This window comes from Bombus vancouverensis, chromosome 7 (genome assembly GCF_051014615.1).
Source record: "Bombus vancouverensis nearcticus chromosome 7, iyBomVanc1_principal, whole genome shotgun sequence".
NCBI lineage: Eukaryota > Metazoa > Arthropoda > Insecta > Hymenoptera > Apidae > Bombus > Bombus vancouverensis.
In genome coordinates, this window is record NC_134917.1 from 18116727 (window position 1) to 18170626 (window position 53900).

General features: G+C 49.7%; 1 protein-coding gene across 1 annotated transcript; it reads right to left on the bottom strand.

The window, feature by feature from the left end:
• Nucleotides 1-1952: 1952 nt before the first annotated feature.
• Nucleotides 1953-46131, bottom strand: LOC117154805 (uncharacterized). Its single transcript, XM_033330098.2, has 2 exons — nucleotides 42900-46131; nucleotides 1953-3850 (listed from the first exon to the last, which is right to left on the bottom strand). Exons 1-2 carry the CDS (start codon nucleotides 44038-44040, stop codon nucleotides 3483-3485), a joined length of 1509 nt encoding a protein of 502 aa, XP_033185989.1. The 5' UTR covers nucleotides 44041-46131; the 3' UTR covers nucleotides 1953-3482.
• Between the last annotated feature and the right edge of the window lie 7769 nt (nucleotides 46132-53900).

The window sequence follows — 53900 nt, forward strand, 5'->3', positions numbered from 1 at the left end:
TCTCGTTTCGGCCGGACCCGCGGACAATAAGCGAAATTACGTTGATGTACCGGTTGGATATCGGTTGAGTTATTGGTGTATCGGCTATATCGAGAAAATTGGCGGTGGTCATCATCGCCATTATGAATTCTTTATTTGGATGTTGCGGCGCTTGAATTACAGGGCGGTGTGGGCTACCTTGCTTACTGCTTCATACGTGGACTCGTCGATACCAGCGACGGCTACGAACCGACAACGCCACGTTTCGTTCGAACCAGCGCGCGATTCGTTCTAAATCGAATCGCCACCGTTGTTCCGTTCGAACGAATACGATCCTTCGCGTTCGAACGATTACGCGTCCATCGTCGTCTTTTATCGATCCGTCGAACGTCTATGTCGATGAATAATCGACACTTATCAACGACCAGATACGCAGTGAATTCGCGGAGAATATAAACGACGCGAGCTTTTCCAAACGCCGAATAAATCTCCTATTCCAAGCAGATTCGAAGCGCATGCGTGCATACTTGGAAAAGTAGTAATCAGATTTCTTCGCCTTTTCCTTCTCCCTTGCCCTTTCCTTCTTTCACCGATTCTTCTCGCTTTCCTAGTTTTTGCCGCGTTTTACGTAACCGCATCGCGAAAGTCTATATTGCGGGGAGAACGTCTCGAAGCGGTATCGTCGTTGCACACGAGGCGAGCCAAGCGAAACGTGTAATCAGCGTGTATATGCTCATCGCGAGTAATCACACCTCTAATAGACATCCTAGATTCAGCCTCGATTAATCGATCAACGACGGCGGTAACGACGCGTGTTTTATATCGAGATAATGACGACAGGCTAATGACGGGCTCATTAACGAGACTCGATATAAAATGGTTCCGTTTAGCATCAGATATTCCGCTAACAGGAAGTAGGTCGGTAATACGCGCTTCGGGTATCTTGTCGTATATCTCTCTTGTTTGGGCAGAGACGGGGAAGAGACGACCGAGGTAAAGAGGGGAGGAAAGAGAGAGAGAGAGAGAGAGAGAGCCGTCGCCAATGTCTGATTAGCTCTTCTATTTACGAGGCAGAAGCTAACGGCACGACATGCGAATCGCCATTAAAAGCAGACTGTGCATTAAAAACTCGATCGTTTGTTCACGGCTGTCGACCTTCTCACGCATCGTGTTCGATAACGTGACAGTTTTCACGATCCATTCGCGTTTCATTAATATTTTCAGAATCTTTGACGAGAAAACGAGATACGTGACTTTTCATACATAAACTTTGAACGTAACTTCGTACTTAACTTTCACACTTAAACTTTTCATGCTTGAACGAATCTCGTAGAAAAAGTTTATTTTTCAAAGTCGCGATATTGCCTTTAGGTTTGGAATTATAATCCAATGAATGCATATAACTTGGTTTGGAATTTTGCAAGTTTCCGTGTAAACGAAGTTTGGCTCGGTTATGACGAGTACCAGACTTTCCGCGAACGAATTCGGATCGCGAAATGACTTACTTCATCTTAATAAATTACTGCTTCGAGTAAACCCTGTGAATAACATCAAAAAGATTCTCGGAAGGGCCGCGTGTATCGCGCTATTTCCGGACAATAATTCTCATCCTCGTGTGGCCCTTTCAAAGCGTCGAATGTCTCTGCGAAACTTTCTACGGTGTACTCGTCGTATTAACTCGTAGCAGTAACTCGCAATTGTACCTAACGTGATCCCACTGGACGATTTCTAAAGTTGTTCGATCGTTTCGTCTACCGTCTTTCTTGGTAGTCGCTTTGCATATTGTCTCGTTTTGCGGACAACGAGTTGACGTAAATCGTCCATCTGATGGTCTGTTTCGCCTCGGAGGACTTACCCTTCTGCTGTTTTTCTATCGCATTCGGAGAGCTAATCGGATCGGTTTAAGGGAGAGCGATGGGACCAGGAACAGGGCACAATTATTCCTCGCCTTTATTTTAAATGTCTTCGTTTATTTCGACTCACTATACACGCTACTAAGATTCCGTTCACACACACGCACTCTCTGCTTCCCTTTCACGCGTCTATCACCTCGCAGACCATCAAGCGCGATACGGATTTACATCTTACGCGATCATAAAGCTCACTAATTAAACTGTTGACCAGGTATATTGCAGTATCCCATCTATCGTTTATAAATCTCTTTCCATTTATTTATTTATCTATTTATTTATATTCGTTTGTCCTGTTGTCTCCCTTTTCGTTTATTCTAATCATGCTCGACAAATCTATCTCGTTTATGCGTAATATTATCGGAGGGGGAGGGCGGGGAGAGGGATGAACGATGTATATATAATATATATAGCTTATGTACAACGACGAGCACTTCACGACTGAACGGCTCTCTTTTATAATTTATACGCTATAATAATTACTTAATAACTTACGTAAATCGCCGATGCTTCCTCCGGATTTCTTTTGGCTTTTTTTTTTTTTTATTCACCACGATTATCTTCTTTCGCTTTTCCGCAAATAAATACAATATGGTACAGGTGTCCGCAGAACGGTCGCAGCAATTCGTCCTAGATATTCGTTAAAGGAAATGTGACATTCGTTCGACGTTTCGTACAGGATACGTACTTTACTCTCTTTCGTGTAACGTGGATTACACTTTGCTTGCGCGCCTCCCTTCTAACCCTTTGCGATAAGAATCCACGTAAAACACCCGATGAAATAGGGTGGTCCGATCGCGACTGTAACACGAAAAACATCGTCCGGTTTCATCGACGGGTTCTCGACGGGGCTTGGCTGTGAATATTTGGCAGTCTTTCGAATTTACAAAACATTTTACAGCGATCGACGAGTCGCTACCTCCGAAAGGGTCGTCCATTCGGTGTCCCCATCTTGACACGTCGACACGATCGTTTTGGACCGGGTCACCAACGACGCCTATTATCCGTCTTGTCAGACCGTTGCAGACTTTTGCAGACTCTATTCAGTCTTTGTACATCTTCACGACGAAGAAACGTCGCGGACGACCTTATCTCCGCGAATAAATCCCATTTCTTCCAACAATATCCAACAATATCTTCCTATACAATCTCGCCGAAACGGCTTCGTCTTCGTCCGTTCTCCGCGATACGTTGCCGAAGAAGACGCTTTCTTTGTACTATGCCTTGTCCTTCCGTCCCTACGCATCGATTACGATACACCCGAAAGACACGCTGTCGCGACGATCACGGTCGATCCATACGATGATCTCGATCGACTCCGTATTTTCCTCGTGCTCTCTCCTACCAAGTAGATACTAAACTGCGAGAGTCCTACTCGTAACCCTGTCGAGTCGATGCACGTAGAAAAGAAGATCCGACTCGACCTTCGCGTAGCCTCCCACAGGTCGCGTTAGGCAAACACAGGGAACGTTTCCAACGATCGATCGATTATCTTTCTCGATTACTCTCGGCAGACGCGGCTGCCTTGGCGAGCCTCTAGTTGCGAGAAATCGCGGTTTTTCCTCAACGACGAGCATCGAGGCGTCTCGTTCCCTACGACTTCTCGTCCATACTGCTCGGCAGAGGTCGTTTCTTCAAGATCCCAAGATCCTGCACGTTCTCCAAGAACGTCTTGTGATGTTGCGCGACCAGCAGCGGGTTCACCGTCTGCACGTCCTTCTTCAGTTCCTCCATGTCCCTCTTCAACTTCGCCCGTCTGTTCTGGAACCACGTGATTACCTGAGCGTTGCTCAAACCCAACTGCGTGGCGATCTCGTCTCTGTCGGCCGGGCTCAAGTACTTCTGGTACAGGAATCGTTTCTCCAACTCGAAGATCTGCTGATTGGTGAACGCCGTTCGACTCTTGCGCTTCTTCTTCGGCTGCTGCCGGTTGTTGAACAGGTTTAGGTGGTTCGCTTGCTCTGCAACAAATACGGTTCGACAGATGGTTAGACGAGACGTGTTCGTTGTCGCAACGGGTTCGACGCGTTCGTCGCGTTAATAGAATCGATTCCCGTTGATAAGAGTTTCAAGTACCAACGAGTTGTGATTACGTGTCACGTGATCGTTCCCACGTTTCTCGTCCGGCGGCTCAAGGTAAAGAAACGTGATTGCGGAAACGTGTGCGCGGAGAAATAAGGTAGAACCAATCGATTCGAGGCATGCGTGACTTCTTGTCGGCGAATCCCATCGAATCGAGGACGTTAATGATTTCTATTCCATATCGTTAGCAACAGATGTGGGTAGTCATCGCGTCGACTACGATCAAAAAATTCTTTCGCCTAATAGAAAATATCGAGTTAGAAACATCGAACGAGTCTCTTCGACCGTACGACACGTACGCGTACAGTAATCGTTTCCAACGCTTCGAAAGGTCTGAAATTTCGCGTTTTAAGATGCACGAATTCGGAGTGTTGGAAACGGAACATCCCGGTATACGAAGCCACCCAGCACAAAAGAAATACGTCCTGAAATTCGAGGGTCGATTCTTTCTAGTCCTCTTTCTAATATCGAAATTTCTTAATCTCCGAACGAGACGGCTAGAGGAGAAATGCAAAACGAATCGGACATGGTCGGGCGTGTTTGAATGCCCGGCACCTAGAACAGGGTCCCTTCTGCCGCACGGCGTTGCTCCACTCAGCTTCCACGGCCACAAATCAGATGCATTTTCGTGCGGTGGTAGGGATCTCTCCATAAAAATCGTATTACCTATTCGTCACGGTGTTCAGAGGACGGGATTCCAGCGGAGCTTCTCGTCCACCGGATGTTGGAATTTTCGTTGCTTTCGGCCGTGGTACCCTCGACGAAACGATCCCAATTTGACGGACGCGGACGATACAAACCGAAATGCGCGGTTAATACGATAATTGTTCGAGCGTTCGAGCTATAGAGTTGCTTTCAGAATTACAGCGATTCGCTATCGATATTTCTGCCGTAGCCTTTCTCTCGTATCTACCGTTTCGAAATTGGCGTCGATTTAGAAACGGAAAATCGAGAATCCATCCGCGGCTGACTTCATCGTCGGGCAAACGCCGTTTGTAAGCGTCGCGATACCGCCGACGGTCAACGTCCACATGCCGTCCACTTTGAATCGAGCTGTACTTTCCTAAACGATAAAGTCGTTTGAACAGTTCATCGCGCGCTCGTTTTTAGCGACACGCTCGCAATTTTTTCCATCCATTTCGGCGATCCCTCAAGGAGGGTACACAGGAAGCCGAACGCGGCGGGAAACGGTGGCGAGATTAGCGACGGCCGTTTTCGCGATGGCGTTAGCCATTAGGAAATAATCGAACCGAGCGACGAAAAAGAGAGGCGGCCGATGAGTCGTGGACAAGGTAGCCGCGGAGTCTCTACAGGATCAAAGAACGCCGCCATCGGTCACACCTGCGCAACCCGACCGTACAGTCCAGCTTGAAAACTACCTCGCCGATCAGCGATCGGCCTTGCTTCGTAAGCGTTCGCCTCAAGGATGCAACCTTCCGTCATTCTTTCGCCGTCGTTTCAAACGCGTCATATCTTCACCCCTTAACTCTCGTGCATTGATTTCTCGGCCGATCGAACAAATTTTCCTAAGCAGAGAAAATTCTGTATCTAATCGTTCGTCTGTCGATTTATCGACGCGACGAATTACGTTAACAAATCGGTGATCCATCGGAGGCGTATTTTGTTTTCGAGGAGAAGATTTTAACAGAACTGTCTCTGATTCGTTTAATCCAAAGTAATTGGAAAATCGGCGTCGCGAATAAATCGCGTCTCGAAACGAAAGATACGTTTCGCGAAACGTGTAATTCGAACGAACGAACGTTGACAACCGGCCGAGGAAGCGGACGGTATATTCCGCTTCAGAACGCGGTTTCGATCCTTTAATTGTAAATTACCGAGTTAATGGCGTCGGCTCTCACGGCTCTCGATCGCCACGCGTTCGCGATTCGGTCGAGCATCTCTGTGGACTTTCGCCGCCACGTATCCGCGCCGAGTTATCGGCACCTATCGACCAAGATAATATCTATTACGATGTCTATTACCGACGGAAACTGCTTTCGTAACGGTTCCCCTCCAAGCGCGCAAGAAGAAGCGCTTTTCTATCCGCTTTTCTCGGTTTTATCCGCGCTTGTTTTTCCTCCGGCACGGTGGACACGTTCGACTACTTTTCTAAACCACACCCGGAAACTACTTAATTACCAGTAGGATAGCAGAGCGTTTAGCGTTCACCGAAAGTGTTATTACATCGCCGTAAAGCATGCAGATTCACCGTTTTAATGCCTCCGGTGATCGAGTCCGTTTCTTGCGCCCTCTTTTTTTCCTTCTTTTTTATTGCTCAGAGAACTCTTCCCTTACAATCCAAGGAATTGTCTAATTGTGAGCGTCTAACGCGCTGGCTCGCTACAAGTGGCAGTGCTAATTACGCTCGTACCAGCTCGTTTACCTCGAAAATTACATCGTCTCGCCGCTACTTTATCATCTGACGGCTGTTTAAGGAGAAGCTGCCGCAAAAATGCTCCGCATCCATCGTAAAGATTAACGTTTTGCCTCGGTTTACGAGTCGCTTCTTGTCGTTGTCGTTGCCGTCGTCGTTTTCCATTTAGAAGCAATCTTTTTTTCTTCTATTCTACCCTCGCTTCGTTTTCCCCTTTCTCGGTATCCGCCATCCGAACGTGACGTACGCGAGCACGGTTTTTCTTTTCGGGTACGCCGCGTTTCGAGCGAGAAAAGTACACGATAATTTTGTCGTCCCGTCGTCCTGCACTTTGTCTGTTGCGCGGGGCTCGAATCTCTCGAAGCAGAATCCAGAAATACAACGATGGCAGGCGATGGTCGAGGAAAGAGAAGCGACGGAGAAGCGACGGAGAAGCAACGGAGAAGCGACGGAGAACGGAAGAAACGAGAGAGCTCGCAGAGATATTAGTTTCTGCGGTTGACTCGCCGCGGAGATTTAATTCGTTTGATGTTCACGAATTCGCCGCTTCGTCCTTTCGCAATGCTTCTCTTTCTCTGCGTCTTGCCGTTATTGTTGTTGCCGTTGCTGCTGCTGTTGCTGCTGCTTCTCCACGATTCGCCTCGTCTCCCCGTCCCGTATATTTTCTCACCTTTCTTTGTCATTACGTGGTACTTTGTATTTCGTCAGCACCCTCTTCTCGCTTCTGCATCATCCCTCTTTACAGAGAGCTAAAGACAGAATTTTGCACGGACTCGTACTCCACTCCTTCGATCGTGTCACCGATGATATGCATTGCGCGTATTCTATACATTTGTATTTTTACCGATTACGCTCTGTTTCTTAATCTATCGATTCTAATTCGATAGCGCGAGTTCAAATTCCGAGAATTGTAATTCATTTCGTGGAATGCCGTAATTTAGAATTTCGTTTCGTCGCCTATCAGGACCATAAGAAAAGGAGCAAAAGAAGCGGCGTTGGCTGATAAGAAAAGGATCGACGAGGCGTCGGGCGACCCTCGTCGCTTCCGATACCGTCGATCACAGAAAAAGGAGAAGACGATCGGACCACCTGCCGCACTCTCTAGCTAGGTGGACCACAGGTGGCCAGCAACGGTCGTTCGATTAACACGGTGACTGTGCCGAAATCGCGCTTCATTACGAGACCTGTTATCCCTGTCCATTCTCCCTTGTTTCTCCGAAACGGGCGAAACGAGCGAAACGAGCGAAAGGGGCGATGGATCGTCGACGGTCTTTCGTAAAAGAGGCAAGAGGAGAAGGGAAAAATGGAAAAACGAGGAATGGAAAAACTATTCGAAAGACGCGAGGACCGTAGACGTTACGGGCGTCGATTCGAAGTTGCAAAGCGGTCGTGCGTCATTAACTTCCAAGTTTCCTTCTTGGTCGGTATCTCTCCGTCGATTACAACCGCGAATATATTAAAAGCAGCGGCGTCATTCGTCTCGCGTCCCGTCCGCCATTAATAAGCTATCAACGTAAATTTTATTTTAACGCGTTAATCCGCAGACGTACGACGGCCCTTCAAGCGGAAGTCATCGCGTTGGCACTCGATGCCGCGGTGGCAGCCGAGTTTCCGCACGCCAATTGGCGTGTCCGTTCGCTGTTGATACCGTGCCGATAGAGTACGAGCGATGAAGATAGCCTACCTGTACAGGGAGCAGTTGGAATTTCACCTTTGGATCCGTTTCTTTTTTCCTTTTTTTTTTTTTTCAACTACTGACGTTTTTTGTCACATGTTCAGGCGTCTCGTGTGCTTAACCGCCTCGTGCGCCGCGTTCCACCGGCAACGGGATGTACGATCGATACTGTCGGTGGCCTGTGTCAGAGGTCGATTCGCGCGTGCTGCCGTAAATTTCGTGACTTTTTATGGGCCGCTGAACGACCGCGAAATGAAACGACGGTGACGCGTGACGAGCCGAAGACCGACAACCGATGCCTCGTTTTTTTATTTTCCCGTGGTTCGCGCGAGAATTTGAATTTCACGAAGACGAAAGAAAATCGAGCAATGTCGGGAAAAACTACGTTGCCATTGTAAAAGTAAAATTATCATAGAATAGGTTTCGAATCGTAAGAAAGTTTTATTACGGCAGAACGGTGCGTGGGTTAATGAAATTAGCGGACTGAGAAACGAAATTATAAATCGCGCGTTAATTACGGTGTAGAAACCAGCCTGCCTTAACGAACAGCACGCATAAAAAGTTGGATAATAAATGTCAGCAGTGAACCCTGATGCAATCACCGAAGGATATCTTGCGATCGGTACATATATCCGAACGAACGTGGCCTCGTGAAAACGCGTCTGGTTAACAGGGACGAAAGCGTTCGGCGGCCATTTTGGTTCCGCTCCAACAGGAACCGCTCGAGTAGAATAGGCATCGAAGCTAAGAGACGATTTTCAAACGATCGGCCACAGATCCAATAAATTATTCGCTAACGGTTTCTCGTTAACTGACTTTTGATACGGTCAAACCGTGAACACGGTTCCCTCGCTTAAGAAAATTCGATCGATCCGCTCGATCATCCTACTAATAATTTCTCCGAATGCCGCTTATCGATCGGCACGTTTCGTTGTTGAAAGTACGCAGCAGAGGAGATGGAATGAGAAACGGGAACCGGGTGATCTGACGGGTAATCCGAAGGGTAATCCGAAGGAAATACGAAAGATTGCGCGGATTATCGAGATCGTTCTGAACGAAGTCCGGAGCATGTTTGGGAAAGTAGCTTTTGATTTCCACGAGAGAAGAGTTTCGGAAGAACGAAGAAACAACTCGCGACCAACGTCCACTAACGAGCGTGTATCATCGTTCCGTGTGGGACGATACGCGTGAAACGCTTTCTCGCTCCTTGTACTCGAACGAACGAGCGTTGTTGCGTTTCCGTCTGTTCAGCGTTCGACGAAAGATCCTCGCGATATTCGGCCGCGTAAAAATTATTACGTTTTTCGGCTATACGCGCAAGAACATTAATAATAACCGCGTTTTCCTCTATCCCTCTGTGTCTCTCTCTCTCTGGCTAATACTTACAGCGAAAGAGAATCTGTTTCTTCGCTCTTTATAAAATACATAGTAATCTATGTTGATTTTGAAACGTCGTAATCTCGTCGGCTGAGAATTCGTTCTTGCTCGAATGCCTGTAACGCGTTTCTATCGTGTTCGTTAACTAGAAAAAGAAGAGAATATCGAACGAAGGGAGCTTCGTGAACCGTTCGACGTGTAGTTATTCGAGATACTAACGTATATACGAGCTGGGCGGTTAAGAGCGATCACAAAGAAAGTAGAAGCGTGTATAATGCGGAATTATCGAGTGGCAGACAGGTATGCTGGAAGAACGACCTGCCTGCAAGCCCATCGACGTGATTTTTGGAGCGAGACGAAAAACTAGCCGACCGGTTAGCGGCATGAATCGCGAGACAAGAGGAACAGGGTATAAAAAGAGCAAGGGAAACAGCCTACGGATCCGATAATAACCGATGCGTTGCTCCATCGAACGAGGCTACTTCCACGATCTCATAAATTTATTGTATCGTGATAAGTGGAAAATTCGAAGGTATCTTAATCGATCATTAACCGATTTATCCGCTGGATCCCTGTCACGGCATCGCCGACCGTTCTCTAGATAAGACCATTCAACCTTTTATTCCTGTTGCGTGTTTACGGTTGTACGGTATATATATCGCGTGGAAGAAAAGTACAATTTCGAGCCTGAACATAGGTATTCCAAATTTGAAATCCTAAAACACCAATACCTTTCGATATCACCAAGTATTAAGATCAAAGTTGCATCGTCGCGAGATCGATCGAAACAACGCGATCGATTCAGAGTTGGCGAGAAAGGCGAAAAGCGGCCACCACCCCCGTCGACTGTTCGATGCCCAACCCCGACCCTGTGTACCATCGGCGGCGAGGGAAACGTTTCGCGAGTGTCCTATAAATAAGACAGAGGCTGTCCGGTGACGGGCTAACATCCGAGGCATCGCCGGTATCAAAATACTCGTTAGAAAAGCTCGCCGGTGGCACGCGTCGCCGCTTCCCCGAATATTTTGCTAATAGGTCGTTCGCTCGTGACTCGAGAGGACGCCACGAAGGATATACGTAAAGGGGACACGTAAAAAGAGGCGGGACAGCGACACCGTGGAGCAATTTGGATGTGTCTTCCGTCGGTCGACGGTCATTTGTCTCCCAGCGGCAACCATGCGCGTCCTTTCTCGTTCTCGTTCTCTCTTCTCTCCTCTCCTCTCCTCTCCTCTCCTCTCCTCTTCGCTCCTCTTCTCTCCTCTCCTCTTCGCTCCTCTTCTCTCCTCTCCTCTCCTCTCTTTATTCTCTTTCTCTCGCTTCTCCAGCTCTACCGCGATTCTCCGTCTGTCGACCGTGTTTCCCGTCTTTTTCCATCTCTCGAGCTGCCGGCAACTTCCTTCCCTCCCCCGGCTAACCCGAGGGGCTTTGCCCACATGTCAACGATATATTTTCTGCCGGCCCACAAATCGTTTAGCGGGTAATTTTGAAATTGGAACACTTATTTAGTCGTTTAGGCCCAAGGGCAGAACCGCAGAACACCGTCGGAGATTTATCGTTTGATTTTTCGCCGGTTTATAAATGCCATTTTCTTCCTCGCTCCCTTTTCCTTTCTCTTTCCTTCGTGCCGTTTCTTGTTTCGAGATTCGCTTCACGCTTACGCCCCGTGTCTTTGAAGTTGACGAAACGAATCGTCGGTTTGCCGATGATGTAGTACGAGAACGTCGCTTCTTTCGTTCGTAGATTCTGGTAATTTCTGGGTAAATTGAATGGGTTCGCGGTAAAAATACTTTCCTCGGTGTGATGCAAATTGACACGTCAAACGAGTTATTCCGTGCCAGCTGACTCCGTTCGATTTATCGACCCCGACACCTCACCTACATCCTCCGGTTCATCAATATTCATCGTTCCTTCCCCTGTCGGATTAACGGACGGGGGATTCGCAACATCTTTGTGATTTACCGCGTTACTTTTGCCCCTGTTCCGCCTTAAAATTTATCACTCGCAGCCTTTTCTTCGAACGAATCGCAAGATCGGTGGCTAGACGAGCAAACACCGATTCTTTTCGTCGGCTGATTTCCCAATAGGAGATTTAATCAGCCAGAGACCGTTCCAATTTCGATAGCGGCAGAGGGAAAATGGCCAACGTCGAATCGATCGCAGGCGATACGACGCGAACAAGCAAAGAGAGATAGGGGGAAAAAAAGAGAGCGGGCAAAGAGAGCGAAAGGCGGAGCAGGAAATAAGTATGGCCGCCATTTTGGGTAAGATTTGTCTTCATTAGGACTTCCTGCGGCGCCGTTAACGTCCCACCTGGTGTTACAAGGTGTTGAACCACTCGAAGCAGTGATATTAGCGACTGATGAAACGATATTGCTCCTGATGGGTGGTCCCTCTTCACGGAGCCGTTGATGAAGACGCCAACAGTTGGCTCTCCTTCGTCTTCTTCGTAGCCGGGCTTACGACCTGCCTGAACCGACTTATTTGCCCCCGCCATCCTAGCTTTAGCCGCCGTGTCGTGCAGAATAGATATGTTTTCGTCGCGCGTGCCTCGTGCTCGCCCTTCTCGTACGCCAACCTTTTGCCGATCGTTTAAACTCGTTTTCCCGGTAGCGTTTTCGCGACTTTCCAATCGATTCGTACTCCGATAAAACCGCCAATCTTCGAATTTGAGCGAAAGTTTGCGCGAAAGTGCACGCGACGCTGCTCCGAAGGCGGAATGCCGAAACGAACGCGCGTCGTCGCTGCTTGCTCTGCTTAATAACCTCGAGCAACCAATTAATTTTAGACGGTCGAGATCCAGCAACCGAGGACGCGCTATCTCGTCCATTCACCGTCGCGAGAAACGGCGAAACGAAACCCGATTCTCGTCTCTAATTAAATCGTATTACCAAGCCTATGAATGAATAACGCTTACGGTAAAGAGCGTTCGTCGACGAGAGACACGATGTTTAGAGGGGGTTGGCCTCGCTCGACATAATTCTTCGAACGCGTCGCGCCCGATGCAAGTAGCAACGTAACGTTCCACGCCGAGACATCTCTTTCTCGTCTCTTGAAATAACAGACGTTTCAAGAGCCGTTTGGCCGCGGTGCGATGATCCTATTAAAACGGACTTCTTTCTCAGATCTCCATCTTGCTCCATCTTGCTCCGTCTTGCTTCATCCTCGTGACGAGCGTCGCACGTTCACCCTCTCTCTCCTCGCCGTTTCTATTTCCGGCGCCAGTCCCCTTTCGCCCGCTTTTACCGGCTTTCAAATCGTCCCGAGACAGTCGCTCGATTCACGTGCCGCTGATTAGCGTAATTATCACAGGCATTCCTCCTACCGTTGGGCTCTCGATTCTACGTCACGTGAAAATTGACGCACTTTCGTCTCAACTGCAATTTCTTGATCGAACGCGCTCTATCCCGGTCTTGTAACACTCGCAGAGTCTCCTATCGTACGTTATATCCCCAGTATACTACGACGTAATCCACCGGTTTTTGCTGTACGACTCAACGTTAATCTTCATCGGGCTGGAAATTCGCACGGAAAACAAGCGAGAATGCAGAGGCTACCTCGTTTACGCGAGTTCAACTATCGGTCCGGCGATCACCGGCGCAAGAAGCGAACGCTTTCTACGCAACGGTAAACACAGGATCGCCGGAAGCAGAAAAGCAAGAGCCAGTCACAGACCGTGTTTTTCATTGGCGTATTTAAAATGCGCGCTCGTCCGCACCTCGTCGAGGGACGCTCGTCTCGTCGCGGCTACTGACAGGACGTCGTCTCCCGGTCATTAGTTACGGCGTCGTCACTTCTGCAATTAGAAGCCACTAAGCATTTTTTCTCTCTTCCCTTCGCGCGGTCTGCACGCGTATCCGTGTGTGCGTAAACACGCGTGCGCCTTCCGAGCGCGAGCGCGTTTACGAGCTTGCTCCTGGCGAGCGAGTCAACACGCCGGTACCGCGTTCCCAAGAGGATCCTCCCGCGACAATGCGTCGCGTCGTAGGTAGCGCGTTAACGTAGCTACCGTAGGTACTCGTGTTCGAAAACGTTCCCATTAAACGACGGGAAACAACCCTGAGACGGACAAGTTTCGCCTTTCGCGACCGGACCAAAAGTAGATCGCGTTCCTTTCCCCCTCCCTCTTTTCGTTTTTCGCGTTATTTCAGTTATTCGGCACGAACGGTACAAAGTAAAATTTGAACTACGAATGTCTCGAACGCCTCCTTTTCGATATCTACAAATTTTCTCGTTGTTCCCGATTCTCTAAGACATTGTTACGGAATAAAACATTAACTTCTACTTCTCGACGGCGCGAGCTCTTAATTCTAGAATAAACGATCCTTAGCATATAGGAGCTAGTAATTTCTATGCTTATCCTACAATTTCCACTCTGTACGCGTCTCCGATATCTCGGTGAATCGGCTCTTACCATGTAGCGTCTGGGTGTTAATTAACACGAGTTAAACGATCCGTGTCAGCGGCTGCAGCAGCGTCGTTGACAGACAGACTGAACGATTTCCGTATCTCTCAGCGGTGGGGAAAATCGCGTCAACGTACGAGCGCGATTACAAGGCGCAACCTCGTTTTCACCGGACTCGTTCAACCCCGGAAGCTGGCCACGATTCCCCCGAGTCCAATATCCAGCCGGAGGTTCGACAGTTTACACGGTATTGAGTAACAACGCTCGTAGGGCAACGCTCCTTCTTGGAAAACAATTTCTGTCGTCAGGGTTGCGTTCCAACGGTTCTACGAACGTAGGCTTCGCGGTCGCCTCGTGAGGATAGCCCCACGCTTTCGCCCGTATAAATCAGCGCTCGTCGTGACCGTCGAGATTTCTTGGGAAAGCTGCATCCCTAGAGCTTGCTCGTTCCTTTCGAGGGCAACGAGAAAACCAGAGGACAACAACGTTTCCTTCTCGAAAAAAAAAAAGAAAAAACCAGCAGCATCTTCCGGGTGATCGGAATTAACCGATAGATCGGATCAGCCTGGTTTCTCGAGTCGTCCGGAGAGAGAACAGTTTTCTTATTATTTATTCGGCCGGTGGTGGTTCTTGACACGTACCAACTAGCTAGAAGGGGCACGATACGGCAACTGGCGATCGCTGGAAACGGCAGCAGGGGCGAAAAGTGGCGTGATGCGTACCGAAGGGCGGTGGCTATCGACTAGACAAATGATAGAGCGGTGTTTTCGATAAACTACAAACAACCACAGACCAGCCTAGACAGCGTGCACGAGTATGAAATAATTCCCCTCTCGATTGATATGTTAATTACACGCAACAATCAACCCAGAAAATTAATACTCCGATCGTTCCCTACAATCGATCCCCGACCCCTTCCTAGACGCGTTTCCCAACACTTTTCTCGCCGTAGTAATTACCGCGATTCCTCTATCAACGCTTTGAAATCGATCGTTTTCCCTATCCGGTGTAGCTGTCTCGGCTGTTTCTACACCGGATTCGCTTGCATCGAGCAAACGTTTCCAATACAATTTTCAACGCGTTCGAAGATCGACGAGGAAAGTGTTTTCAACTAAAAATTTTTCTCGATCGCGTAGACGTCGTCGTTTAGATGGAACCAGAGAGATCGCGCAAGATTCACGCGAGAGAGAAACGGGGAAGAAAGAAAAGTAGGAAAAGACGAGCAAAAAATATACGGCTGACAACTATGTAATTATCGTTTGGAATATTGCCACGCGGCAACCGATCGTCGCTCGAGACCCTGGTTTTGCCTAATGGAATGACGAATTAAAAGCGCGATCGAATCCGGCGAATTAGCCTGGCGGTCGGTGTAATTAACAAGGGGCTCTCTCTCGCGCTCCTCCATTTGCCCTCGTTAACGTGTCGTTGGCCGTAAATCCGTTCGAATCAGCTACTGTTAATTTCCTCCGTACCGTACAAACCGAACGTTCCCGTTCCTTCGATTCTCGAAACTTTCAAAGTTAAATTATGATCCAACGTTCGATTAAGGCGACGTCGTATCAAGCAACACCGTCGAATTACCGCGATTGTAATCGCGTTCCATTGGAAATCCAACCTGTCTTTGCCCCGTTCCTTCTCGCGGACGAGCTCGAAGATAAAGGAAAAGTCGAATCGTCGTTACAAGGTAGAAAGTGCGGCCGACGCTCGTCGATTTTTAATGGGCCTTCCGAGAAGACGCCGCGCCGCAGCGAATCGGTACAGCCAATCACCGTGAAACGATCGACCGACACGGCTCGCGACTAGCCATCTAGTAATATATACGCGCTCACGACGCGAGAGAACATCGTCGATAATAGTTACGACAGCGGTTGAAAGTCGCGTTAGTCAGCCGCAGCCAGAAAAACCAGATCGATTTCGCTGAGTTACGAGTTTGTTAGTCGGACTGGCCGGTTATATCGCTCGATCGATCTCGCGACCATTCAATATCGCATCGGAGATCCAATGAAATCGGTATGATTCGAACGCGACGAATCTCGACCTCGTCGCGTCGTTCGTTCTGATTTTAATGGATGGCACTGCCATCGATGGATGTCCTTCGAGATTAAGGAACAACGTATCCACCGACGGGACGCGAACGATTCGCAAACGAACTGCTAAATCCGCCTCGCGGCCGTTTCTCCTCTCTTTTCTCTCCAAATCGATCGAATGCAAATCGAAGGATAGCGCGATACGCCAACGAAAGCATGCGGGAGTGGCAGTGAAAGGATCAAAGTGTCTCGAAGAGATTTCCCGGCATAATCCACTCGTCGGAGCTACGTTGAACTACGCGCGATACTCGATAGTCGATAGTTTGACGCAGTTATATTAATAACATCGGGCACCTCGGCGGTCTGTCGATCTAAGAAAAGCTGTAACGGACAAATGATTCTATTTAATGACTCGCGCTATTAACGCACCTGCGGGGATTAAATCGCCAAATAAAAACTGCTTTTTGCTCGGGACGAGCGTTAGTCACGAGAAGGAAAAAAAAGAAAAAGAAGAAAAAAAAGGAAGGTGAAAAGAAGGAAAAAGGAAAAAGATTTCATCGGAGAGGATCAATCAATTACGGATTTGTACCACTCAATAACGCGTCTTTTATCTTGGCGATTGTGCGTGAATAAAATTATCGATAAGTACTCCGATGATTAATCGACGGTATTATTGTTAATTACCATTCTAATGAGTGATTGATCGAGGGAACGACACCTGCGATTAGTTACACATCGAACAATTAATTAAAGGGACAGAGAGAGAGAGAGAGAGAGAGAGAGAGAGCGGGGGTGAGGCGGAGACGACACTCGTAGCTGAGTTTCGCCGGAGTCATTCCATCGTCAATTTTTATTAAGAAACAATGAGATTGTTTCGTCGATTCGCGATTCTTTCGTTTCGATGATCGCTTAACCGTCGGTTCCTTCTTTCACCGGGCCACCGGTTCTTTCTCTCTCGACGGGCGGTAAGTAAACGATGAAAAAGAGGACAATAAACGAGAATAGAATGAAAACGCGAAGCGTCTACGGAACGGATCGTCGATGATCCGATTCTATGAGATCCGATCCGGCACCGGTTCGACACGCTTCGTTGATGGAAAGGAAAACAAGACAATAGAACACGGTCTTTGATCAGCTTCTTAATTTCCCGTCCGAATCGATTGTCGTGAATCGCTCCTTTGCCTCTTTGTCCGAAAAGACCGAACCTATACCCCTTACCCACCCTTCCACCCCTGCCGAATTAATTCGCATTGTAAAAACAGTTGCGGATCGAAGGGTTCTTCTCGCGAGCGGACCATGCAAAAAATCGCGCGGAAACTTTTCAAGATCGCCGCCTTTTGGCGCGATTTGGGCACTCGAGGCGAGTACAGTTCGCGTAGATTTGAAGGAGCAGACGGCAGAAAGGTATCGCGAGTATATTCGAAACGCGTAAAAATAACGATATCCTCTTACGAGAATGAAATTACTATTGGCGAAGCAAGAAAATTTAGCACAACGTTGACATTTGGTTCGTTTTAGCGTTAACGTTTTAGCTTTAACATCGCTGCTACGGACGATTCTAACACGATATCACTGACAACAAGTAGACGTTACGTCCTTTGGACGAAACATCCTTCGTTCGTACTTGCCTAGTCTTGCGACAATTCCGACTCGAGCAACGATACCATGAAACCGGCGATAAAGAGAAATCGCGAGGTCCGCGGAGAAGGGAGGAACAGTGGAAGAGAGGCGAAAAGACAGGTTCCAGTTCCTCCTGTAAGCTGCCTCCTTCGTTCTCGGCCGATCCGCCATTTAGTTTAGTCGTTGTTCCGTATAAGGCAGCGATCGACGATGAACGACAACCGACTAAGCCTAATTAACAGCCATCTAGTATCGCCTCGTGTAAATTCACCCGGTGGCTATTAGCGACGATACTTTCCAACCTCTTCGCCAATCGAGAAAACAACCATTGGAATATCGCAAGGCTCGGTGCATCGCGGCTGCAAATTACTAGAAATACGTTTACGTTGGTTAACCGAGTCTTCTAGCGAAGCGTTTAACCGGAATAGCGGCCGGTTAACCGTGGCAAAGCTATGGGCAAAGGTACGGGCAAAGGTACGGGCAAAGACATGGTCAAAGGCAGCTGTGTCAACGGACGTTAAACGAATTCGATCTTAACGCGTTTATTCTTTCGATCGGTATTTGAGAAGGGTGCGAGATTCTGCTTCCACAAACACGTCTAATCCTTTAGGGTATAAAAAGATCCATGTTTTCTCACTAAATAGCGGCTAATTAGATCGCTTGATACGAAGCGAAAAATAGAAACACAATGGCGGCTGTTCACCGGAGCACGATGTTGTCACGGGTTGTAATTAAGCGCCGCGGCTTTGTAAAACTCGCGCGGTGGCTTTGTATAGTAGTTATCATCGATATCGATCTTCCCGTGGGTGGCGCTTATTGCCATGGTGTCGCGAAGAGTTATTAAATACACGCGGTACGACAACCGATATTAAATCGTCAATGCGACGCGTGATTTATGGCGTCGCGTGAGAAACCACCGCCAATACGCCAGTGCTGGAAACAGAGGATAAATCTGTCATGTTCTATTGTTGGAAATTGCCAATGAGAAGTGCCGGATAGAAGAGATCGCAAAGAACGGCTAATGAATAATTAATTATCCAGACACTTGTCGTTTTTCTGAGAGCCAGACGTGAAAATCGATCGTGTTCGCGCCGAAATATAGCCGAACGCCGATTCGAACAGCATCGAATACGTCGATCCAAAGACCCCGTTAGAAAATATCCTTCGTATTAGCGATGACATTTATCCCGAAAGACGAGCATTTCCACGGCGAAAAGATCGGTCTTTCGTAGGCGTTTCGCAACGCGGTCTCTTCTAGGTCCAGTCGTCATTAGACGTAATTGGTGGGATCGATCGATCAATTGCACGCGGACAAGTTGGCGCGATAGCTGGCAGAGCCAAGTGCATCTCAACTTCGTCCACTTCGTCCACTTCGTCGATATTATACGTGGACCCTCGTCGAGCGAGGAGAAACGAACGAGCCCCTGTGCGATTCGTTCCAAAGGTCGCGCGCGCCTGCGGCTGCTGGAAAATCTAGTCGAAACGATCCTGTCGACGATCGTTGCGCAACGGGCCGCGTAATTGGAAGCATCTCCGTCGATCGATCAGGGTAATCGCGAGATGGAACGTGCCGGTGCACCGTGTCAAACGTCGCCACCTGTACGCGTAGCTAAGCCGATTGCGTTTTCACCCAAGCTTTCCTTCGCTTTTCGATCGAGTCGTTCGCTCGTGAGAGTCGGCCGCGGCTAATCGCGCAGATGTTTACAGGCAAATCGATATAGGTGCCTAGGATCACGAGTTTGTTGAAGACTCGTGTGCCAAGCAGATGTCGCGGTAGGTGTTCTTGGCTGCTTCTTCGCAAGTTTTCCATTAGGCGAGCTGCGAGGTGTGGTTTACAACGACGCTAGAGTCGTTCGCCATCTGCAACGGAAAAACAATCTCCGCGCGTTTCCAAGCTTTGATCGTTCTGACTGTGAACTCTGCTCGCCTCTTACATTATCTTCGGATCGATACCGTTCTTCGACTTGACATAGACTTGGCGTTTCTTTGCCATTCCTTTCGCGCAATCTTATTTCTCCGACTCCAACGATAGAATAAACATCGCGTGCGAAACCTGTCATCAGTTTCCGATAGATCGGATAGAGAATTACGAATCGCCGAGTCTGCGAATCGTTTTCATATGGTTACTACGTATTTAGCGAGCAAAGTATCGGTAAAGGTTAACATTAGAAGGGGAAGGTTCCCTCGCATGTTTTCCGCTGTCGTAGTACACGAGTTTCGATAGGTCGCGTTATATACGAGATACGTAGAATTTGCGAATACGGCTGTCTTTACATCCAATAACGGCGACAAGGGGACTCTCTGTCCGATGAACGCTTGGCGAAGCTTATTAAGAATTCCGCGATTGAGCGTCATCTATTATTTCAAGCGCGAGTGGTAAAACGGAGAAATAACCGGGTATACTGTAGCTAAAATGACAGGACGTAGGTCGGTTGATACGCTGTACGGTGCATCAATTGCCCCTTTTTTAAACAATGGGAAAGCGAGACTCGGATCGCTGGCGAAAACTAGCACCGCTGCGCTTTAGGAAACTTTTTCTCCCGTTTCCGATGAAACCGACGACCGATTAAAAGGATCGTTCGGCGAGCAAAGAAACGATCGACTAGCGTGGTTTATCGAGCCAGAGAGAAACGACTCTGGGACGGTGTTAGTGGCGCGGGTGTCGGAAGAATAAAAGCGGAGACTACTACGTTCGAAACTATTGTCCGGAACGATGTTTGCCTTTAAGTAATGGGCCATAAAAGTACGCAAATCGAGCGTGCCACAGGAAACAAAAACGTCAGACATTTTAACGCGTTGCAATCTCACGAACCGACGATGTTTCGCCGATACACTCCATGGTGTATATCCACGACTAAACAGCTTTCGAAAAGCCAGCGTCGTATACGCTGGTAGCAACAAGATTTCTCGAGCACATCGCCCTACCTCGAGGAATCGATTCGCTCGTGGCGCGTTTTTTCCAACGACAAAAAGCTCCGGATCTTATTGTACAGTTTGCGCGAGCAGTAGCGAGAAAGTAACGATATACGCGACCTTTCGCGGCGTGCGTCAATTATTGGCACGCAATACTCTCTGTAGGGCAAAGTATTTTTCCATTAAGCCTCGTACGGTACAAGCTGTTCGTCCAAGATCGCGTTTTGACGTTTCTCTTTTCTCTCCCTCTCTCTCTCTCTCGCTTTATAGTGATTTAAACGTTTTGATAAATCACGCTTCGAACTACGTTCCCTGTACGGTAGTTGCCGACCGATCAATTCCAACGCCCGTCGGCCATTTTTCGTCCATGGTCGATCAACACCGGTAGCGTTGTAATTAAAATCCATCCTTCCAGAGAAGAAACGGCGAATAATCGGAAAAACATGGATCGATCGGTGTGTCGAAACGATTTTGGCGCAACTCTATTCCGCGCGTAATAGAGTATAACGCTTAGGTAGGTACTTCCATATCATTAAACCGCCGTGTTCATTCACACGGAGACCGAAAAAATCTGTAGCCAAGAAGAATCGACTAATGGACATTAGCAGGTGTTTATTTCCAAGAGAGTGAACGCGTTCTAGCTCGTCATGCAGCAGGCGCGCGTGTCTAATTTACATGGAATGTAGTCGAAAGGTTCGAGAGTCGTCGTTTACTGCCGCTCGGGCTACTTTTATTGGCCACCTTTCTTATTTCCTCTCTTTTTTTAATTGTTTCTTTTTTCTCCCCCGTATCTCGGCCTAGAGTTTCGCTCGAGCTTCTGTGGAAGACGAAAATATTTTCTCTGCGGGACCAGCGCCGACCTACAAATCTCTCGTCGTGTCGGGATACTCGCGCGAACAACTTCATTCCTTCGAGCTTCCGTGGAATGCGAGCCGAAACGTTTGTTGCCGGTGGCCATTCGGCGGAACTGCGAAATCTATGAGTGTGCATGCACGCGTTCTCCTCGTTTACCCTTTGAACTCTTGCAAGATGAGGGTTGCCCGATGATCTATCGCGAGGTCATTACGACCGTTGCTCCGTTGTCGGGGAACGGCCGACTCTAGATCCCGACTACCGACAATACGAAACGTGTTTCTCGGTTATGAAGCACTTTACCGGCGTAAAATTCAAATCTAAATTCACATTTAAATTCAAATTCGAGCTTTCAGATTCGAGCGGTTTCAAATGGGGGTTTATTAGCGAAACTCTGGCCCTTAATCGTCCAATTACGAACGAAAATGCTAATTGCAACAAGTAAAAACGCGTGTCGAGCGTGGTAACGGACGTTTGCCGATTCGTCTGGCTTTTTCTTCGGTCCTGTTCCGCCAGGACGTTTTTCTTTTCCGTGACGTTCCCTACCAACGATAACGTCCGGCGCGCGAGTATTCATAAAGCGGCACGAGTAATTAAGTAATGACTGCAAGAGGATTGGAGCGCGGCTAACACGCGGGTCGCTTCGCGGACCGATGACACCGGCGACGCGGTGATAAAAGATTTTCTTGTCCCGCGCGTGAATTACGATGCAACGCGGCCCCCGCTGCTTTTCCCCGACTTTGCTCGTTCCTAATTACCGCGCCTCCACTAACGATACTCGCGTGTTCCACCGCATCACCCTCCTTCTCGCTCCTGTTTTCTCTCGCGTTTGTCCCCGTTCTCGCGGATAACGCTCGTCGATGCACGCTTCGATCGTTGCCACACGAGAACCGCGCCACCTTCCACGAGTTTTGTATAACCTCGTATAACGCGTAAACGCAGGCACGGATATCGTTGGAAAATGGAAAAGATCTAACGGACGATTACGAGAGTTTCTTTCAAAATTTCGTTGGCTTTTAATTCGTCTGCCGCGAAACTCGATTTCTACGCGTATACACGGTAAACCTGCTAACCGTCGTAGTCGATGCTGGTTCTCCGTAACTCCTTTTCCTCTCTCTTTTATCCTCCTTTATCTTTGTGTGAAATTTCTGACGTTAACCGATACTTATCTCAGAGAGGAGAAGAAAAAACGCAAACGGTGGCAAGATAGAAAAGATGCACCGTGTGCGAAGGGAACGAAAGGGAACGAAAAGGAACGGAAGGGAACGAATACTTTGGGATCGGTGCGATGATCGATTAAGGAACCCGATGCTTTATTTGCATCATTGACGTCTAAATTGGACGCATGAATGGAGGTCGCCCGCGGCGAACAGGCTAGCGGCATGGCACCGTGTTCAAGCTCACGGAGCAACAGCCGTAGACCAGAGGCCGAGATAAGTCATCAAACAAGCCGCCCGCGCGGCTATCTGCTCGTGATTCGAAGCAGAGGCCTGGTTCGTCCCCGAGACACTTCTGCTTATCGGTCGAAGCACGAAAATGGCCGCTCCTGGTACCGAAACAGCGTTCGAGCGATCGCTAATCTGTCATCGGGACGTGTTCCAACTAACAATTTCCTCGGGGTACTCGAAAATTCCAAATTGAAACTAACGCTCCCACTTTTCGATAGAAACGTCCTCTCAGGAACGTATTACGTGCTACGTCTATCAAGGAAAACCAGGATACGTTGCGCGCTTAACAATGAAAAGTCCGCGTACGGCGTCTCACCAACGCCGCAATGTTTAACCGCTTATGTAAAAGGCGCGTTTCGCAGCATTAGTTAGCAGTTAGGTAGAAACTTCTCGAACCTAACTCTGCTCCGTCGTGCTCGGCGCGTTTCCATTTTGATTATAAACGAAACGACGCAAAAACAGTTGGACTATTGTGAAAAAGTCAAGGCTCGAGTTCAAGGTATCGACGACGCCGATGACGCCGATGACGCCGATGACGCGAATCGAGCCTCGATTCGTTCTATCGTTTCACAGTCTATCCGCCCTAGTCGTTTTCTCGCTCGACCAACAGATTGAGCGGGCTTAATCGGCCGTGAAAAGAGCAAATCGTTTCGCGCGATTATCCGCCACATTGTCTCTGTCTGGTCCCCTCTCGCCATCTCCCTTTTAGTCGGTTTCCTCGAGCATCCCCTCCGATCCACGGTGTCGTTCGCTATTTATCCGGCTCTCCGCTTCCAACCCCTGTATCCAGCCGCGAGAAGCACCAACCACCGTGTTTCACCGGGGTTGCGACGTTAATCGTTTCGCGCTGGAAGGTGTAACCGATTCGTAACGGCCGTAAGATCCACGAGAGCGGCACGGTAAATTCGAAAAGCCGGCTGAATACTCTCGCTGGAGCGAAGGGTGCGATGTATCGGCGAGGGTGTCGTTTAATTATTCTCAGAGAACCCGACAATTTTCCGTTTTACCGACTCTGTGCAACGAATCTCGATAGACACGGAGCAAACTAACTAACAGCGAGGAACGTTAGGAAAATATCTCTCTTCGACGATATCCGCGAGTCTGCGACAAAGCGACGGTTTCGTCGGAGATCGTTTCGCTAACCTTTCCACGGTAAGAACGAATCTCTTTCCATCTCTCGGAGAAAACACTCGTTCGACTCTGCGCTAACGAAAGAGCGTACGGACGAATCTGTGTATGAACGATCGCGCACAGTGTACGTACTTCTTTAAACGCGTAGAACCGCTTTGGTCGACGCGGAAACCAGCGGAGGTCGCGGTGTCCCGTCACAGCGAAGTTTAATTATGTTCCAGGAATTTAGTAATTTTCCGTTTTACCGTGCATCCAGTCGCGCGTTGTTTCTCAGTTTCAAACGATATCGTTCGCCTCGTTGTATCACGGCCCACGTCTGCCGACGTACCGCGTAGATTTCAATTTGCGCTTTAGGAGATGTTGCGAGGACGAATAAAAACGAGCCGTAAAAAGAAAGGGAAGAAGAGGAAAAAAATGAAGGCTGAAGAAGGGCGGAGGGCAGGGGGGAAAAAAACTTCCTCCCCAGAAGATTCCAGATAACGGTACAAACAAGCGTTTTAAACGCCCAAGGGCGCCATTTAATTATTCCACAGGAATTCAGCAATTTCCCGTTTTATCGCAGCGCGGTATCGCTCTCGACGTTCACGGAGGGTTTCTTCGAGAAAACAGGAAACGGCCAGCGGCATTTTCGCTCGAACCTATCGGGATGATCGGAACAGGAGAGGAGCGACGTTTATTCCTCGCGACCATCGAGTCCCGTATAGAGCGCCCCGAAAAGTGGTTTTTCCAGCGACGTAACACAATAGCCTGGCTCTTGCCCGCGTGAAATAAATGGACCGATTTACGAGCCCCTACCGGCAGAGTTCGCTTAATAAAATCTCAGCTATGTCGATACATTTTCCTCGAGCATTCGACCAACCTCCCGTACAAAGAGGTTATCGCTCGAGATGGCTATTGGATATCGGGAGGATCGGTTAACGTGCAGCGTGTAAACCTGATTCTTTTTTATCGCGAGGATATGGCGAGTGTGGTACGATCGCGGAGAGCTTTGCGGTGGATGCAACGCGTGTTTGAAATTCGACAAATGGTTCAAGTATAATACGGGCCAAGCCGATCGTATTACAAAAGGTTATCGAAGTTGAACGTCGTAGCGAAACGCGAAATTAATTTTAATGTCGCGTCGTACGCCGTGAACTTTTCGCGGTATGCATCGAGCACGTGACGAGCGACGTTCAAGAACAGTCGCGCGCATAGAGAAGGTACCGTCAATAAATAGTACCTACGCCGCGAAAAAGCTATACAGAACTATTTCCGAGTGTTTTTACGACATCTCTTGTGTAGAGAAAAACTTGTGTACACACGTCGATCTTCCGTGTATTCCATTTCGTTCCGTGGAAAAGTGCGAGGATATAACACAACCTTCATTGCCACCGAATGCATAACACCGATCGGCCTTGTTCGCGTTTTGCCACAACTTCGGGTTATGTATTTACAATGAAAAGAGACAACTATGCCCTCTTTTCAACATTGTACGATCTCATTATCCATAGAAAACGTAATCTTCGCTTCAACCTTATTGCAAACTTTCCGCGCGACTCTTTATTTAACCGATCATTGTCTCGGAAAAGACAAAGATAAAATATTCAGTAGCTCGCAAATACAAAGTTCAAATGTTTGCTCTTGCGCGATAACTCTCGTTTAAAAGGAAAACCACGATCGTCTTTTTAAAAATTTCAAATATTTGCTCTTCCATTCACTCGACTCGTACGCAACGCAAATCACCGATGACAAAGAAGAGCAAAATAGAAAAGAAACAAGCGAAAGAAACGGCGAAGAAATTTTTCGGAAAAGCGAGTAGAATCGCGTATAAGCTTTCTGCTCGTTCGCGTTAGTCGCGCTATCGCCCAATGACCGCGGCGTATTCACCCCGAAACGACGTGCCTTCCTCTTTCCCTCTCTTTGGCCGCTCCTTTCCCCATTCCCCGACTCGACTCGTCTATCGCTCGGTACACGCCAAAAGCCAACCTTCACCCCGCTGGCGATCAACCATTTGTCACCAGGCCGCTGGATTTCCCATTTTCCGGCCGATTTCCCCGCGACGACATCGGTACCAACCCCTTGTCGCCGCCATCGTCACCTCTGCGCGTTCTCCCTTCGACGTGCCTCGTGTCTTCCCTCTTTGTCCCTCGAATCGTCCGGTAACGCCTCCGCCCTTGGTACCGCGCGGATTTTCGGGATCGAGGCGACGCGACGCGACGCGACGCGACCGACACGATAGAACGAGACACGGTGTAGCCTATTTCGCTGACATTCGCCGCTACTAACGCGACAACGCCGGCGTTATTCACGACCCTCCGTGCTCCCGGCCAGAAGCTCATTTTCGCGGTACGCCTCCGATCTTCCAGCCCTACGCTCGGGGCTGGATCGTTAGTTTTCCACGCCAGCGACATTGTCATTGTCACTGTCGACGAATCGATACGGGCGAGCCGTACGTACGGATACCGACCAACGAGCTTCGCTTCACGCTTCTCGCTCCTGCGAGTCGATGGTTTTTTAAATCGCTAGTTTATCATCGTTTTCATCACACTTTCTCCTTTCCTATTCTAAGCTTGATTTAGCCTTTACGTCGTTCGCACCAGCACGTTTTTCTAAATTTTCTACATTTTCTTCCGCCATTTGGCTTTCGTGATTCGTCATACTCGTACCGTAAAAATTTGTCTTCGCCCTCTTTCTCTCTCTCTCTCTCTCTCTGTCTCTTAATTAAAAAGCAGCTGTCAAATTTCTTCTTGTCAGTGGTTTCTTATCGCGATTGTTCGTATTCGAACAAACGAGCGTCTTTTTAACGCCAAAGAGACGCGACGGCGCTCCTTTCTCCCCGAAGCGTGACGTATCGGAAGCGAATCGTGAAATCGGCTCGCGAAACCATTTGACCGCGTTATCGCCGCTATTACCCGATATGAAAACATAATATCGGCTGCGTGGGGTAACGATCACGACACGGCATATCCGCGTAATGAGGATCGCGTGTGCACCCTGCTCCGTGCACCTCGACGATGCTCGAGTGTCGGCGGCTACCGAAGGTTGCTACCAACATTTTCCTTGTCTTCTGTTACCTTCTCTCTACCCCTTCCGGCCCGCCTCCGCTAAAACCACCCCACGCAGTATCTCCTGCAATATCCGCTCTTTAAGGGTGAAACGCGATACCGCGCGCGCGGTTCGTTCGATATCTCGTTATAATGTGGCAACAGCTAACACTCGTTAACCCCCGCAGGGGAAACCTTGCTCTAGTTCAATCATGTAACAGTATCCGCGTCCTAATGCGCGCTCGAATTTTACTCGTGCTCGAAACGACGGAGTTCTACACCGTCGGAGTTTCGTTCTCTCCTCGCCGTACCGGCAAGGATTTCGCTGCTTCGTTCCATCGCTCCTTTCGTTTCTCGCTTCTTTTCATCGGCACGTTAACGAGTCTCCATCGATTTGACTAGCTGCTATCTCGCGATACCGATCATCTAACGTCGGTATACGGCTCGACGTATTTTTCATAGCTGAACGACTCCGCTTTTTGCAAGTTTCTCCATTCCGCTGGTCGATTACGCGATTATATAAACCGTCCAAACTTTTTTCGAGACCAACGACTTGCATCTATGAAATCGTTTATGGCAAAAAGATCGCATAGATGGTCGTAAATAGCGAGGCAAGCTTAGAGGGGGAAAAAATGCTCCTGACATCGTCACCTTTCTCTACTTTTCGGTACACGGAGTCGATCAGCGTCGTGACTTTTCAGCAGACCATTTATCAGACCGTGTCTGGTCGCGCGAAATTTAATATTCCCTGCTGCAACCTGTTTGCTGCTTTTCGTCGTCGGGCCTGCTGACCGTGGATGACAGAAACGTCGATAACGGTTGCAACCCGACGATTCGACGTTGCACCAGTATCGCCGAGTTTTTTGCTCGCGATCGTTAAAAATTTTCACCGGTCTTAACGACCTCAAATTACAAGCCACCGGGCAAGCGGTAGCTCTGCTCTCCGCGCCGGGGCTGTTATTGTTCGCAACGTGTCCAACGACAGCCGCGAGATTCGCCGCGATTTAATTGCATTTGATTTGCCCTTTACGCGAAATACCGATTATTCATTATCCGCGTATGCCCCGCGGCGAATAAATCATCCCGCGGATCGGCCATAAAACCGCGCGCAATAATTACTCCGATTAATTTTAATCGCGATACACGCGATTATCGTTAATACGACGATTCATTACCGTTAATAGTTGGCCGGTAGTCGAGCATGCCTGGCTTTTTTTCCCCCCGGCCTTTTTATTATTAATTGCAACATTATAAAGCCACCGGATGGAAAACTCCGCGTAATACTCCGCTCTCGAACGTCTCCTCGGCCTGCTATAGCCGTCTGGTTCTATACCGAACACGATCCGGTGCATACATACTCGCGCGCAACGCTCGTGTAAGACACGAGACTTTAGCAAGTAGGTGTTCGTTATTTATTTCAGCCACGCTTCGGACGAGCCGGGGTCGCTCGATCGTTTGTCCATAAGATCGAGGTAAGTAGACTGGTTAATGTAAGCATAATGTGCAAATAGCTCGGCTGCCAGTGTGGCGTTATAACCACCGGAATAAGAGAATCGTCGATTAACCGGCCAGACCGTTATGCCGCTGCCTGGCCGTCTTTAACCCCTTTGCGTCCACCATATCTTACGCTTTCAATTTCGCTCCTACGACCGATATTTACACCTTACGTCGCTTCTTAACGAACATGCTACACCTACGTTTGGTCTATAGCGTCGTAAAAATGAAACTGTCTGCTGCATATAGGTGATATTTCTCGTCTACGGATACGCAACGATTAGATTCGATCGATGCACGATTTAGCGAAACAACGCAAAGCGCTTTTGCCCGTTCATTTATTTAATATTACGGAGGAAACTATTCGAACAGGCGTAACAATTTGCAAACGGGCCACGCGTCGACTCGAGTAAATCGCGAAGAATCGCAAATTCGAAGAATCTGCCAAAAAATAACGAATCACCGGTGAAAGTAACGGAGCGAAGCCTCGTTAATCACCGCGGCTGGTTGGTTGGTTGGCTGTATGGCTGGTCGGTTGGCTGGCTGGCTGGCTGGCTGGCACGTTTTCACGAACGAGCGAAATCAATTGAAACGATCGCGAAGAGGCATTACCGGCTCGGCCACTTGGCTTCTCTGGCGACGTCTTAAAAATCGCCCGGCTAGATTTCGCGATTAGACGACCAACCGTTCTCCTCGCGGTTCTTCTCGCGGTTCCCCTCGCGGTTTCGCCGTGCGAATATTCGCCGTGGCCGGCGTACTCGGTTCCCGGACTGTCCAATTAAAGAATGCGAAACGCCCGGCGTTCGTGTCTGTGGGACATTAATCCAGAGCAAACATGGCCGTTCTGGGCTCGCGTATCGAGCAAGGCTATCGTGTCTAATGCGCTAATGACTCCGGGATCGATTAGCCTCCACGCTCGTCGTCTTATTTCCGCGTGTCTCGCCGCTTCTTCGTCAACGTGGTCGTCGCCGCGCGTTTCCATATCTCCTCCGCCACACTCTCGGACGTGATTCCTCGCTCTTTTCGCCCACACCGGAGATACTCGGTGTAATCCTACGCTATGTTTGACACGTACAACGCGTAACTATACTTTCTTCCTCTATCGAACGCGACAAACGGCATACCGTCGTAAAAGGCTAATGGCAGACACCTTGGACATTGCTCGCGGTAAACACGTGGATTTGTCGCGTCTTAAGTAACTTTCGGTGAAGAGGAGTATACAGATTTTGGGAAACGTAGGACGCGAGAATCGTTCGACCACGATCGTTCAAAGTGGAAGCGGAGGAAAAATTGATTTAACGAGTCGGTAACGATACACCCGTTATCGATTACATGGACGAAAGTTTGAACGCGTCGGGGATTTCTGCCAGTACGTTGCGACGATCGATGCTACTACCATCCACCGCGATAGTCGTCCGAGAGTGCACTTTTGTTTCCAAGAGGAAATCGAATTTCGACGCTGAGGACGTAGAAATACGGCTGTGGCGCGAACAGACGGGCGCAAGATTCAGGCGTTCAAGAGGCATACTTTATAGTTTGGAGCACGAGCTACGAGTCGTTACTGCCTAGCTACGCGCATGATAAATAACACCGCGTTACAGGCATAAAGAAACGCGCGTATCGATAAACGTAATTGGTTTTCACGCAAGGAAAGTGCTTTTCAGTGGAACTCGAACGCGTTCAACGAAGTAAAATTGCGACGAAATTGCGTCCAGCTCGACCGGACACGTGCATTCAGACGAAGACATTCTATTTACGCGATTTACAGCGGCACGTCTATCGCCTTTGCGGCGACGCTGTGACATCGTTTGCCTCGTGAATTATATCTCGAGCGACGAACAACTCGTCCAAGACAGCTACTATTTAAAAAGGTTAAGCTTGGACGCGAGTGTGAAATAGCGTGTATTATTCATGAGATTCGGTTAATACGCCTGCCGTTTTCATTGCACGGAACTTTCCAAGGAAATAGCGAATTATAAGAAGGCCTGTACGATGAATTTCTGATAAGTGCAACGGTTAATTATACAGGAGCAACCTCGTTTCGCTAAACAGTCCAGGGAGTCGATCGGGGAAGGGAACGAGAGAACCGCCACCCGTTTCTTTTCCTTCGCTATCCGTTGATAAAAAGTAAGCGATTGCGAAGCGCACGGCATCGAAGAATCAACAATAGACGCTAATACGCCGTAGATCTTGGCGGTCTCGTTGCCGTGCAGCCGAAATTACGGCCGGGCCGGAAGTCGTTCGATCCCGGTCGAGATACGATCGTTTGCATACGCCGTTGGTCGATACGCAGGCGAAAAAAAGCCGCGTTTCTTTGGCGATTCGAGGCGACCCTGGGTTTTGTTTCACTTAGCACCTCCGCACGGTGAGGAATTAGCACGACCGTAAAGTTTCGTGGAAGGCGCACCGCGAACGTCCGCCGAGTGCCGTGCGATTTGCATGCGAAACGAAAATAAAACGAGAAACAGAAGGTAGAAAAAGGTGGGGGAAGAAACAGAATGAAAACGTGAGAGGAGAGTAGCGGTCTGAGAGGGGAGTGGAAGAAAAGGAAGCAAGAGGAAAGGGCAGGAGAGAATGGAGGAAAAAGGAGAAGGAAGGAGAGAAAAAGGGAGAGAAAAAAGGAGAGGAAAAAAAGGAGAAGCACGAAGCAACGGCAATTCACCGGGGGCCTAATTACATTAGAATAGGCGTATTTGAGCCGAAAGGATGGTTTCCTCGAAATCGATGCGTTCGGTGGCCAATTTCACGACCGCTTCACGTCTTCATTCTGTCGCGTCTCGCCTCTCGTTGCCCCTCGGACCGTCTGTTCGGACGGGCTATCTAACAAGCATCGGAACATCAACGGCGAACGGGGACGAGGAAGGTTCTCGAACGGAAGTCTCGAATTCGAAACAACGAAGAAGGGCCCGGCGAGCACAGGCGAGCACGGGCGAGCACGGGCGAACACAGGCGAGCACAGACGAGCGCGAAAGAGCACGCGGTGGTTCGACGCGAGTCTTCGAAAAGGCTTTTATGGCTCTATTCTACGTCACTCTTTCTCTTCCTCCCTTCCGCCCTTTTTCCTCTTTTCGTCTCAGTTCGTGTCCGCTCGCCGCGTTTCGCAGTCGTTTCCAACTCTTCTCTTTTCCTTCTTCTCCCTTTACGCTCTTTTCGTTTCAGCTCGGTGTTGGCCGCCGTTCTGCGGTGTTCCCCGGCAGCCGGACCGGCTTTTTCGTGCGTACACGCCGCACGGCTACTAGCCCGACGGCCCAGAGAGAGCGCGCCACACGAAGCAGAGAGGCAAAAAGGAGCCGCTGCTGCGGGCAGCATCTCGCCATCTCTGACAATCAGCTCTCGCCCCTGTCGAAAAATACGTGACACGCGAAAATCAATTTCAACGGTGGTTGCCCCGTCGTCCCCGGGCCGTAAAACCTATTATAGAAGCCTTCGCAACGTTCGTCCTTCCTCGCTCGCTTCTTCGTCCGCGGCTCGGCGCGAACTTGCCTCTCTTTCTCCCCGGCGGAGGACAACGGGGCCGCGATACCGAACAGAGCCGACGATTCCGCACGATGGCCGTATTAAATTCCAATTTTACATTCGACGCGTGCACACGCGCCACGAGCGTCGATAGAGCGATCAAACGACCTCGGTGCACCGAGAGGAATACGAGTATTCGTTCGCCACGCGAGAGCTCGTGAAAAGATTTACACGCTGCCCATTGCGCGTTCGCTTCGACGCGTGGCCTTGTCTGCGTACAAGACGCGAAGAATTTCTTTCAACACGGAGAACACGAGGGTGGTAGGACGTGCGCGCGTAAGCAGAGGTATCACCTTGCGAGTTCCAAGAGTAAAACGAAATTACGCGGTGCTTTATTTCGCCGCTTTATTTCTTCGTACGAGCCCGCGTCCTCGACTCTCTCGCCCGACAACTTCCACCGAGACGACTCGAGGAAACGAATGGGCAGGATCAGCCGGCGAAAACAGGCAATAAAGCCGGCGAGAGCTCAATAAAAATCGGGCGAATCGAAACGTCGTTCGTCGCGTGATCCGTGTGAAATTTATTTCTATTTGTCGTTGTTGGAGGGTCGTCCATGATCGCCCCCTCCCCCCCACGCACGCCACGAAATCCCTCAGCGCGGATCGTGTCGTCGCGTCGCCACGGGAGCGATTTTCCTCGGGCACGCGTCTCGCAGTTTTGCGGCCGAGCCACGACGTGCGAGACGACTGAGAAGCGGGCAACTACACGAGGGATGGTAGACGGCGGGGAAACGGGTCGGAGTGATTATTGGACGCGGGGATCCACGAGCAAACTGAGACGGATCGATCGCATAAATCTCCCGGCACGGCGTAATATAAAGCCGAAGGCGGCCGGGGCTGGACGAGCATCCAACGACTGGCATAAATACGACTTAGCGAGTCGCGATCTCCGCCGACTAATTGAGAATTATTCGGCCGCAATAGCGTCCAACTTGCACACCGCTTCCCCGCTAATTTCGTTGAGTTATCGGAGGAAATCTTGTCCGGAGGAACGCAACGAGATTACGCGGCCCCCTTCCTTCTCTCACCCCTCGCCCCACACCCCTCTCCACTCACCCCCTCCTCTTTTCCCTAATGAAATTGCTCAAACATAACGCACCGGTGAATCACGTTCCTCCGGAATTTGAAGGAGATTCGGCTTTCGCTCGGTGGCAGTCCGCCGGCGATGGTAGATTCCAACAAATTTTCTCGAAAACGTGTTGGACGACGATGCACCGTAGCGTTAAATAACGTCGAGCCACGAAGACTCCAAGGTATGACAGAAATATGTAATTGAATGGTAATTTATTGCTTTCGAAAGGAAACAGAAATACGAAGGATCGTACGCGTCGTACGTATTTCAGAAGCAGATAACGTAAGCAGTCGACGGAAGAATGTCGCGTAATTGTACGTTTCTCGGTGGAGACATCGCAGGATGTTGAAAGTTCGTGCTCCCGTCCAACGATCGAAACGTTTCAAACGAAATTTAAGGAGTCCTCGATGCAAGAGGGTAAGGAAATTCTTTTAATTTTCAACGAGGGACACACCGAGTTTCCGTACGTGCGGCGGCTTCACCCTTTCCCTCGGGCTAAAATGATATCATTAACATCGCTTTACGTCCAATTTGACCGGCCGTGACGTTTTATTACAACTTGGTACCCGGTCATTTGGCTAGCACGACAGTTAGCCCGTAATACGAAGTTGCACGAACCGCGACAGCGTCATAATTTCCAGCTGAGCCGATCGCAGCCTTCTTGCGTGCATTAATAGGTCGCACTCGCTGCTGCGTATACTCTGCTTGCCTCGATTAGAGCGGACAGCACCCGCTGACTGTGTGTATGTATACACGAAATGAATCGAAACCGCCGTTATTTCTCAGCTACCGTGCCATCTGTCCGCGGCAATTGCGCCTGGTGCCACGATTTTACTTGCTTATTGCCGCCCCAAGATTTCCGCACCATGTGTTTCTTTATCCCTTTTTACGGAGCTCCGCGAAAGAAAAATATATACCAAGCCAAGATGCGGAAAAAGCCAAAGCAAACGAGTACCCTCCACGCTGTTGACTCGCGTATCCTCCAATTCTTCCATTCTTGTTCTACCATGTTTCTCAAAATAAGTACTCGCTTATTTCGCGGTCTCGTTCAAGCAATCTTACGAAAGTATACGTACGAGAACGCGTTTTGCGATCGTCCTTTCGATACGACGACGAACGCATCTGGGTCAACGAGGATTTTTCCTCTCTAAAATGTTTCTCGTAACTTACGTAACTCGATGGCAGGCCTAAAACGACGTAAAAGAAAAACGCGAGATAATGTGCAACAGGACTCCCGTTTTCGGTTAGAGGCTGTAAGAATCAGCGTGTCAGAGCGCATGAGAAGAGTCGGGTGTCTTCGAAAAGACAGCACACACTTGTTCGAAAACCGAATGGTCACTTAACGCAGCGGGGGTGCCTGCTTGTCGAGTAAAAAGTTCTGCCGGCATCCGGAGTCTCTCTCTTTCCTTCTCGCCAAAGGGGGGGTGGGGCGGGCGACTGGTGTTTTGTTTGTTCGGCAAACTGTCACAACAACTCGAAACGAACGACCGACCCACCCTCCTTTTTATCTTCCCTCCGTCTTCTTTTTCTTTTTACCTCTCCCCGGTCCTCTTTCCTTCTTATTTAACCTCGAGGATCCGGAAACTCGAGTGGCCCTTTAACGTGACTAATACGCGTGTCTCCTTGGTCGCTTGGAACAGAAAACGCACGACAGGTTCGAGGACCGATCGCACGGTCCTCCACGACTCGACTCTGCGTTTCGACTAGCTGAACGAAGCGAAAAGAAAGAGACCCGTGGCTGTAGCTTCGACAAGCAACGTTGCATAAGAATCGCATCGAGATATCGTCCAACCATCTTTCCTTGGACTATTCGCAAATTTCTATTCGCCTACGATCAATCGTGTAATTTTAGTTTGACGGTTTCCCAAATTTACCAATATTCCCTTCCTATTGCCGTAAACGATAGATTTAGGGAATCGATCGAAAAACTTGGTAGAAATTTCCCCTGTATAAAGGGTAACCTGTGTTGCCAAATGTTCGTACGGTTCGGACGGTCAGAAAAGCTTCGACGACTTTGCGTAGTGGCTTTCTTCGCCACGAAGTAACAGCACCAAAGACCACGCCTTCGTAAGAAGCGTACGTTAGGCAGCTCCAACCGCGATCCATAAAAATGCGTCGACATCTCTGTACTTAGTCGAAGCCGGGTAAACAAGACTGCGCAAGACTGTGCAAGGGCCCACACAAGCGCGCGACACTACTCTCGCGATCATTTCCTCCCTTTCACATCCGCAGGACCCAGAAACTCGAGCATCCCTTTTAACGCGGCTAACGGCTACTTGTACCGATTGGGAAAATGAAACCACGACGTATTTGCCGTGATCGAGCCCCCGTGAGTCACACGGCGTTAACCCGTCGAATCTGAGGAATTGCGCGAGCGTTATCGGTGAAATGGCGCTAACGGGACCAAGGATAAATAGGCTCGATTACGCGTAGGTGCCACGTTTAATTATAGAATCGTCCACGCCGCGTAAATATTTTCATCGCTTCGTCCGGCTCTATGCTAATCGCGAGACACGGTCAGCCCCGTTATTATGACTGATAATTTCAGCCGCGACTGTGTTACGCGGCGAGAGCGACGTCGGTGCTTCGCTTAATTACCGGCATGATCGTTTGTCGTTGCAACGAGCGGCTACGCGGACGCGTGCCAATCAGAACGCGCGGATGGTAAACAGACGCGCTGGAAAAAGGGGAGCTAGACTAATTGACGTGTAATTGATAACCGAAAGACCGCTTGGTTAACCATCCATCGACTCTACAACGAAGATCGTACAATCGCGAAATTAACAGACAAAGCGTACGGTGTACGTAACCAACTACTAACTAATTAACTTCTTTCAACTACAGAATCGCATTTAATATCGGATCGTTGTACGGGAGGAGTAGACGCGATACGGGCAATTTCTCATCTCTTGTAAAAATGTTTCTACTATAATACGTAATATATACGGCTGTTACTTTGCGTATTACGCGATTCTCGCGACTCTATTACGAATCGGCATCGTTATCGTACACCATAAAATTTGTTTACTATTGCCAATTATCTTCCTCAAGCTCCGAGTTTTGGATATCCTACTGCTTCGTGGCCAATTTCGCCACAATCGGTGCTACTGCTATCAACGCTATCGGGAAAACGATTAACAAAATACTAGACCGATCGTTCACCGCAAACTGGAGCAACACGAGCGCGTTTTCATCGAGAGGGTTCGGAGCTGCTTCCTCGTTCGAGATTCCCGACAAACCTGTTATACACTACTCGGATCGTTATCCGACAACGTGGTATCTTTTGTTCGCGCTGTTCGATGCGCTGTTCGATGCGCTGTCCGATACGCAGCTCGCAGGTTAGAAGCCCGTCGTAGTCGTTACGCTCGATTGTCCCGCGAACTGGGTTCGGCAGCAAAAAACGAGAAAATCCCAGGCAGCGCGAGATGCGACCTGTTTACGATGCACGGCGGTGCGGTCGATTTTGCGGGCTGTCGCGCGTAGAAATCGTTAGATCGTTCGAGTCAAGCAGACGGGGTAAAAAGCCGCCTCGAGTGTTATATGCGTGTTCCGCGAACCAGGGAACGCTTCCAACGTTCGACGGACGACGCGCGCGCGAGAAAACGAAAAAATCCACTCCGGGCGGGCGGTAATTTGAGGTAAACACGAAAACGCGAAACGATCGCGCGAGCCGAAGCAGGTAACCGATAAAAACACGCAAACCGGACCGGGGATCGTTGCACACCGGACGGACAGATACAATTTGCCGATCGATTCCTCGTTTGTGCGTTAAACCAGCCGAATCGGCGTCGGTCTAACGCCGCTTATTAAACGAAAACGAACGCCTGCTTCCTTTCCCAGCGACGCCTACTTTTTATACAGGAAAACTAATCCACTCTTACGCAGTTTCCCCCTTCTACTCTTTTTTCTTTCTCCTTTTTTTTTTTATTCTATTATTTTATCGCGAATAATATATATATTTTTTTATAGAGAGAAAATACACGTAAAAGAATACTTGAGAGGTGGTAGGTAATAAGCAGCACGCAGCGACAAAGTGTAAATGGCATGACGTTCTGTTAACGTTTTACGAGTCGGGCCCGAAAATGACGAAGATCCTGCGAGGAATCGAAAGGTGCACGACGCGTGTACAGGGTGATCTTCTACGGACGACTGAGAGGTAATTTTTTCGATATCGCAATTTTGTATCGTTGAAGCAATTGCTTTGAAAAAAACTTTACATCTTTTTTTTTTTGACACCGCTGTTACGAAGAAAATAGAATTTAGTGAAGCAAAAAATTGGAGACAAGAAGAGGTCCATATTATTGTGCCCTCGAATACGAATGTTGTTTCGGGTTACAAGGTCTAGAAACAAAAGAGCTATAAGTAGATTTCTATCGCTGTTTCTTGTAGTCTTCAGCTGGACCTACGCACCAAGGTCAACCTTTTTGGTAATGTCCTTTGGTATAAATGCACGAACCTGATCCCTATCGTATTCTATCTTATCGTAACACCGAGAGAGTACACTGTACCTATACTTGTTTCGATATATTTTTCTATCAGAAATTCATCCACTCGTTCATCCATCAGTCAACCTCAACATGTATAATTTGTAATAAAATGGATCGATCCGAAGGAAACGCTCGTCGACACGTAACGAGGCGCACCGGGGTATACTTTGTACCCGGAGATACGATCGGAAGAAGTCTGCCCCAGCTTCCGGAATCAGCCTGTACGGTAGCGTTGCCGATAATTGACCCGTAGTTTCGACAATGCAGCTGCAACGATGTACTTGGCCGGTACAGTGGCCGATGAGAACGTAAGGTCGCTCTTACCCAACTCTTTCCTCAACCGAGGACCACTTCGTGTTCCGGAAAGCAAATTTTATCGAAGTCGCGTAAACGGTTCGGCCGATCGCTGATAAGACGAGGTACATGGAGTGGGCTATACGAACGAAAGCCAGGGTTCCAAGCGCGCAGACAGAGTGGCCCAAGCATGACGAGGGCATATATCGTCGAGAATCTAACGACTGGGTACCGTCGTAAATCGATACCTGCCTCGATTCCCGTACAGGGCAGCGTCCAAGCTTACCGCGCGGGACGGACGAAGAACAACAAACAGCCAGAGAGAAAGGAAGGACGCGTCTGGATCGAGGGAAAACGAAGGGGACGAAGAGAGAGAGAAGGGAGAGAGAGAGAAGAGAGAGAGAGAGAGAGGCGAGATAAGAACGCCGCGTAAGTATAGAGAGCATAATAATCAGAAGTAAATTGCGGATACGTGAGGCTACCGTGTTGTAGGGGCCTCGGGCCTCGCTGACCGCGTCTCTCTGTTCCTTCGGTTCTTCTCTTATTTCGTCGATGTGTTCGATCCCATACACGCGCCAATGGCTCACCCATACGCCTCTACGAATATACGTTCGAACGTACGTACGTATAAACTTCTATGGATATCGAGAAATGCGTTGGTACGCGTGGAACGTAGCAAGACGCGGCAGATACGTACGATCGGGAATACCTAACCCGGCGGTAATCTAATTTGAATCCCTGAAGCTCAGACTTCGCCAGTAATGGAACACGTATCGAATAATATTACGAGCGATTCGATTCGATATCATTTGTAATTCTGGTCCCGAGACCGCAAGCGGGCTTCTCTCCGAGAAGGCAACCTCGACCGGTCTCTGCCTGACTGCCGCGCTCGCTGGCTACGATCGGCTCTCGTGTGAACAACGCGTTTTATGCGTATTCCGGGTGGCACGGGGTAAAGAAGGGGACGAATCGCGTCGTGTTCACCCGCAAAAACCTTCCACGGACGATCTCGCGCCGACGATCAAACCCCCAGCAGACTCGCCACCAGCCTATGGGATAATGGAGATGATCGAATTCCATCGGGAGCCCGGTACGGCACGTGAGAAATCGACAAGACGCGGTACGTACCGTTGTAGTTTCGTGAAATCGCAGATACGTCCAAACGTTAAATTCGTCGATATTTTGGAAAATACGTGTATGTACGCGCGCGTATTAAACACGATCTCTCCACGGTATTAATAAGTTGGTTTTTCTTTTAAACAACACGGATAAAATAATTTGTCGAGGAAGATGACCGAGTTTGATTAATTTCGGCTAGTTTTCAATACGCGTGCGGCCAATCACGGAACCTCGTAATGGCCCCTGTAGCTGTTGCCTCTTTGCCTAATGTTAGCCCTTTTAAAGAACGTATCATAAATTGCGTAAAGCGAAGGCGCACCGGCTTTTATACCACGTTGCCCGAGGCGAACCGTTCCCCTTCTACTTTGCCGCCTTTCTCTCCTCCAGCGAGATCCGAAGACGCCCTTGCGCGCCGTTAAAAAGTGGCATTTCGGACGAAATATAAAATTGATAAAACCCACACCATACTCCCGGGGGGCGTAAATCTGCGATTCCCGACGAATCTTCGTTAAAGAGCGATTCCTTCGTTATCGAACCATCGTTGGATTACGAGATTTCTAGATAAATTAACCTTCTCACGAGAATCAATCATAGCCGATGCATATTTCTCACGCGGTGTCGGTATCCTCTTACGTGCCGATACCGACACTAGCGATCAAAGCGCGGTATTTCAGACGATTCGACTCTGCAGCGATTCCTTTCTCCTCTTCTCCAACATCGACTCGTGACTGTGAGATATTACAGAAATTCGAATACAAAAGTCCCAAGATTTAGACAACTTGCGTTCCTTCCGAACTGCCGCTATTTTTTCGTCGCTATCCATACGGGCCACGAAACGTATCGCGAACTCGATCGCGGTGGTATCGTATACGACGTAAAAGACGCGAGGACGACGTCTCTTTGTTGAAACGTTTCGCATATTGGCCGCCGCGACCGCCGCCGCCGCCGTCGGAAGTACCGGCTCGCGTTTTCTGTATCACGCTATATGCAAATGAGACATATGCTCTCGCCGCGCCACATAATAAATTACTCGTGTAGAGATCGCCGGTGTATAGGTGGGCCTAAAATTACGTACTGGTCCTGCCAGGGACACACACGGATGGACGAGGCCAGGCCCCGACCGAAACGTGTAACGAGCTATGGTGTCGGTGTGCGCGCGACCATCCACGTCTGGTCGTCTTACGGCTTATGGGATAATACGTGCCTCTTACGCGCCCCTCGAACGTAATGCCAAACTGTCCTTTCGTCAGGGAACGGGCTCTCCCTTTTATTTCTTCTTCTGTTGCTCTTTTTTTTCTCTCCTCTTCCTCTTCCCTTTTAAACCCGACTATATCGGGCGGCGTTCGTCGTGAAATTTTTTCTTCCTACGCCACCGGTACTAACGCCACCGTACGCACGAGGTAATTGGTCGAGAAGAACGGAAGTGCGGCATGAAAATGATGAACGACGTCTTGATGCCCGAACAATCCGGCTGTCTAAGGACGCGGCATCGTTTCCTTGTCATTAACGCGCCACCAACGTGTCAAGGAATATTGAAATCTCCAAGGATATCGGCCGTCCGCTTCTTCCTACCGCTCTCGTTTATCGCGTTACGCGCCTTTCTCGTATTCTTACGAAAGTGCAGGAAAACGAACAACCGAATCGACGTCTCGCGACGTACGAACCTCGTTGTAAGGTCGTCGCGTCTTCTTTCGTTAACGCGGTGCGCCGCGTCGTGACCGACAGTCGCAAGATACACGTAGGCTGCGTTTCAAGGATACGAAACAATGCAACATTTGGCCACGTATCTGGGAGAATCGGTCCTCTCCTATGGCAGCTGCGATAAGAGTTTCTGGAGAAGCGCTTGGAAATCCGCTTTAGGCTACCCCCGAAGAGCAAGCTGCTTGTTTACGTGGCCTGTCTTTCGAGAAAAAAAAGATCGTTTCCTTTTCTCGTGCAAACACGGCGGCGACGCGTAGCATAAGCCAACGGCGTTGTAAAACAATTTGCCCAGGCTATGGCAAACAATGGACGATCACGAGGATGGTCGTTTGAAGAGAGTTGGAAAGGTTTCAAGGTCCATGGAAAGGGTGGCTTCCGTCCGTAACTTTTTCGTTTCGTAAAACCCTTAATTTTACGATGATTATTGCGAGTTTCTCTGGCCTTTTCGGCCATTTTAATCCCGCCAACGATGCCAAGTTCAATCTGCGAGGCACCGTAGGTCTCGTTCTGGGTTACGGAAAACTGGGTTTTACGATCCGAAACGGGACGCGCTCGGAAAAGGGCACGTGTTTGCGCATCTACGCTTCCACGTCGGGTAGTTTTTGTTGCTGCAGGCAATTGGATTACGGAAAGATTAGAGACGGCCGCCGCACGGCCTCTCTGTTTGCGTTGTCGATTTCCCAAGATATCGTCGGTAAATCCAATTCTTTTAAGGGTTAGTTAGCGTGCACTGAAAATTTTCTTTCGGAGCAAGACTCTCGTGTTTATTGCATCTTCGACGAAATTACAATTCCATTAGGACCTGGAGTGCCTCGATCGGATGTTCCGACGATCGGACGAGGGTACAACTTTTACTTAGCCCATCGTTTTTCGTCGATACTCGCACCCTCCCCCGCCCCCCTTAAAACCTACGCCGACAAAGGGGATCCAAAACAAACTCATTCATGGGGAAATCGTTCCAACTCGCAAGACAAACGTGTACGATTCCAGGTTTAGCCGCGTCTATTCGAGGTTAACGATCCAAGATGACTCATGGATCAATCCGTTTCCCTTTATCGAGATACGGAATACGCAACGTCCGATATCATCAATGGCGCATGAGGTTCGCACACGATGCGTACCATCATCCAGCCTGTCCCTCGTGTACTATCAATCGTGGCCGTCAACTGGTCGTCTCAAGATTAATACTTCCGCGTCTCCGGGAATCGCCGCGCGAAACAAGCCCAACACCAACGATATCGACTACCGTTTCGTTTCGAGTACGAGCCAGCGAGTAAAATCCAAGCCACGGTGAAAAATGTCATCGTCGTTCAATTACGGCGCATCTTGCAACAGACGGTAAGAGCAGCTACTAATATTAGTAGCGTTCGCAGAAGCCTGCTTCTGGAAAGTAGCACTTGGTATGTGCTCGACGACGCTCGTGTGCGCGCTTTTCTCTCGTCTCTAAATACCGTAACAGCCTATCCAACGAAGCGGCGCCTCCACCGGCTTCATCAAAACTACTTACATACTCGCTCTAATCGTTCGATGTTCGCTCGCTCGCGAAACAAACAAATCTCGTCTATCTGTTATCTAAGACTCACTCCGCATCGACCGTCTTTCGCCGGGCGGGTATATTTCGTTGTTCCAACGAGAACAATACGAAGGATTTATGTTGCACGCGCATTGTCACAGACGACGGGTGACGAACAGATCGAGTGTTCGCGTCGTACGACGATCAACCGTGTGTTCCGGTGGTTCCGGGATGAACGCAACGTGCCGGGACGCATAAAGGGAAAATCGATCGAGACGAGCATGGGTGATTAATATTTTTGATAATAGCGGATGTTTGCGGATGAGAAGAGGGTAAGAGAGACAATTCGTGGGTTAGAAGGGGAAGAGGATTCGATTGGTCGCGTCGTAGGAAACAATGATAATAGCAAAGTATCGTCGGTGGTATCGGCGAAAGAAACGAAAGAAGCGAACGTACGGCGGTTATCGAGGTTCGGCGAGAAACATCCATCAAAATTAAGGTCTGCATTCATCGATGATGCCACGATGGGAACACAAAAGCGGGCCTCCACCATTAATAAAGAAACCGTCCATTCGTTTCTATTAAGAGTCGTTGGCTCGACGCGGAATTTGCATGTGCGAATGAATCGTGCTAGGCATTGTTTCATAGGTTACACCGGGATATCGTGACGATACGTATACCGCGACTGAAATACGACACACGTAATCAGTTGCTCCATCATGCTTCCGTAATAATTCCTATTTTTGCCGCGTGCACGATTCGCGTTCAACGATTCTCTTTGCGAATAAATTCCGTCAAGTGGTGATACAGGTAGATAGTAGCTGGTGTGCTCGTCGGTGACGACAGCTTACGCAACGCGTGAAAATCGTAGCCTGTTACGAAAATGCTCACCTTGACTGTGCTCGCCGGCGTCGAACGTTTTGCTGGTCATTTGGAACAACGCGTCCAGAGGACTTCCCTGTCCCGTTGTCCTTTTCCCGTGATGCCCGCTCTGAGAGCCGTGCTGCTGAGACGTTTTCCTCTTGAACTGTTGCTGCTGTTGCTGCTGCTGTAACACCGGATGATGCAGTCCAGGGTGCATACCGTGGTGCAAACTGTGGTGATGATGATGACCCAATGGATCGGGACTTCCGGAATCGGAGACGGAGCTCCTCCCGGACGAGGACGAGCTGCTAAGAGGTGGTTCGCTGATGGAGCCCGACATAGACGCCAGGGACATACCCATCAAAGAAAGATCCCTCGGCGTCGTGGAATGGTTGTGATGATGATGCAGATGGTGCTGATGATGAGACTGCTGCTGCTGCTGCTGCTGCTGCTGCTGTTGCTGGAGATGATGGCGGTGATGGTGGTGGTGGTGGTGGTTGAGATTCGACTCGACCGTGTCCCACGGACGTACGATTTTCGCCTTTGGCCGATGCGATAAAATGTCCAGAATGCTGAAAGATTTTACTCCTCGTTCGTTCGTGTCTCGATCCCTGTCGTCTTCCTCGTCCGAGTGCTGCATCTGCACCATCTTCAGCCGTTTCAAGGGTTTGAAGTAATCGTCCGCGGCACCGGCCGCCGAGGCACCGTTACTGCTAGTCCTGCTATTCGCTTCCTCGTCGTCCTCGTCGTCCTCTTCCTCGTCTCTCAACGTAGTCACGGAGTCGCCGCCGCTGCTCTCGTGGGTGCGCAGGCCTCTTCCGTTTGACATTCTGTAATCGCCACTGCGAGAATAACTGTCCTCGTCGTCGATCACGGAATCTCTCGGGTAACTCCTTCGCGGGCTCAGTCTCTCCGCGTACTCCTCCCTCGATTGGGACAACCTCTCGTCGTCGTCCGCGCTGGGAGCGACGACGACCAGAGGCAAGGGGCTCGGGCAACCCACCGAGATCTCGTCCTCGTCGTCCTGAACGTCGCCTCGGCCGGGGGAGGCTCGGCAAGGTGTCCGTCGGTGAGCCGGCGATCCTAGGCAGCCCGGCGTCGTGGCGCTGGAAGACACCGTCGTCGACGGCGACATCGTGTACGATTCTGTCATTTCCGTGGTGCACATTCCTGACGGACGATCGTCGGATCCCTGTGACGCGCGGCCGATTCTCCGGAAACGACGTAAGGAGCCGACGAGACGAACGATCGCAGGATCGATTCAATCGACGGTCAACGGTTCACACGCTACACCCATACGCGAAACGACAACATTCGCGAGTTTCTCAAAATCCATCGACACTGAAATTTCGTCCAACACTTGGCCGCATTTTCGCGCTAGATTCTCCGACCAAGTCGTCGAGAGTCTCGTTCAGACCGGCTGCTGCTGGTCCTCTCCGATCCAACGAGTCATCGTGTGCTTTTCGTACGAGGCAACGCGACCGCCGCTCCACTTTCCGACGCAATTTCTGCTTTCAACGATGCACCGTCATTGTAATTCCCGCTGATCGTCCTCAGTCATCGTTTCAACGGTCCCTCTTACATCACGGTAACCTCCTACGACTCCCACCGTACTGTCCGTCGTTGCGTACCTGTCATCCTTGGATCCTCGTCGAAACGATCTTCCTTTCCAATCGATTCTCGCACGATTACCAGAGGACACGAACGAGAAAACGGAGCGATCCAACGATACGTACGAGGATTCGTCCGATCCCGAGGCACTCAGGCACCACCGTCTTCGCAGTCGAGCGTCTTCCTTATCGTCTTGTCCACGGTCCACGACTCGCACTTTGCTGTCAAAACGAGTCCGCTCCAAAACGAGTCCACTCCGAAACGAGTCCGCTCCGAAACAAACGCGGAGCGTTGTCTGACGCTAGAAACGGAATTTCACACGCGCGTAACGCTGTCGGACGTCTCGGTCGCGACACTATCACGGCCTCGTAGCACACAACGATCCGAATAGTCCGGTGATCCCGTGGTCAGACGCGAGCATATCGAACGTCGGTTCCGTAGACGCGGACGAAACGTCAATACGTGGATGGTAAACGAGCTACGGGATTTCGTGGCTCGCTATCAGGCCAGGCCAAGCCAGTGACTCGAAATGGTACGGGGACGGGTATCTCGAGCCGGTGTTCCTGCGGGGGCAGGCACTTGGCTCTCGACCGCCTCGAACACGACCGGAGGAGGGAGCACGATCGTTCGAATCCCCTACTACGTCTGGTCGGTTCGTGCACCACCTCTGCCGATGGGACGTTCCTAGTCGGCGTTGCATGGGCGGCCTCAGGGTTAGTCCTGCCTATCCAAACCCCCGGTCAGGCCTAACCGTATCCCCTTAGACACGGCAAAATGACGCTGCCTCGATGGAATTTTTACGAGACGTACTTAACGTCCCGTGGCGCTGCTCCACCAGCCTTAACGTACCCCGGCCCTTTCGTCCTTCCTTCCTTCTTTCTTTCTCTTCCTCTTTCGCCGCTTCGTCCCTCCCTCGGCTCGTCCTCCTTCCTCCACGACACGCAGTACGTAGCGCTCTTTCTCTCTTTCCGGCTCTACTATCTTCTCTCTCCTTTCTCCCCTTTGTCTCTCTCTCTCTCTCTTTCTTCCTTCGTCCAAGTTGACTGCGAACGTGGGATTGACCCTCCACGACGAAAAGCTCGCCTAACGAGGCCCACCGTGATTCCATCCCACCCGGACTGCCGATATCCAAGTTCCGCTCGGCCGCCACTCGCGGACCACCGCTTACCAAATAGCGCGATTTCCAAACTCGCGTTCGTCCACGTTCTCTCGCTGGCGATCGTCTTTCATTCTCTCTTCTTTTCTTCCTTTTTTTTCGTCTTTCCTTCCTTTAGACGTCGTCGCATCGTCCGTGTATGGTCCGATTCTTATCCGAGTTTCTCCGATGTTGCTTCGTTCATCGACGCGTGAACGGACACTGTTGCCACGATGCGAAACGTCCTTTATTACCACATACATATCGCTTTATCGCTATTACTCCAACTTCGGTACAAAGTGCTTGTCACAGTCGATCACGGTAATGGCAGAGCAATCCCGTTCCATTTCATCCATCGATAACAAAATCTACGTACACGCGCGTACATTTTCTCTGGTAAGAAAACAGAAGCAAGAAATCGGCATGATCGAGGAAGAAATTCGTTTCTACGAAGGCCGACCTTCACGAAGCTCGATACGATCGCAGCTCGTATTTACTTCTTTTATGGATGTTTGTTCCTCCGTAGCGTTGTCTATCCAAATCGAGGTTTCAGCCATTGACGACGATCGATCGGGACAAGCGGAAGTCACCCGCGGTGCTCGATGGCGAACATGTTTCCGGAATCGTTGGCAACGATCGTCGTGTAGGGTCGGTCGAAACAGGCAGGGGCGGGGAGGGAGGGAGGAGAGGAGTGGAAGGAATCGTCGACCGAATAACGTCGTTTCGAGCCGCGCTCGTCCGGAACGAGTCTAGAAAGGTATCTCGCGACTATTACATACAGACTATTATCCGCGATCGGTGCTGAGAATCGATTCACTCGCCATGTAATTGTAGCAATCTGGTCGACAACTAGCAGCCGACACGACACGAAAATATCCATCAAGCCTCTTGCCACAGAAGATCGAATTTTGCCCCCTTGACCGCTTCACAGTTCGCTAGAGAGGACCTGTGTATCTTTCGTCTCTCTGCCCTTCCCACTGCCTCTCTTTCTCTTTTCGTCTCTATCTTAGGAACGGTTGCGTGACTTTGGAGTTTCACAGAAAACGCCTCGCTCTTCGTAAATTAATTTCCATTCGGATGGACAAGCTTTTGAAACGCAATTCGAGCGCTTAATTTGCTTAGATCAACGCGTTTCGAAAGTCATTTGCAGAGATTGTCCGCATACCTCGACCGCGAATATCGTATACAAGCTGCTGCTACGTCATACGTCGCAGAAGCTCGCGAATCGTCTGCGAACGTTCCGCAAATCTTGCTCCATACGCGAACAATGTCCGCAAGCTTCTACCGCTTTACGATTCACGCGCCTCGTCATTCTCAAAGATAAACTAACTCGCAACCCAACGAAATCGACCCGTTTTTTCGTCGCGTAGCTCCTCGAACCGTAATAAAAGCCTTCCGTTTACGTAATTCCCCTAACAAAATACAAATCGATACTACGGTCTTTCCTTTGGACTTGCCTAAGAGATATACTCGTTGTTTCGAGCGTAGCGGAAGAGTGGAAATCGCGACAACGATCGAAGATCACGCGTAACTGGGAATCGTGAGCCTCTTAGGAGGTTAGCTACGATTTGGCAAAGACCAAGGCGGGAAGGACCAAGAGGCACGGAGAAGAGATAGCGCAGTGCAGTTGGAGCAGCAAAGGCATACCGAACCAGAGCAACGGTCCGTCCGGTACTTTTTCTTCTCGTCTCTCCGGCCTTCCCGTCGGCTTTTCTATCCCGATACAAAGAGGCGCGAGCGAGCCTAATTATTATGATAGCTCGCCACTGGATTCTGTCGGTCCCTTTGATCTACCGCCGTTTAGCATGATCCCCCGATATTTAGGTAGGGCCCATTGTGTCCTGTCGGTGGAAGGGGATACCTCGTGCAGCGAATCGTTATGGTGGGGTTGGTCAGAGGACCACGAACTTGGAACGGTCCTCGCTCTTTCTCCCTCTCTCTCTCTCTCTCTCTCTCTGGGACTCTCTGGGACGCGATAAACTATTCATCAATGAGCGGCTTTTTTCACAGAAATTTACACTTTCGTCCAACTTGCTTCCCTCCTTCGATCGTAGACCACACGCGTGCGCCGCCAAGAACCTCGTAAATTCAAAGACGAATCGATTCTCCGATATTTCTTCGGTGATTACCTTATCGATCCCCGAGTGTACCGTAGGTATTTAGCTTGTCGCCAGACTGAATGAAAAATTTGCTTGCGCGATACCTGTGGATAATTCGATGAAGAAATAAAGAGACAACGATCCAGCCGGATAATTTGCAGCGTGTGACGGAAGGACTCGCGAGGAAACCTCTTGGTTCGAAGCAGCTTCGACGAGTACTCGATGAAAGGTTATTTATGCGCTAACGGATAATGTTATTTATCCGCCGACCAGCAATCACGTTGGATACGCGTAGTCTATGCACGTCGAATTCGTTGGTCGAACAAATAAGCAGCCACGAGTAGACCTTTCGCAACGTCCTCGAGTGTTTCGCGGTTCTAGCAGAACCGGCGCATAACTCGGACTTTTCTACGCCACGAATTTCTGACATTTATGGGAATGTTAGCGGGTCGATACGGACGTTATCGAGATTCCGAACGAGTTCGAGTCTCGAATGTCACTCGGCTATCCGTACGCCGCTCTGTACCAAAGATTAAAGCAACGAACCTTTCTTCTCGTTCCGAAGGAACGCGGATGTTCCAAAAACATTTTTTCCTATGCAAGAATCGAAATCCGTGTCTGATTAACACGCCTCTTGCGACTTAATAAGTCGTTAAGCACGCGAAACGAGGCGGGTTCGCAACTACCGATAAAATTACCATTACTACCAGCAGAGAAATCCAGTAGGTGCTTCGTAGCGCACGCACACCGGCCTCCCGAGGCAAGGAAAAAATGACTTTACATCGGGTCTACGTTTAACGAAATACCGCACACCGTGCTGCCACTCGTACGAGTAAAGCGACGTGACGAGCACTAATAACTATCCAGTACGCCGTCATTCTTATCGAGTCGTTCCATCAAAACCGAGGTTCTCTCTTTCAGCTGATATAATGGACACCTATACTTAACGGTAATTGCCGCGTGCATCTCGTCGTAATAACGAACCGGTGAACAACTCGCGCGGCCCACGGCGGAGGAACGCTTGTTTGCTTGGCCTTCCCTCGAGGCCTTGCCTCCGCTTCAAATCAAACAGAATTTAAAAGAACCTTTCGTCGTACGCTTCATCCTCCGTCATCCGTGTAAGCGTAAAGTCCCTTTCGTTCCACCGGCGAAATCCACCGTCTTCTTAAGCGAATGAAATTTCGAAGCACGATGTCTCTTTCCAGGCAATCTGTTGCGAACGAGCTTTTCCGTAAATTACGGTTTCCACGATCAAATCTGCCGAGTAAGCGCAAATATTCCCGTCGTATCGTCTTTGTTCGTCTATCGTTCCGCGAACAACGCTGCCCGGATGGACGATCGGTCGATTCTCTCTGGCTTGTAGGTATAGCGTAACTGCTGCACAAACGCGTCTCGTAGCAGGGCAAACGAATCGCACAAAGGGCTCCACCCGTGAATAACATTAGTCTAAACATGGTTCGGTGTTTGGACGGCGAGGCTTGGTCTTAATCAAAGGCATCGAACAGCGCGGCGTGACGACGCCCGCTAATAACGTGTATACGACGTCTTCGCCGCGCTATCGACCTGTTCCATCACGTTCTGTGTCCTCTCCGCGTTAGACGCGATACGTGTACTTAGCCATAATTGACGAGAGCCGGGGACGAGTCACGCGAACCCGCTCTCCGACAGCAGTTTAACGTGGCTTTGGCGCATGTGCGTTCTCCTCTCGTTGCACCGCTCGCTTGTTCCCTCCGGACCGCTGCCACCGCCGCTGTCACCGTCATCCTCACCGTCGTCACCGTTGTCGTCGTCACCGTCGTCACCGTTGTCGTCGTCACCGTCGTCGTCGTCGTCGTCCACGTCGTCGTCTATGTCGTCGTCCACATCGTCGTCCACATCGTCGTCCACATCGTCGTCCACATCGTCGTCCACATCGTCGTCCACATCGTCGTCCACGTCGTCGTCCACGTCGTCGTCCACGTCGTCGTCCACGTCGTCGTCGTCGTCGTCGTCGTCGTCGTCGTCGCAAGGGGTAGGGAGCCTATCTATTTTCCCCTTCTACGCGCCTCCGGCATGTACTCACCAGCATCGGGAACATGCCGTTGAATTAACCCCACTCGCGTCCATCGTACAGCCCTCAACACGCCCTCGTGCGTTTCGTTGTCTCTCTCCTGTTCAAGGTTATCCTGCCTGTTCCTGGTACCACCACCCTTCTGCGCTCGTTCGGCTCCGTGCCGCTTCCGTTCCAGTCCACGCCTCTGCCCCGTTCTGATTGGCGAACGAGTTTCGACGCGCCGCGACGCTGATCCCCGGGACCGATTTATATCTCGCGGCTGTTCGCCGCCGCCACCACTGCCACCATCGCCACCCCTCTTCGTCGCGAAATTTTTATGTCCAACGGGGGTTGCGCCAACGCTTCGCCGCGTCTCACCACCCTACGCTACACGCCTATTTTTCTCATCTACGCGCCAGACTCCTACCTCTGGCGAAATTACGTGGCCAGGCACTGATTTAACGAGCTTTCCTCCGAGATTGCTGATGGATCTGTCTCCGTGGACGAAAACGCGCGTCGAAAGTACGAACCGACCAAGGGGATGGAGAGAACGGAAATGAAAATCGCTGGATAGAACGCCTCGTCGACGTTTGATGCGACGAAACGATCGTCGAAATCGAATCGCTGCGCCGTGTCGTGCGCATTATTTATTTATTTAGTAGGTTCCGAGCTCACATTCTGCGGTACAAAGAAGAAAAGGGTTTACGACAACGAATGGTAAATGTATAGCAAAGAATACGGAAAGAATGTAAATATACGAGCGAAGATGCGTAAAAATAACACAGAGTTAAGAGTCAAATAATTGCAAAGCTGACCGCGTCTTAATTTACGATAAGGTGGAGAGAAGAGATCGACTCGTTCGTAGATACCATCACTGTCACGAGACGTGAATTTGTACTCTATCGGCTGTCCAGTTTCCGACGAAACTGTAGAAACGCTACTTTCGATAGAGTCCGAAGAAGTCGTGCAAACTGTCGCTTCTGCGGCTGATCGAGGCAAATAGGTACCGCCGAACGACCAGGAGTCCTTCGAAACTGGCCGATGACCGCGACCAATCGAACAAACGACCGGTCATCGTTAACCCCTGCGAAGGTGTCGGAACTTCGAAGCATCTCTTAATAGGCACGCGACCCCGTACAACGAAGATGGCTGCTCTTCGACTGCGAGTCGGATGGGGAACAATCGGAGCAGCTTTTCTATTTGATTCGACTGTGTGGAAGGGGTTCGTTCTCGAGAGAAAGTCGAACAAAAAAAAAGAAAAAGGAAAAAAGACGGATCAAAGTGGAAACTACGACGACGTTTCGAATTTGTTAAATCGAACGAGAGCTTCGGTTCGAAGAGCGAATATGGTGGTATTTCGAGATATTAAAGAATTTTAATTTCTGATCGACTATCTTTTAAGAAAGGACTTCTAGCCTGGCACGAATTCGATCAGCCACTTTTCCTTAATGCACGAAGCCATTTCGCTGACACGGCCAGACAATTCCGGGAGCCAGAGTTTTCGCTTTGTCGATAGACTAATGACACCGTCGAGGGCGTTTAAACCAAACTTGCTAGTCTTCCGGTTCTACACGCTCCTTACACGCTCCGGCGGAAAGGGAATTCGTGTTCTATCGCTCGGAAATGATTCGATATAGCTCCGGAGAACGTCTGACCCGGCGGAGCAGCTAGGGTGCTGACAAATCGAGTCTCGTCTCGGTCACCGTGAAACTCCTCCGAGATTCTTTTCGTTCGCCCTACGATCGATACCGCCTTTTATCGACGAATCTTCGACTCTCAAACCGATTATACGTTAAAACCGTACGTATTACTCGAAATGGAAAGATTCCCCTTCCGCAACCGCCTCCAGATCCAGCCGCTCTATCTTTGAAACTCAGCCCGAAATGCCAAAAGTGTTCGAGCTTGTTCCGTTTAGAGAAGAATCAGGCCAATCAGCTTTCATTCTCCTCGTCTCTCGCCGATTCCACGGCCACTCGTCTCGCTATTATTAATTTCCACAGGGTTTCCCACAAATTCGCAGAGCTTCGTAGGCGCGACGAATCACCGCCAGCTTGCGACATGTAAATCGAAAATTCGACGATGAACTCGACGAACTCGTTCCGTCTCGTTTCACCACAATCCGTGACTGTTTCTTCACGATTCCGCCTGTCTCTCTTCACCTTCGTATTCTATGGCAGTTAGACACGCTTGCCTACTTCGGGCAGTATCTATGGGTGGGCCCAACGATGGCGTTCGACGCCTACAGCCGTGTTTCACCGGAGAAAGAGCCCAGGTAGAGACGCGAACACGGACATCGCTCGAGCTCTCCGCAGGCGTTTATTTGCAAGCGTGACTCTGGGTCCGATCGATTCGCGATACTCCGAAACGCTCGCCGCTCTCTTCCACTCGCTCCTACCGTACGAATCGCTCGTCAAACACGCGCTCTCTATTCGTTCGCACGTACAAACAACGATTTTTGCGCGGTGTTGCTCCACGAAGGCGAACAAAGTTGCCGAGTTTCGGAATCTTGCCATTTTTTATCTTAGCGGGGACTCCTAGAACGATATCGGAACGTTGCGTCGAAGCATTGGGCGATCGGGGATCGTCCGCGTTTCGAGATCGATCAACTGGCCAAGACCCGTTTACGGTAAATATCGTCTCTGTAAACTGGAACTGTTTCGAAATTGCTGGATATAGGTTAGCGAGGGACCATGTAAATTTGGAAAAAGTTGATTCAGCCAGGGAGAAACGAGAAACGACAGAGAAAAAAGAGGAGAAAGACACGCGCGGGACGATACTCGAAGCTGGTAATAAAGGACGTCTACCATCGAGAAGATAGGAAACGGGTACCGTATCAGTCACGCCCATCGATACTAATAAATCGCCGTGGTTGCTACCGACCGATCTATTCTACCGAAACGACCGAAAGTCGTGACACGAGTGGAAGCGATCGGCCAATCAACGATTCTCGACGGTTGTATTCCCTATGTTCGAGACGTCGCCTCGAGGCGACGCATTTAAATTATAAATTATATAAGAATCGGCGAGGTACCCGTGTAGAAAGCATGCCAACCAACGGCCAACGACTCCAAACTATTCCGATAGTACGAATTTTAATCTTCTCGCTCTTCCAAAGCGAACGTATCAATCTCGCCGAAAAGCGATCATCGTCCGTCCATGTTGAAGAACGGTCGTTTCCTCGTCGGGCAAAAAACTTAAACGTCCTTCATTTTCGAACAGTTTAAGTTGCCCCTTCCTCGAATGCATCGAATGAAGCTGTCGACGGGCACACCGTAACCAATACACGCACACGTACTCGCGATATAAGTCATTCCTCGCAATTTGACGTGTAGTTGGAGCCGCTTGCCCCGAGGGGAGCCGGATACTCCATCATGCTGAGTTACATAAATCTCTTCATCGAATGACCCTAATAATTGGCAGAGGGATATCGATGGCTGGCCTGTCCTTCCGGAAAGGCATTGTCGGCCTAGTTCGGGGCGGGTTTACAAAGAAAAGGACGAGTGTGTTCTATTCCGGTGGTCCCTGTTCGCACCGACTTGGCTGTCGTACGCGTTTGCCACGACGCGCGCATCTCCTTCTCGCGTTAACGCGTCCAGCTTGCCATCGATGTTATTCCTACAGTTATAGTTTTGTACAGTTACGCGTATTAATTTACATAGTTGGAAGTTACGAAGGAAGTGGCCCGGGATCCGCTCATCGCAGGGACAAGCGTCGTTCTTCGTTGAGAGAAATCGTGGATGCTCGCGATATTTTCGTCGTCAGGTAGCGGTCGATATTAACCGCAGTTCACTGTGCGCTCACTGCTCGGTTGCCATACGACGTCGTAAATTCCTCGTGTATTTCCTGTTGCGGTTACCGCTGCGTTTTCAGCCGGCGCAGTTGCAGCCGAGGTAACATGGCGACGTGTAGAGTGATCCGACTAATCGACAGGGATACGATTTTCAAAATTACCCTTTCAACAGAAGAAGCTCGTAACGTTCGGCAATAAACGTCTCTTTTTTTACTTGCTGCGCGTAAAGACGATCCGCCGTTCATTGGCGTTTCTCTTTTCATTCATCGTTGCGGAGAAACGCGCGAGTCGAAGCCTCGCGGAATCAAACGGACGACGTCATCGAGCGAAGAATGGCTTTGAATCGGCATCGCTCCATCTC

Coding starts and splice junctions, on each gene's coding strand:
- LOC117154805 (XM_033330098.2), bottom strand. CDS start 44,040: ATGTGCACCACGGAAATGACAGAATCGTACACGATGTCGCCGTCGACG. Junction 3,851..42,899: donor CGCCGGCGAGCACAGTCAAG/GTGAGCATTTTC, acceptor TATTTGTTGCAG/AGCAAGCGAACCACCTAAAC.